Source organism: Akebia trifoliata, chromosome 6, assembly GCF_017979445.1.
Source record: "Akebia trifoliata isolate Shusen 1 chromosome 6, ASM1797944v1, whole genome shotgun sequence".
Taxonomy (NCBI): Eukaryota; Viridiplantae; Streptophyta; class Magnoliopsida; order Ranunculales; family Lardizabalaceae; genus Akebia; species Akebia trifoliata.
The window spans coordinates 14,831,112-14,903,200 of record NC_141380.1 but is presented as its reverse complement, the minus strand read 5'-3'; the positions used below and the strand labels follow the sequence as shown (position 1 = coordinate 14,903,200).

Below are 72,089 nucleotides of genomic sequence, written 5' to 3'. Positions count from 1 at the left end.
ATTATTTTTCTTCTGAATAATCATTAAATGGATGAACTTTTTAATGGATTGGTGCACAAAATTCAATAAAATCTCAGGGTTCATTTAAAATGTTATCAGGGGGGTGACACTGAAATTGGTTAAATTCATCTTGAAAGAGGTTTTAAGGGTTATCATTGTATCTAAGCTCAATCGTCATCGTCTAGGTAGGGTGTAAATCCGATCAGTTAGAGTAAACGTCAATATCAAGTCAACAGTCAGAAATGACCTCAAAATTTCTCAACATCATCCAATTTTTCTTTGAAAATCATAGTGCTTCAATCCTACCGGTTGTAAGTAATGTCTCAGTTCTCATCAAGCCCGTTTTGGGTAGTCTTGAGTTTTCATGGGTCATTTGGGTTAGCTCGAGTCCTTTTTCTAGCAAGGTCATGTCTTCCTTAGATTGAGCTACTCTTTCTTATTGAGTCAAGTTAGTTCGTCGAGTTTATAGAGGTGTCTGTCGCCCCTTCTGAATTGATCGTACAAAAGAAATTTTTGAATATCTCGAGCGCATTAACGAATTAACTAATAATCTAGATTCAAAGACAAGAAGATAAGAGTCGGGCTCAAGAAAGCAAAGGTCATTGACCTCGGAACAGAAATAAATTCCTAAAGAAATTCAAATAGAAAATAGAAACCATCTTATCTCTAGAGGAACACAAGGGGATAATGAATTTACTCAGAAATTTCAAAAGACTTGTTCGTGTGATCATATGAGAGTATGTTAGGTACAAGCTTGGGTGTTGTTCAACACGGAATAGATACTTGTCTATATCGATGGAATCAAAGAAGATGTTTAAAATGTATCAGTACTATCCTTACTACATCTTGAGTTCAAATCACATATTATCAGTCGATATGGGGGTACTACTTTTGAACTGATCTCTGATAATGGGTTGTACTTCAAAGCATAAATCATTACTCTATGTTTAAAGTTGAAGATCCGGAAGCACAAATCATCCCCCTACCGTCCTCAGATCAATGGAACGGTTGAAGCAGTTAGTAAGAGTCTTAAGACTATTATCAGGAAAATGTGTCAATCACATCGAGATTGGTCAGAAAAATTATCATTCACGCTATGGACATATCAAACTTCAATTCGATTATCTAGTGGAGCTACTCCCTACTCTTTAGAGTATGGCATGGAAGCAGTCTTGCCACTTGAAATGGAAATTTCATCTCTCAGGGTCTTGTTAGAAAATCATTTGTTAAAAACAGATTGGGTTCGTCAGCAATATGAAGAATTAAACTTGATAGAAGAAAACGAGTTAAAGCCATGTACCATGTGCAAACTTATCTAAGAAGAGTCACCCGTGCGTTGGACAAAAAGGTCAAAGCTCATCATTTACAAGTCAAGGATTTAACTATCAGACTTCAAAGAAAATTGAACACTCCTCCTCGACTATAGGAGAAAGTCTGAATCCAATTGGAGAAATTCATTCGTTAAGGAAATATTACCAGGAAAGGCTGTCAAACTTCAAGATCATGATGGAATTGAATTACCAGAACCAACCAACCTTGACTAAATCAAACGGTACTACATTTAAGGAGGCCATCTTTCGCCGAATCATCATCCTCATATTACCCAGTTACCCAGTTCAATATATCCTTTCTCAACCCTTTTTGTATTTTTTTTTAAAAAATGATTTGCATTTTTCTTTCTCAGCCCGATCACCTAACCTAGGGGAGGGGAAATTCGAACTACGTCTTGGTCTAATCCTAAAATTCTGGGGTACGTAGGCAACCTGAGAAGTTACTTCAGGTCCGACCACATCAAAATAAAAAAAAATCTATTTCCCCACACAAAAAAATAAAAAAAATCAAAAAAAAAAAAAAAAATTCAAAAGAGAAAGAAATATCATCCAAAATGGGGAAGAAAATTCAAGAAAAAGTTTTAAATGAATGCCACACAAGGGGCATTTGGGTTTTTGAGCCTCAAAATCCCTTTCTTTTTTACCTAGTCCTAAGCCTACTTATAAAAGTCCTCCTAAGTACCGTGCGAAATGTCAAGGAAGAGATAGTAAAGCATGATAACAGCAACTCCAGAAGTTCAGAAGAGAAGAAAAAGATATAAAAAAATGATGATGCCTGCTAAGTTGAAAACCCAAAAATGGCGACTTAGGCAAAAATTAAGGCAAGCTCGCAAAGTTGAAAATCTGAAAGGACAACTTTGGCAACAATCAGAGCCAAGAAAAAAAAAAGCTCGCTAGATCGAAAACCTGAAAAGGCGATCTAGGCAAAAGCTAGAGCAAGCTCGCTAGATTGAAAACCTGAAAAGGCGATCTAGGCAAAAGTTAAAGCAACAAAGAAAAACAGAAGAAAATCCCAAGCTGAGAGCGATCCGAGCTGAAACATCAAAAGTCCGAATAATCAAGGTCAATACTTAACTTAAACCAGGCATAGACTCAGAAGCCACAAGTATCTTGTCTACGATCGATCTGAAAATTTTGACTCCCCTAAGTGAACCAAGGGAGATAAGGGTGAATTCTATGATGAAACTCGAAAGGAAATAATTTTGTACTCTTGAGCCTGACTAAAAAACCTTCAATAAAATTAATCAAAATTAAAAGTTGAGTCTTTATTGCGCTTGTGGTAATCAATTATTTCAAACCTTCATACAAGGGGCATTTTCTTTCTTTTTTAATGTAACTTTTCTTCCTTATACTAAGGGCATTTTTTTATGTGTTCAATTATTTTCAAGGCCATGGTCATTGTCAAACTAGAGGCGTTTTGCTTTTGAGCAATGTTAATCCTAAGAGATAATGAGAACCCCAAATTTAAGGTAACCCTCTTGATAACAGTTTTTCAAAAAAAACTCTTGAGGTTCGAAAGAAATAAAAATTCAGGTTTTAAAACTTTTTGATAAATCCTTGAGGTTCAAACAAAAGCATTTCGGATCTCACATAAGAGATATAACATTCTTCCAGTCTCCAAATTCTTTTTTTAGATCCAATCATTCTTGGAATCGATCATTTCTCTTCCAGATTCAGTATCTTCCAGATTTATTCAATTCACTCTGATCAGTATTTTCCAAATTCATTCATTCTTTCCTAAAAGTCCTTCATTCCTTCGCCAATTTTGCTCAGATGCCGCCAAGGGTTATCTTGGATTTTGCTCAGTTGCCGCCAAGGGTTATCTTGGATTTTGCTCAGATATCGCCAAGGGTCATCTTGGATTTTGCTCAGTTGCGCCAAGGGTTATCTTGGATTTTGCTCAGTTGTCGCCGATAATGCTCAGTTGTCGCCAAGGGTTATCTTGGATTTTGCTCAGTTGCCGCCAGGGGTTATCTTGGATTTTGCTTAGATACCGCCAAGGGTCATCTTGGATTTTGCTCTGTTGCCGTCAAGGATCATCTTGGATTTTGCTCAGTTGCCGCCAAGGGTTATCTTGGATTTTGCTCAGTTTCCACCAAGGGTTATCTTGGATTTTGCTCAGTCTCCGCCGAGGGTTATCTTGGATTTTGCTCAGATGCCGCCAAGGGTTATCTTGGATTTTGCTCAGTTTCCACCAAGGGTTAACTTGGATTTTGCTCAGTTGCCGCCAAGGGTTATCTTGGATTTTGCTCAGTTGCCGCCAAGGGTTATCTTGGATTTTGCTCAGTTTCCGCCAAGGGTTATCTTGGATTTTGCTCAGTTGCCGCCAAGCGTTAATTTGGATTTTGCTCAGTTGCCGCCAAGGGTTATCTTGGATTTTGCTCAGTTACCGCCAAGGGTTATCTTGGATTTTGCTCAGATACCGCCGAGGGTTTTCTCGGAACTATGCTCAGATACCGCCGAGGGTTTTCTCGGAACTATGCTCAGATGCCGCCGAGGGTTTTCTCGGAACTATGCTCAGATGCCGCCGAGGGTTTTCTCGGAACTATGCTCAGTTACCGCCGAGGGTTTTCTCGGAACTATGCTCAGTTACCGCCGAGGGTTTTCTCGGAACTATGCTCAGATGCCGCCGAGGGTTTTCTCGGAACTATGCTCAGTTACCGTCGAGGGTTTTCTCGGAACTATGCTCAGATGCCGCCGAGGGTTTTCTCGAAACTATGCTCAGATACCGCCGAGGGTTTTCTCAGAACTATGCTCAGATACCGCCGAGGGTTTTCTCGGAACTATGCTCAGTTACCGCCGAGGGTTTTCTCGGAACTATGCTCAGATGCCGCCGAGGGTTTTCTCCGAACTATGCTCAGTTACCACCAAGGGTTTTCTTGGAACTATGCTCAGATGCCGCCGAGGGTTTTCTCGGAATTATGCTCATATTATATTCAAATTATGCTCAGTTTATATTCAAATTATGCTCAGTTAATACTCAAATTATGCTCAGATTTTAAGCCACACACTTGCACAGTTGCTACATCAGTCAAGGAGAATTTTCTCTAAAATTCAAGGATCTGACACCGTCAGTGAGAATTTGCGCTCAAGGACCTGACAACCTTTTAATTCGGGGAGAGCTTTACCCTCAAGGATCCGAACACCTTGACGAATTGCTAAATCAGGCTGCAAAATGAACTGTCACTAGCTTTGGCATTCGGATATCGCACTATCTACCAAAATAGATTTGCTATCTAGTTTGCTTCAACCCTCTGCCAAAGAGGGGCATCTGTAGACACCCCATTTTTGCATCCGCCTGATTAATCAACTCGTCAAACCCGATCGCAATGATTCCCAATGATGGATGTGTATTCCATTGCTTTATTTTGTTACCAGATGTGTTTCAGAAATCCGGATGAGGTATCTCGAATTGACAAAACCTTAGAAACCACGCTACGCTAGGAAAATACGACCCCAGAAACATAGAAATCATCATTTGCAGACCAAAAAGAAACTTCACGATAAAAATCACTAAAAATTGAACAAATTACCAAAATACCCCTAACCTCAAACAACCCTAGAGCCTACGTTACGCTTAGGAAAACTCTCTCAACACATAAAATAACAAATCGAAACCAAATAAATCATTTCGCCAATTTTAACAGAATTTGACAAAATTACGAAAATGCCCCTCATAAAGTTCACAATCATTTCACACAAAAAAACTTCATAAATGACACAAAATAATATTTTCATTGAATTCCTTACGAAAAATCGATTCTAAAACATCCTAGAACATTAAAAACCGACTTAAAACGTGAAAAGTCCTCTCCGGGGGCAAAACGGTAATTTCACAATTTTCATGATAAAAAATTCCGAAATTAATAAATAAAATATTAAATAATTAAATTTAAACATTAATGAAATTAATTTAAAAATTTGAACCTAAAAAATCGATTAATCGGACTCTCAGGCAAAATTGTTGAGGGTTCGTGGGATATTTCTTTAAGGACCCCTCCATTTGGGGGTCCAAAGAATTAAAGAAATAATAGGGGGGGGTTCTCCAAAAACCAAAAGTAAATCAAGCAAGACTAAGTCAAGGTATTAAAGTCAATCAAGTGAGACTGAAGTCAAAATTAAAGTCAATTAAGCAAGACTGAAGTCAAATATTAAAAGTCAATCAATTAAGACTAAAGTCAAAACATTAAAAGTCAATCAAATAAGACCAAAAGTCATAATAGAATTATAATTAAATAATAACTCTATCTAATAGAGTTCTAACTTAAAAACAATTCTACCTAAAACAATTCTAATTAAAAACAATTCTACCTAAAACAATTCTAATTAAAACACAATTCTACCAAAACAACTCAAATTAAAACACAACTCTAATTAAAAGATCTCTAATTAAACACTAACTCTATCCAAATCAACCCTAAAAAAATCTATAAATAGAGGTGCTCACACCCTATTTTCGTATCAAATAATAAACCCTAAGAGAAGTAGGTCTAGAAGCTCCCCGCCCCCCATAAACCCTGGTTTTGGAGCCCCAACTCCTTACCTAACATCCCCCCTTCAATTTTAGTCTAGAAAACGCCTAAAAGCCCTCCAAAAACACCCCCAAATCCGCAACAAACTTGAAGAGTTCAGATCCAAAAACAAGGAGATACCTCGGTCTAGGAGATCCGAAGTCAAATCCGGAGACAGAACGAAGCAAGGGAGCACGGTACAAGGAGCTCTTTTTGTCAGATCTGAGGGAACAAAGTCCTTGCTATCGGAAAGGTAAATTTTTATTTTTATTTATTTTTATCTAGGTTTTAGCAATGTAATTTACTTGGGAATTTAGTAGAGACCGGCTTTGGCCGGGCGGGGTTGGTGCCTAACACCTTCCAATCCCGTAACATGATCCCCGAATTCAGTTTTTTTGGTTTTAGATTAGTTTTTATCCATTTAGAGTCATTGATCGGTTCCTAGACCGTAATAACTAGGTGGCGACTCCCAAACCTCAAGGGTCAAAAGCGGATCCGCGCACCCCGCGGATCGAGGGCGCTTTCAAGCACCGTGTTGGCTAATGCCAATTTCATACAAGCCCAAATAGTACCACACCAAACGTTAGGATCGAATCATGATCCCTCAAAGCAACCACCGCCAAGGCAGCAGACACCCTGCCACCCACAATTCTGGGATATCAAAGGCCTCTGTTCTACATTCTTTAGAATCGACCACCTCTTGTGGTCATTCACGATGATGAATGTCATTATAAGGTCATGGAGGCCAAAAATATGATAGATGAGTAAGATGACCCAATAAATTGGGTCTCTCCAAGAGGAGATGAGGAGAATCAAGGGCATCAACACCTTGGGAAGGACTCGGTTTAAGGGCCTCTATTTTTATCCCAATGCACTACTATCGACCAAATTCAAGTACCTAAAATTTGAGAAATATAACGGGGTAAGATGCCCTTTGTCACATCTAAAATTATATTATGAGTCAATGTGCCAATACGACGAGAATGACAGATTACTAGTGTAATTGTTTCAAAGAAAGTTGACTGGGCCAGCCTCAAATGATTCTTAGGACTGGACTATACACTCATCAAAGGCTGGCAAGACCTGACCGAGATGTTTTGGCACAACTACAGGTTCAATACGAACGTGGGGCTAGATTGTACGACATGGCAAAAATGACATAGAAACAAAGAGAAATGGTGAAAGAGTGTGCTCAGAGATGGCAAGAGTCAGCTTCACAAATGAGGCTAGGAATGACTGAATAAGAAATGAACACCACGGTTATCTCGACATTAGGACACGCATTTTATACTCACTCGGGGGGATACACTACAGGTACCTTCTCAAACTTAGTGTAAGTTACAAATCGGGTCAAAGATAGGATCTGAACCGGCCTGATATTCGACTTGACGAGTCTCGGGGTAGTAGCAGGGGCCCCCTTATAGGAAGCCAGTGCCTTTGGGAAATAAGAAAGAGGAAACACATATTAACAACATACAACCAAGCTGACCTTTCTTTATCCCTACACCAGTATAGAGACCACAAGTTCTGCCAACCTCATAGGCTCTAATGCCTCCAACAACCTGGACCCCTGCACCTCAAAACCCATTCTAAATGAACCCCCCCCAGTTGCACAACAGGTGCCACAGTATAGGCAGAATCAACAAACACAACCTAATAGAGTAAACAGGGTATTCACCAGGTTGCCAATGACACTGTTAGAGTTACCCCCAATCTTGCTTAGGGGAGAGTATCTCACAAAATGACTACCGAACCCAGAAGCTGCAAAAGGACCAAGATACAACCTCGACCTATTTTGTGAATTCCACATAGGTGCACCCAGGCACTCTATAGACCAGTGCTGGCAACTCAAGTATCATATACAGAACTTGATAGATAAAAAGGCCCTCATATTGAACGGACTTGCAAATCCAACTCAGCAACAAAATATCAACTAGAACTCCCTACCTACCCATAGTAAAGGGGGAAGTGGGCACGCAGTGAATGCCATTATAGGAGAAGAACCATATTTTAGTTTATTAATTTTAATAGCTCTTGTTGGATCGAAGGTTAGGATCCACCTAGCAAAGGAACCAGAGACATCGATAGTCAACGCTCTCCCTTAATACACGACAAACTCACCTCGAGGCTCACAATTGCCAATCAAAATGGTTGGTCTCACCATCTATCCTAATCCACAAGCTACGAATTTTACCACCCGACTACTTCTCATCATACCCGATCGTTAAACCCTCAAAACTCTACCCGACTACCTCTTCACATGCCCTACACTTCATCTTCACAACTACTATTCGTCATTCCTTATACTCCATCAACCCCTCAAGTATCTACTCCCATCACCTTCACATCCAAACTAGAGCCACCGATCCTTATCCTCCATGTAAAACCCCATCCATCCTTGATAACCATACTCTTACCTAAACCATTCACATATAACTCTAACCAAGCAATCCCATAGAGCTACGAGGTAAGCATTATCACATCTACAAAGGTCGAAACAATGAAAAAAACGATGGTGACTGACATTGGTCACATGAAAAAAGCGGAGAAGTGCTAGAAGGTACCAATGACAAAAGTAGGAATCAAGGAAGAGGCAAAAGAAACATTAAAGGTAAAAGAAGATGAAGAGCAATTGAAAGAAAAATGAAAGGATAAGGTAGAAGAAGATAATAGGGAAGAGAAGAAAGGGAAAATGTAAGATAAGAAGGCGATAGACTTTATTAAGCTTATTCACGAGAATGAGCATAATATAGTAGATCAATTTAACAAATAGTCAGTGAAAGTACCCTCGATCCACGGATCTGCTTTTGACCTTTGAGTTTTGGGAATCGCCACCTAGTTATTGTGGTCTAGGAACCGATCATTGACTTAAAAAAAAAAGACAACTAATCTACGAAAGAAAATACTGAGTCCAGGGATCACATTACGGGGTTGGAAGGTGTTAGGCACCAACCCCGCCCGGCAAACGCCGATTTCTACTAATTCCCAAATAAACTATATTGCTAAAAAGACATAAATAAAAATAAATATATAAATAAAAAAATTACCTTCACGAACGTAACGGTTTTGTCCCTTAAATCTGGTAGAATAGTTCATTGTACAACATTCCTCGCTTCGTTCTATCACCAGATTCATTTCAGATCTCCAAAACAATGTACTTTCTTCAAAGATCTGAATTTTCTGGATTTCTAGGTGTTTTTGAAGAGCTTCTAGGTATTTTTTGAGCTAAAGTTGGGGTATGAAAGTTAGGTAAGGAGTTGGAACTTCAAAATTAAGGTTTATGGGAGGTTAGAGAAGCTTTTTGACCTACTTTTTCTAGGGTTTCTTTTTTTTTTTTGCGAAAATAGGGTGTGAGGACCCCTATTTATAGATTTTTTAAAGTGTTTGTTTAGATATAATTAGTGTTTAATTATAATTCTTTTAGTTAGAGTTATATTTTAATTAGAATTATTTTAGGTAGAGTTATATTTTAGTTAGAATTTTATTAAATAGAGTTATTATTTAATCAGGATTGTTAAATAGAATTATTATTTAATTAGAACTCTATTAGGATTTTGACTTTTGATCTTATTTGACTTTAAGATTTGGACTTTAATCTTACTTGATTGACTTTAATATATTGACTTTAGTCTTACTTGATTGACTTTAATATCTTGACTTTAGTCTTATTTGATTGACTTTAACTTTTTGGAGAACCCCCCTCTATTATATCTTTAATTCTTTGGACCCCCAATTGGAGGGGTCCTTGAATAAATATATTGGCAACCATCAACAATTTTGCCTGAGAGCCTAATTGATTAATTTTTTTGGTTTAAAATTTTAAATTAATTTTATTAATGTTTCACTTTAATTATTTAATTTTTTATTTATGAATTAAAAAAATTTTAATTATAAAAATTATAAAATTATCGTTTTGCCCTCGGAGAGGATTTTTTGTGTTTCAAGTCGATTTTTGATGTTTTAAGATGTTGTAGAATCGATTTTTCGTAAGGAATTCAATGGAAATATTGATTTGTATCATTTATGCAATTTTTTGTATGGAATGGTCGTGAATTTTATGAGGGGTATTTTCGTAAAGACCTTATGTTATTTTATGTGTTTGAATGGGTTTTCCTAAGCGTAACATAGGCTCTAGGGATGTTTTAAGGTTAGGGGTATTTTGGTAATTTGATCATTTTTTAGTGATTTTTATCGTAAAGCTTCTTTTTGTCTGAAAAATGATGATTTTTATGTTTCTAGGGTCATATTTTCCTAGCGTAGTGTGGTTTTTATAGTTTATCGGTTCGAGATACCTCATCCGGATTTCTGAAACATATCTAGCAACAAAATATAACAATGGAATAATCATCCATCATTTGGAACCGTTGCGATCAGGTTGACGAGTTGATTAATCAAGCGGATGCAAAAATGGGGTGTCTACAGTCAGCTTATATCAGCATTTTAGGTTTCTACAAAATTTGGAAGAATGCCTAGAAGTGCTACTAAAAGTTATGAGAAAATCGTATGTACCTACAACCACTTCACTCGCGTAATTGGAACAAATAGTAGGTCAAATCATGGCCCCTACTTTCATTGTCGTCACTGAGAGCAAATTTATGCAAGAAGGATGAGGGGCACGTGGAACCCTTAAACATCATGGTCATGTGTAAAGGCATGATGGTCGTCAGAGTGTTAATTGATAATGGCTCGGCACTCAATATCTGTCCTCTAGAAATCTTTGTCAAACTCAACATCGACTGGTCGCATGTTAAACCCAACAATAAGGTTGTCTAAAGTTTTGATAGTTCAATAAGGGATTCTCCAAGAGAGGTGGACTTACCAATCACTATAGGCTCTTGTACATTCACGGTCATGGAAATAAAGATAACATTCAACCTACTGCTAAGAAGGCCATAGATCTACATTGTAGGGGCGGTACCTTTCTCTTTTCACCAATAGATCAAGTTTATCATAGGATAGAGAACTATACTAGTCTTAGTAAAAATCCTGATCTGGTAGGAAGATCTCTGGACATTCCCTTTATAGACACAAAAATCACGAAGGATAAGACATTGTACAACTCCTATCAATTTGCTAGCATTAATCACGTCGATACTGGAAATGAGAAAGTAAGGATAAAATTATCAAGGGTAAATTAGATGATCGGATGAATCTTAAAGAAGGCGGGTTTATCGACCCATGCAAGGATTAGGACCTGGAGGAAATTGGAAGGCCACACTAGTCATGGCGAATAAACACACCGCTTATGTTTGTTTAGGATTTAGGCCCACAAAAAAGATATATTGGATATGAATGACAAGAAGATGAAACTTCGACTAGCGAGAAAACAAAATCACAAACCAAACGTCTAGAATTTGGGTAAGGTTCCTCATATTAGTGTCAATTTTTTGAAATCACAAGCCAGACCTGACAACCTATCAGAACAATTACTACCAAAACTAACCAGAAAGTTGAGGACTATAAGTCTTAAACCCAAACACATTCAAGAAGACTTGGTTGTTGAGTCTCAACCCTCCTTCGTGGAAGGCATTGACGTCCTATTCAATGGGGATTCCAACGAGAGTCTACAAGAGACAATAAGAGAGTTCGCGAAAGTAGAAGTCCTTATGAGCGAAGAGAAAGAATCACCTTTCCCTGTCAGCATCGATTGGAGTTCAATCGTCATCCCACCGACCTTTGGAGGGACCATGCCTGAATCTAACAGCAGTCAGTCGAAGGTAATAGTCATTTCCAAACAACCAAGGGAATCACCTTCCCACTTCATCTACCTTGTCCAAGTAAGGGAAGTCTTGCACAATTAGGAAGAATTCCCCATAACGAGGTTGTAGAAGCCTAAAAAATGCCGTTAGACAAATCTAGCTTATTCGAGAACCATAACGAGCCCTCGTCCTTAGGGAAAGACTAGTTTGAGGGTTCCTTATCTTTACTAATGAATCTGCATGATTGTTCTTCTTATTTCAGATATCCAAAAAGTAACAAAAAATCAAATATTTCTCAAAAATAAAAAAATAAAAAAAAATCTCAAAAACCAAAAAAATAAAAAAATAAACTTTGAAAATTATAAAAAAAATAAATATTTTCTAAAACTCAAAAAAAAAGTTTTCAAGGGATTTGTCTCGATCAAATGAGTACTCAGATAAAACAAAGTTCGAAAGGGATGAGTACAATTTTAATTTCAAATTTACTTTGACCTTATGGGGATTAAAGAAGAATCTAGGGACGAAATAGAGTACTCACCTAAAGAAATGATGCACCAAAGGAGTGGAACAAGTATATCAGGAAGCATTCGACAAAATTAAGCAATATCTACTCAACATACTAGTCTTGGTCCCTTCTATGCTAGGGCGATCTCTACTGATGTACATCTAAGTGTAAGAGACATCAATGGGATGCGTATTAGGATAACATAATAAATCAGGACGGAAAAAACAAGCCATTATTACCACAGTAAGAATTTACTGAGTATGAAGAAAAATATTCGACGCTTGAGAAGACTTGTTGTGTATTAGTATGGGCATCTTATTATCAACATCATTATTTACTAAGTTACTCGACCATGCTCATTGTCAGAATGCACCCCCTAAAATACCTTTTTGAAAAACTAGCATTAATAGGTTGCACCACGAAATGACAGTTATTATTATCCAAATTTGATATCATCTATGTTATTCAAAAAGTCATCAAGGACCTATTGCTCGATTATGAGCCGTTGAAGACGAACTTTCCCGACGAACCCATACATGTAAAACCTCGAGTTTTTTATTCGTATATCGAAAAAAATAATAAATAGTGGAAGTTTGAGAAAATCCTAAAAATGAGACTTAGGATAAAATTTTAGGATTTTGTTCTACTCATTTTTAATGAAATCTGACCTTACCATTAGATTTAAAATGGTTAGAAAATATACTTTAACATATAAGCATGCTCAAATGTGAGTCCAAACAGAAAAGTTACAAAATCTTCGATTTTTGAGTCAGACCAGGTTAAAATAATAATTTTTTCCTACAATAAGAATTTTAAAATTCGACCACATCATTGGGTTCGTAACGAAAAATTATAAAAAATAGACTAACTTGTCATTTTTGGAGTATAGAATGTCGAATTATCGTAAAAAACGGAAACAACGTCAATTTTAAGATTCCATCGGATCGAAAAAGTGAATTTTTTTTAGAGATGGAATTTGTAAAATTTGATCACACCATTAGATCCAAAAAAAAAATTATAGGATATTCATTCATCACTTTTGGAGTTTGGACGGTCAAGTTATCGTTAAACGAAATAATATATAAATATCGATTTTATCCCAAAACTTATATAAATAATTTTTTAAACGAAATCACTATTCATCATATCTTATATGCGTCCAAAAACCAGCCGAAGGTTTAAAACAAAAATTTAATTTTTTTTTCCAAATTTCAACCTTAGATTCGCCGTGAACAAGTCGTCATTGATTTTCGACGAAGAAGGGAAAAACATTCGCAATGTCGACCTCTATAAAGTCCACCAAATTTCTTTTTGTTTTCTCTTCTCTTTTGCCCTGTTTAATCAAAAATCAATCGTATGTGATATGGGGGTTTCAATTTTTAAATATCAGATTTCACCTATTTTGAGGCCAAATCGTCCTCCGTCGCAGAAAGGAAAAAGGACGACAACATCAAGATCTTCGAAATCATTGGATCAAATTCAAAAATCAACCACCTCGACGTCCGACCCGCATCGATTTTCATACTAGTCATCTCGATTTTCACGCATGCACTTTGATCCTATCGTATAGAGATTTATAAGGACTCTCAATTTCTATTGGTAATTGTATATTGTGAAAATTGAATTTACGATTTTTAACAAAAATTCGTAATATTTTTAAAAATTATAGCATTCATTTCGTTATTTCAAATTCACGTTAGGACCTGCATATTTGATGTGTTTAATTGTATTTTATAACAAATTATATGTGGATATGACATTTCATCGGTTATTTTCGTCAGTTGGATTTTGTGCAGTGCTCAAATCCCATTTTGATTTAACTTTTATAAATTTTCAGTTTAAATGATAAAAATGAAAAGTGAAAATATTGAAAAAATGAGATGTTGTACCTCGTGTGAGTGCCAAATTAGGCCTATGATCAATTGGGATAACGGTGTGGTAACAGTACTACATAGGCAGGCTCCATGAGTTAACACGTGGTTTCGGGGGAAGGGGGAGGGTAGGAAATACGGCCAATGAGTGATGTCTGCATTTTACATTGTTGTGTTATGTGTAGGTTGGTGAACGAATATCTAATGATAAAGATATTGGTTGCATGTTTATTTACTTTCTGTTAGTGCGAGACGCAGTTTATGCTTCTCTTCTATTACTTATTTTAAGCTATGTTGCTATAGTTGCATGGTAGGAAATTGGATATCCATTCTCAACTCTAAAATGTTAATTTCTTATTTATTTTCAAAGAAAATTTCCTATTTGTTTTCAAAAAAAGAAATGATATATATATATAGCTATTTTGTGAACTGTTAAAAAGCTTGCGAATATCTGAAGGGATAGTTTGTCATATTATTTGGAATGATTTACTATTTTGAGATGTACGTAGGGACAACCAAACTCATACGTGGTATGGGATGCGTATGAAAGTGGAGTCACAACTAGAATCTGGGTTTATTTCTCTCTATCTTTATCACATGCACATCTGATAGGCATAGACGAAGATGATTAATCAGTGATCACTAACAATCTATAGTAATCGAAGATTTTTACACATCAAAAGAGACCTATTGCTTACGATCATGTCAAACAATTAGCCTGAGCCGGATAAATGGTCCCACAAGTGTTATTAATAGTGACCAGCCACAAAATCAGGAATTAATACTTTATTATGAAACATCGATCCAGTCGTGAATCCAACTCTTTAATTTCACTAATCTACCATTGTGTATTATGTATATGTTGCATTATTTTGATATATAAATGAAATGCATGTTTAATGTTTCCATTTTGCCAATTAAATTTGTATAAAAAGAAAATGTTACAGTAAGTACTGTTGATGGATGTAATGTGAGTTTTAAAATGTTTAGTTGCTCATCCATGACTATATGTACCAATTAATTTTAGTTTCTTCTGTAAAACTTTGCATATGTTAAAATGATTCAATATATTTATTCGTTCATGTTAAGAGAGGTTATTGGCAGGAATTGTTTGCTTCCTTATTAGGTAACCATTGTTATTCACCATTTCCTTCTCTATTTTTTAGTTTCAGATCTGGAATTTGGCGAGGTAGGTATAGAACATGAGTGATGACTATCTGGTAGGTCGGATAGACGATCATAGTCCGTTACCCCGTAAATACTGGGATTATACCTCCTAGTGGTGTTAGTTCGTTCAGGTAGTATTATGGGTCTTGTACTAAGCGTTAGGACTTTTGTTTGAGTGAGGAATATTTGTATAATCCTGTATTTTATTTATCCTTCTGCACTCTGATTTATCATACATTATTAGATGTATATAGGCTTCCGCTATTATTATATTTTGTATGTATGTACATGATATTATGGATTTTGTTTATCAGGTGAAACAGGTTGAACGCCTTGGAAAGCTAACATAAACAGAAGAGACCATGTCAAAATTTCGAGACGCCACATAATTCCTTGAGATCTGACATAAGGCTTTGTGTTAGTATTTCGGGGGATGTTACAATACTACTCATTGAGATTGAAGACGATGATGAAAGACCAAACTGGAAAACTAAATTTTGATAGAGCAGCAAACTAAAAAGGGAATGGAATAGGGGCATTCTTGATCAAGCAAGATGGGTTCCATGTATTGATCGTTATTAGATTGAAGTTTCAAAGCTCCAACAACAAGGTAGAATATGAAGCATGCATAACAGGGATAAAAAGAAAATTGGATCTTAAGGTGGATGAAATCTACGTATTCGGAGATTAAAGCCTAGTGGTCTATCAAATAATTGGAGAATGGAAGACCTGAGATCAAAAATTGATCCATTACCACGAGAATTTCAAATAATTAAGTTAAAACTTTAACAGGTTTTCATTCACATACATGCCAAGAGCTAAGAATCAATTCGCAGATGCATTAGCTATACTTGCTTCCATGATCAATATTTTGGAAGAATTAGTCATCGATCCCATTAAGATTGAGATTCAAGTGAGTCGGCCTATTATCTACTAATGGAAGTAAAAGAGTCCGATGAAAAGCCATGGTATTTGAACATCAAGGCATACCTTGAAGATTGAACCCTCTTACTAGATGCAACACCAAATCATATCACGAGGTCTTGCTCCAATGCATAGTAGAAACATAAGCAAAATGACTAATCGAGATTGTGCATGGTAGATTTTGCGGACCCCAAATGAACGGTCACATGTTCGTTAAGAAGATCATGAGAATGGGGTATTATTGGACAACAATGAAAAGTGACTACTATCAGCACGTTCAAAAATGCCATCTATACTAGATTTATGCTAATAAGATTAATGCTCCACCTTTAGAACTAGATAACATGATCACCCATTGGCCCTTCTCACTCTCGGGCATGGACATCATTAGATAGATTTTGTTAAAAGCTGCAAATGGACATTGCTTCATCCTAGTTGCTATCGATTACTTCACCAAGTGGGTATAAGTGGCATCCTACGTCAATGTCACGAAAAATAATGTCCTAAATCTCAATAACAACAATGTGACATAGATGTGCGAAGACTTCCATATTACTCATCACAACTCGATACTTACATACCCAAGATGAACGGAGCCGACGAGATAGCCAATAAGAATATCAAGAGAATCATTAAGAAGATGATAGTTACATACAAAGATTGACATGACATGTTATCTTTCACACTTCATGCCTATTAAACCTCGTTCAAGACTTCGACTGGGCAATGCCTTGCTAGTATACGGAATGGAAGCAGTCTTGTTCGTCGAAGTCAAATCCTATCCCTCTGGATCCTGAAAGAATTAGAGTTGGATGAAGTCGAATGGGTTCAAGGTTGGTTCGACTAGTTAAATTTGATTAAAAAAAGTGCATTGCGGCCATTTGCCATAGACAGATCTATCAACGATGCATAGCTCGTAGCTATAATAAAAAAGTCAAACCTAAAGATTTCTGGCTAGGAGATCTCGTCTTGAAGAAGATTTTATCAATCCAAAAAGACGTCAGATGAATGTTTCGACCAAACTACGAGAAACCGTTTATCATACAAAAAATGATGACTGGCGGAGTTCTGATCCTCATTGAGATGGATGGAGACGTCTTCCTTCAACTAATCTACGTCGACATCATAAAAAATATTACGCCTAAAACCTGATCCTAAGATGACGAAAGGCCATTTTTCTATTTTTCTAAAACCATTATCTAACTATTTTTCTAAAAAAAAAGAGAAATAAATAAAGAAAGAAAAAATGAGAATCATCAAAATATCGACTTACTCCTAGCCTGCATGAGGATAAACTGTGAATGACTAAAAATACAAAAAAATCAAAATCAAAATCAAAACTTGGACGTCTAATCTTAATCTCAACCTAAATATCCAACCCAAATAAGTTCATGAGACACTAGGAGAAGACATAGATAAAAATTTTAAAACAAAAATAGACAAAACCTTTGTGTTTAGCCCACTTCAGATAAACCTAGACCATAACACCTTTTTTGTATCCTTCCATTATCATTAGCCTAAGACAATGTTTCGATATACTAAAAGTCTTTTTAGATATGGGAATGGTTTGAGGTACCATTGTGATAACAACAATTCACACGAAGACATCATCGATCTTGTAGTTCGACCCATACCTGAAATCTTATTAGTTGTTGGAAGATTCGAAAGGAAAATCTACATCGGATGCTTGAAAAAGAGAATCTTGAAGCTTAAAGTAACTAATTTCGTAGTTCAACTTGAGTTATCGAACCGCGAGAAGTCATTGAAAAATCCGAAAGGAGAATCTAGATCAATTACTTGAGAAAAAGTGCCATTACAAGAGTAGAGTCACCGATCTCGCAACACAACTTAAGTCACCGAACCATATAGACATAGAAATTTCGAGCAAACACCAGAACTATACGACAATAATCCAAAGAAAATATGAGCATGATCAGAAAGGGCATAGTGAAAACCTGAAAGGGTGTTATAAGTAAAACAACCAGACCATGGAAAGATCAAAGCTACCAGCACGATAAAAATCCAAAAGGGTGTCGATGCACAAAAATGTGAAAAACGGGTCTAGTGAAAATCGTAACTGGCACCAGGGGCAATAAGGAAAAAAAAAACTCCTGGCTTGTAAGAGTATAAATGGTAAATGGCAAAATCTTCTCAAAACATTTTGAGGTCCGAGCAGATAGTAGTCTTCTAGCACCAAGGCATTGGAGATGACTTTAAAGAAACCAAAATAACAATTGACATTTGTATCCCCCCATGGTTGGCAAAAATACCGAAACCGTCAAAACCAAAGATTTTGCAAACTCTGAATTTATCATACTAATTTGATAAAGACATTTCACAAAATTTCAATATCTTCAAAAAAACTACTATTTTGGCTAATGATGACAAATCTAGGACTCATTTGATAAAACTTTGCGTTTTCAAAAGCAATAGATACACTTGAGGCCAAATAAATACAAAACCTATTTTCTTTGTATTAAATCTTTCAAAGTTTTGCATACATTTAGATAATGACAAGAAAATACAAAAAGTGGGAGTACAACACATAACCTGTCAAATGTTATGGTAAGAAATAAAGGAATCAAGGCATTCTTCTAAAGCATGAATCTAGGCAGCATGACCAATCATCATTTTCTCAGCATCTGAAGCATCACACTCACCAAATATGCCGCAAACTTGTCAAAATGAGGACCCTAGGTGAGCCTTTCCCTCAAGTTAGTAACTTCAGCTCGAAGCCTAACCACTTCACCGTTATTACTGGACCCTGAAAGTGCAAGCTCGGATGTCAGTCACGCAATCTTTTTATGAATCATTTTTTCTAATTTGAGCCAACTAACATGAATTCGACGATGATCAACTTGGGTCTCATCCACTCGATCTCAATAAAAAAAAAAAGAGAAGGCACCAAGCTGTACTCGGGGTATTACTGACATCGATTGTCTCCTTGAGATAAGATCTCAAATCCAATACATATATGATGGGAATTGACGTGTTGCAAAGACGGATCGGCTCAAAACCTCAACTCGGACCCATTCCTTCACGAGTGGACTCAGAAGTGCAGACTCACGACATTTGAGAACATACTTGAGGGGTCCTTTGGACCTCGATCGCCCTTTTACCTACTTGTAGACTCACAAACACTCATCAAGCCTATAAAAACCCAAATGAGCATGTCACTCAGTGAATGCCTATTGAGGCCTGAATCATTTACACACACAATCAAGTTAATGCCATAAATAATAGAAATAAACAACATGACTATATATAAAATGTTAAAATACATGACAATGTCTGTGACTAATACAAAGTATCTAACAAATGTTTTGCAAGGTACATCAAACATCAGACGGAGGGGACCTAGTCTCATCACAGGTACTCTGAGTCTTCGAGAACGCCCTAGAGGAAGAGCCAGGCACTGCGTCAAAACTAGACACCCTAGAGGAATGTAGACCATGCATCCGCAATCATCCCTCATAATCCTTAAAGAAAAGCTTAGCTTTTAAGATAGTATACTGTTCGGTCCTCCTCGCTAGAAAATCAACATCTAGAGCAGACGGTATGGCAGAAGGAGAAGCCTGAAAAGAAAAACAAAGCAAGTTAAACACAGACTGATATATATGTAGGATATAAAAATAAATGACTAAAGCAAAGTTCTTACCCGATGAGGTGTCAAAGGACGGGTAGAAGTGCTCGCTCCATCCTAGTGTTGATGGTAGTCCTGAAAAAATCATAAGAAAACAAATAAAAAATAGAAGATAAATAAGCTACGATTTACATAAAAATGAAAAGGGGAGCGACATACCATTTTGGCTTATAGGCGGGACTCCCGCAGGGCCATCTTCGATTCCAGTTCCTGTATATGGGCTGACTGCGCCTCGATACGAATGACGTGCTCCTCGATACGAGCCGTCTGCTCTTCCACTTTTGCCAGAGATGCCTTCCATCAATTCTCCATTTCCATGGATCTTACTGCTTGCACCTCAATGGCGTCGTAACCGTCTCGGAAGGGACGAAGATTATCGACTTGAAATCAAAAGCACATAACCAATGAGAACAATAAAAGGTAGAAAATCCTAAATAAAGAAAAACAAGGACACAATCTATACCGTAACAACATGTACTTGGATTAAGACCACTCCAATCTCAATGATCTCAGCTCGAGCAGTGACTGTAGGCATAATGCATTCGATAGACTCCACTTTGAACCAGGCTTGGAAGTTATCCTCCTTCACCAAACCAACAACATCTATGCCCATATCTTGGGTTAGATACTCATCCATCATCATAGCCACATAGATAGGCTCAGGTGGCCCGACAAAGATGCAAAGGCTCTCGTCGTGCTGAAAGAACAAACGCTACCCTAAATAAAATGTGTAGCACTGCTCGTCGATGAAATATGGGTAATATAGTCACTGAGTGTTACATCAATAAGTGTTCTACACCTCTTAACTCCTTCTGACTATGCGGGGAAAATTACGAAGTGTAATGGAGAAGATCTACAAAAGAAGTGAATCAGACGACGAGCATAAAAAACTTTAAGCTGAAAAGACAAGGGTAAAATAGTAGATCACTCACGTATCGAAGATGACATCGATCAATGTGGGCCCGATCACTTTAAGTGCTACTCCTGATGGCCTTAGCATCCCTGGTAGCCTAAAGAGATCCCAAGGGATAACCCTTGTCAGGGTGACGTCGAGTCGACAAGTATAAGGGGAAATAGACATGGATGAATATCTAAAAAAGGGGTAAAGTGTTAGACGAAGTATACAGGATGAAAATGGAAGCAAATAAAAAATGAAAATGAAGTATATTTACCTCGATGAACTGCCAGAAGAAGTGGGTTAAGATCCTTGCTCCATGGGGTGTTGTGATCCCCTCTACTACTTGATCTAGTCCCGTAAGAATCGTGTCATAGATTAAGCTCCCCCAATCAAAATCTCCAATATGGTCAATGTCACACATCACCAAGAGGAAGGTGGTAGAGATCGAAGAATCATACTTTAAGAAGAAGTAGTTGCCAATGAGAAGAAGGAAGCATATGCGGAAGACGATGTCGAAATCATCATCGCCAAAGCGGGTTACTCTCTCTCTATAAGTATGAGGAGCTTCATTTTCTCTCTTGACTAGAAATAGTCTCATCAAAATCTTGTGCTGAGTCGACTCATTTTCCCTACCATGGAGGCTAGGACCCTCGCAATGCCCAGCAACTCACCCACCTCTTAAATAAGTAGCATGGACAGGGGCAGGGGCTTTCTATCCATAGCGATGTTCGTGATCGCAACAAAATCAGAAGGCCTGATACCTATCTCCACCTCTGGCATATGGAATAAATGTATCGTCGGGGAACCATCTCTCAACCATGGCCAAGAAAAGCAGACGATTAACCTTGGGAGCAGGGATCTGTAAAAAAAATGCCAAACCCCATCGTTGAGAATTGCATCCTGATGTCATTTGAGAACAGGGCAATTGTAAACAAAAATACGTTTTAGTTCCCCCTAAAACTGGTTGATCGATATGGGGTAGGGATGTCTAACCTTTTCTAACATTGATAAGTGCCTCCCTAGTCCGCGCAAGAGGGAGGTGTTAGGAACCCTTTGACTCTCTTCCGTAAGAATCTCAATCCGAGGGGTGTCCCGACCAATTCTGCCTCCACCAACGGGCCTATCCACCTAGCCTCTACCTTCGACACCTCTACTACTTAGTCTGCCAGTAATTCGGCCGCTTATACCATCGATCTGGTCTTATGCAAGAACATTTTTAGAGGTACTCGTCTCATTAGCTCGGTTCCCAAAGGAAGAGCCGGCAGCTGAAGAAGAATCAGGCTTCGGTAAAGGCTGGCATGGCTTGGCCTCCTCAGTCATTACGCCGGACCCAAAGGCAAAAGGAGTCCTGGTCATGGTTCTGGCCTCATCATCATCATCAGAAGAATGGCGTGCTACCCTAATTCGTTACTCTCTCCCCATCTGTAAGCTACCAATTTGTCGGATCAACGGTGAAAGACCCTATGATTTCCCATCTCAGCGTAACCTACCAAAAACTCAACCAACCTTATCCAAACTTACCCATCTTGAACTGCGCCTAAGCAAACCAAGTGGACACATTTTCCAAACCTAGGAAAACCGACCCTAAACCTGACTACAAAACTTGTAAGAAGTTGAGTCTACGCCAATCCATTTACTTAAACCTATAAGTGCCAATCCCAACCCCGCATTTCACCTACCCAAGTCCACCACAGCATGAGTTTGACACCAACATTCATCATCTCCCACCTACACTTATCGAACCCAAAACCAAGACCTAGTTCAACCTACCTCAAACTTGTTTTGTCTCATATACTCCCTCGGCTAACCTACAATGATTCATATACCTAAACCCTCACCTTTCCCGTATAAACCAAACCACAAGTTCTTGACAATTCGAAGGGTCACAATGCAAATATAAACAAAATGGAAGACATGAAAAAGGAACATGGATACATTTTAGCATGATCAAAGATATTGCTAAATTAAAAGCAAGCCACAAAAAAAAAAGACCAACTTGCCAAAACCCCTCTATTCTAATCCAATGTCAATCAATCATTCCCAAAATCCTCCCTTCAAAATAATCTCAAAAATCATCCCCTAAAACAGCCCCACTCAAACCACACTAGATTCCTACCTTGAAACAGCTCCAATATTAACCCTGTTCATCATTTTCTCTAAGACAACCACCAAATCCCAAAATCCTACTGCAAAACCACCCCAATCCTCACCCCAAAACAATCTCCAACTCGCTCAAAATAGCCTCACCCCCGACTCACTCAACATCTCAAACACAAAATTCATTAAGCCATCATTCACTGACGCTCCCAACCCTTCGCCCAAGCTTAAAAATCTGATTACTGGCCTTTACCTAAGTAATCCACCATCAACCCCCAATCCAAAACTTACCCCTATCTTCATATCAACCAAAAATTAGACCCAAACCCAATATGACCTTCAATCCGATCCCACCACGTCCATACCATCCACTGAACTTCATCAATTGACATCCACTACAAGCATCACTCACCAAGAGAATGGCCAATAAAACAATAAAGAAAAAATGTTTGTGTGTGTAGATATACAGAAAAACAAAAAAACATTCCAACATGTCCTAAAAGCATTAAAGGAGGGACAAAAATACGAAAAAAACAAAAAATGGATATGCAATCAAAGTAAAAGGGCAAGGTGGAGGGAGACTTACCTTGACTGATCGAAGATGCAAGACGCTTCAAATCAATTGAACTACTCAAAATCCACTTGGGAAGGTCATTCCAAGTCAAAGAAGGGGTTTTTGAAGTTTAGAAGAAGAAAATCAAATAGAAAATACAAAAAGGTGATAGGAAACATACCTCAATGCTCGCAACACGTTCCAAGCTATCCCAATGTTCAAACCAAGGTCCCAAATCAATTAAATCAAAGAAAAGTAAAGTAAATGGAAAAAAGGAAGAGAAAATCGCAAGAAATCGGAGAGAAAATCGAAGAAGAAGAGTGAAAATAAAAAAAATAGGAAGGTGCACAGGTCTTAAGCGTTCAAAATTCGTACTGGTCCGTGTTACCAATACGGATAAGAAAAAGTTTATTTCATATGTGCCCCATGCACGAACAAAATAAATATCACCCTATCCGTTATTTAATAATGGATGAATCTAATCTAAACGTTATTCGTGCACCGTGCACGGATTAGTCAATAAAATAAAAAAAATTAAAAGAATAATAATAAAAAATTAAAAAATCAAAAGAATTTCAAAAAATCCTTTTAAGATGCGTTCAATTCTGACTTGTCAAAACACTAGCAAAAATATCCAAATTTCAAAACTCTTCAAATTTTCATCAAATCCAAGATCTCAAACGAGCTACGTGCCATGAGATCAAGAAATCAATAAAGCAAAACCTTATTAGGCCCTGTGCTTGGGTAGTAATTTTCTAAAAAAGTTGTCGATCCACTTGATGTTTTGAAGTCGTGTTTTAACAAAGTTTTTGTCTATGTAGTTCTTTACACGCCACTGCTACAAAGAAGGGCAGTTGTAGATACCCCAATTTGAATGGCCCCCCCACTCGAAAAGACAAAAAAATTGACTTTTCTAATAAAATCCGTCAATGGGCCTAAAAAGTCCAAATCGTTGAAACTCGACATTTTGATCAAATCGAAGGTTCTTGAGACTCTTAAAAGTATTATTGGTCCACCATGAGGTTTTAAATTCTCCCCACCTCTTCCATCTCTCACTGCTCCATTCTCAAATTCGAAACTATCCCAAACCTGTTTAAAGCCCACCAACTATCAATTCCTTAAAAAAATCATTTTCACCTTACCCAACTTAGCCTAACCCTAACTCCATACAATTCAAACCCTAAAACTCACTTACCTTCAAAACCTCATCCTAAAATAAATCATAACCAATCCCAACGACCTAAAAACTCAAGCTTAACATATCAAAATCCACATCCACATCCATAACTATAATCTACATCAACCAATCAATATTTGATCATCAAATAGGGGACACTTATCCTCATTACAACCCACCTCCCAAAAATCATTTTACCCAACCTAACCCTCCACCTTTCTCTAATAAAACCACCAATCATATTACTACCCACACTCCATGTTATAAACCTATCTCATCACCTCTCTCTAACAAAATCACCTACTCATATTACCACCCACATTCTTCTCTCATTATTCTTCTTAAATCCATCCTCACAAGCCATCTTCATACCCTTTGTATATAATCAATCAATCTAAACACTCCATCTTCACACATTTTAGACACATGTCACTACATGCCCTATCTTTTCAAAACCTAACCACATAATCCCTTACACAACTCATTCTTTCAAATAAACACCACACCCATTCACCTCATAAAACACTCAATCCAAATGATTTGAGGGGTCCAACCCATTTGGATAAAAATTATCCATTTACCTCCCCTTCCACAAATACCTTATTTTTAACCCTAAATTTCACACCCCTTACCCTCAAACCTTATGCCATTATCTACTTTTTTTTTTTACCTTTTCACCCCATCCAACCCTCAAAAACAATCCTCAACACCTATAAATACCCCCCATCACCTTCTAAAAAAGGGCACTAAGTCTAAAAAAAAGAAAAAAAATCCTCAAATCTCTTTTATTCAACTCTCATTTTCTCTCATTACTTTAAAAATATACTTTCATAATTCTATTAAGGACCCAAGAAGAAGAAAAGAAGGAACAATGAAAGAAAAAGAAGATCCAAGTCTCAAGGTAAGGTTGAAGATAGCATTACATTCTCCCTTTTCTCCCCTCTCCATCACCATCTTTTATATACTTTTTTTAGTAAGCTTCTAAGATGTAGTATTTTCCCTCTCCTATCTCTGGTAGATCGAACTTCATTTTGGTTGAAAGTATAGGGGTTGTAACCACCTTAAAAAATCTATTCTAGATTCTTAAAACACTCTTTACACATACCTCATTCGACTCATTTTGAGGTAATCGGTATTTGAATCCTTCTCAACCCATAAGCATGGCCCTGCAACTATTAGCCGACACTTTTCAAAGAATATATATGTTATTCCTAAGACTAGATTTCTTTAAGCATTATCTCCTTCAATAAGATGATTCCTATAATCCGAGTCGATAATAAATTCCTTTGTAGGGAACAAGTTGTCAACCGGTCAACTCTTTTATTTTATTTATTTCATTTTATTCGAAAATGACTACGTTACTTTTTGAGGTTATCACCAATTGGTGGAGAAAAATGGGTGTTTAACATCTTCCCCTTTATCTAATCGAACCGCTTATCTAGATCTTAGGTGGATCGATGTTTTATTTGTATGAGAGTCACTAAACGCCAAAATGACACTTTTTCTAAAAATACACTTAGGTGACTATTCACATTTTTTTACGTAAAAGAATGGTGGTAACTCCAAATCCTCATAGAGGTGATCTTTAGAAATAAAAAATCGTGCATCTACACTACCTTGTAATAAGAAATATATATTTATTTAAATATCAATATATTAATAAATAATTTAAATAGTGTGACTATACAATCATTATGCAAAAGTAGCGGCTCTTTAATTAATATGTAGAAATTTAAAAGTGACATATTCAAATAAATTCATGATCCAAAATGGTGTTTTGTTCCTATAGTAACATACGATGTCTACATAGTACATTTTAATTGAAGATTAAATACTTTAGGCTGTGTGTCATGTGAAAAATGACATGGATCCCATGTAATTTAAAATACAACAAAAATGTGTTATGTAGACATCATTCCTATAGAATAGAAATGTGACTCCATATACCTGATCTTGATTCTTTCAAATAATATATTTCAATCATTTCTTCTTCTTTAGATCTCTTCAAAATGTTCTCTTACATTTTACCTTTTTCTTACTACCTTACTTTTTCTCTTTATAGTTTCTTCTCTTTGATTTTTGTGAGAACTTCTTTTAATTATAGAAAATGAGACATTGGCATGACATGCAATATTTAATTTAATTAATTGGTGCGCTACATATAAAAGTTGATGAGGAAATAAAAAACCCTCAACTTGGCCAAGTTTTCAAAATATTGTCCAAGATAAATCTAACTCGTTAAAGCAAGCCAATCACATAAGAAATCTCACTAGGATGCCTATAAAATTTTAAATTGTGATATGAGATGAGTAATCTAATAAAAGTAAGGAAAAATACAAGTGCGAGAAAACAATTTGAAAAAATAATAACAATAGAATTTTTATTTCTTTTTCATTATTTTTTAATTTTTATTATTTGAAAATTATAGTTGAATTAAATTCACATTTATATAGTATATAACATTAGCTAACTAAATGAATAGGTCTCTAAAAAGTAGCGTATTCATTAATTCTATACCATTGTAGGATTGACTATCACGTTTATTTATCATTGCAATTCAATTGATGCAAATTCAAATGATGTTTTTTTTTTCCCGCATGAATCATAAAATAAAATTTGTTTGATTTTAGTAGTATTATATTTTTTTTATCTATTAAAAAAAAGTTATCTTTTGTAATAGGATATACCAATAGTACTAATTGAATATGTGGAGTAAATAACAATCTTAATCGGTATGTTAATATTTAAGTTGGGTTTTTGATATGTGGAAATAAGGTGTAGTCATGATTTTTATCCTTTAATCATGTACATCTCGAGATTACTCATTAGACGATTAAACCTACTATCGCTCCTTGCTTGCTTGTTATTTTCGACTTAGGGCACTAGTTTGGTACTTTTCAAAAATCCTTCGATGTCAAAGTTAGACCTCAAGAAAATGCTCAATCTCAGAATGCTTTATAATCTAGGTCATATCCGCAAAAACCTTTTCACTTATTACTCCATTGTGATTTATACGAATCTCTTCCTTAATGATCTCATTTGGCAATTTTCTTGTATAATGCACTCTTTTATGATAGAGTTCTTCTCTATCGTCATATGAATAATTTGTATTCAATTTTTGGATCTCCGTTGGTGGATACATTTTTACGTTGATTTTCATCATGACCTCATATTTTTTAATGAGATTAAATCTCGTCTGAGACGTAATCCTTAGGACTAAAGCTCTTAAACACCTAACCAACTAAGAAAAATACCCAGTACCAAACTTCACGACTTATGACACATCATAATTTGTGCATTTCTGGATTGAAAGTGAAACTCATCCCATCATGCACCTCAACCTGGTAATGTGAATGATTCATATTAACTTCACGTTTTACCTCTTACAAAATGTATAATAAATTTATTAAGCAAAAATATAAATATGTAATGATTTAAATAAATATGCTACAGCTTGACACTGTTGTGTTATTGATCATGCTGTTCCACATTTACTTTTTTACTTTTATTTGAATTAAATCTTCATTCTCTCATCTTTTACCATAATCAAATCATACTTGTGAGGATTTTTTTTTGGATCTCCCACTACTTGAGATATGTGTTACTATAGATAATCAACTCTTCCTTGAGATACATATAATAAATGATTAACCTTTTCCCAAGATACGAATAACAACAAATGAACAACTCTGGTCGTCTTCTTTGATGAAGCTTTTAAGTCTCTGATTGCAGTCTTGTATCACATTAACCTAAAAAGATATCGATGGGGTGCTGACCAAGGAGCCTCCGATGATGAAGATAGATCTTAGTTAAATTATAGATTAAAAAAAAAAGATAAGAACAAGTGTAAAAAAGTTTTATATGCCTTATGTCCTCATGATTTGAGTGGTAGAAGTCTTCTTATTTATATGTTAAACTCATTGAAGGAGGTGGTAAACTCAGTAGTAACTTCTCTCTTATATTTTCTAACATTTATGGTAGTTAATGTCCATAATGCATTGATGACAATGATGACCCATTCCTCATGGTTCTTATAATATACTTGAGGAGTGACCTTAAATGTGTAATCATCTTGATTCGGTGGGTACTCAGTTTTTGAGTTGATTTAGTTAAGTTATGCAACCGCGGTTCTTTCAGGCACCATGTGTAATTTGTGCTACTTGGGTAATTTAATATAAGAGTGCCTCTTTAGTTTCAACGTGATTTTCTCCTTAGTTTGGTAGTTGTACTACCTAGTGTGAAGGGACTTGTTGTCCGTATCTCTTATGAGTAGTGGGCATATTTGGCTGAACTATGTAGAAGGTATATTGGCTAAACCCTATGCATCGACCTAACCAAATAGTGATGGGGCTTGTTGGCTAAATCTTATAGTGAAGGGACTCATTGGTCGAACATCATAATGAAGGGTTTCATTGGCCAAACCTTGTGAAATAAAAAGTGTTAAGAGGAGGGGTCAACCAAGTTGGCCGAACTATGTTGGATTGAGGGGTTAGCCTAGGTGGCTGAACCACCTATTGTGGATAACATTGGATTGACGGGTTGGCTTAGTTGGGTGAACCACCTAGCTTCAGCACGTTGGATTGTAGGTTCGAACTATGGGCTTACCCATTAAATGCTCGATCCAACTCGCATTGATTTGGGTTGAACCGGATCCTAATACCTCAATTTACAATACTCATAGTAACTAAGGAAGAACAACACTGCTTCAGATGATCGAATTGTTTTTTTAGCTATGAAACCCCTCATTGGTGATATGTTCACATGGTTTTATTGCATGCAATTGACTATTAGTTTACATTTATAATCAAACAAGTGACTAACTCAATCTAAGTTGTAAATCAAACAATCATGATTTTCCTATTCTGCTTCATCCGACTCATTGACAACCCTAGAGATAGTCGTTGACTCTTCATTGAAATATAGTGGCAACTGATTTTGTGTTTTGATATAAAATTAGTAATACTTTTAATAATGTATATATTTTAATATGTGTATAAAAAATAAGATTTTGTAATTTGAGCATTTATTAATCCACCATATGATAATAAGAATAAGATTTTGTAATTTGAGAATCTAGTTATCCACCTTATGATAATAATAATAATAATAATTGCATTTTTTTTTAAAATAAGCATATTTAAACCTATTTAAACAGTTTGACTTGTTCAAAATGAGATGACTTAGACGAATCAACTCCGTATTAGTTGTAGGTGAGTCAAGACGAAATAACGATGGTGATTGGTAGAATTTAGAAACACGTCTTTAATTGAAATCCTAACATATATCAAAACTTCATTCTCTGTCTTTATCTCATTCTAGATTTTTCCTTTTACTTTCGTCTTGGCATATATAGGTTACACCTCTCCCTTGATCTTGGTTACATAATTTTCTTCAATTTCGTCTATTTTCTACATTTAATTTGATGAATAACTTAACTTGCTTATAGATTCTAGGTTTGAATTGTGAAAATCATAAAGATATTTTTTTAGAGATTATATTTCATGAATTGGATATCTTGCCACTATCGTTCCTGATCTCATAATTTTCTCATGATTTTTTCAACTTGGATTTGGTTTTCTTAAAATAATTTTGATTTTTTAAAATCATTGTTTTAATTTGATTTTGAAAATTGGAATCCTTTTGTCATTTAAAAATTTATGTGCTTGGTGGTACAATTTATTTGTATTTAGATGATTCGTTCCATAATAAAAAACATAAAAGTTCGATCATAAAGACTAAATCACTGTCTTAGTATAATTGATTATGAAATGTTTATTCTATCAATTAATACATATTCCAGGATAAAATTTGATCTTATCAACTCCACTAGTTGATGAGAACCCAATTCAAAGTAGGAAACTAGGTTAAAACATCTGGTATTATGTTAGGTACCTAAACCAATACATTGAAAAACCAAGACCTGTTGGAATGCGTGAAATTTAATCCCTTAACCGCTTAGGTATGTGACAAACAACTACGCTCCGCAGCCAATGTCCATGACAACTTTCACTCTAGGCAAGGGATTTCTCGGGGCTTTTCTCAGGGTTTTCTTCCCCTAGCTCGTAACCCTTAAACACTTTTTGGGACTTTTCTTGTCGCCCATAGTCCTCCCAAGTAACTTGTTTTCCATGACTAAAACTCGAGACGTGGGGTTGACTATGATACCAAATGTTAGATACCTAAACTAATGCACCGAAAAGGCCTAGGCATGTTGGAATGCGTCAAGTTTAAGCCCTTAACTACTTAGTCACGTAATATGTCAGGGGTTGTTTACTTATGTTGGGACTTTGACATGCACCCCCTGATAAGAACACATATAGAAGTCCATGATAAAGTTCGTCACATTTCATCTTTGTCATATAAGGTTTCTTGTACAAAATGAAAAAAAAATATGATAGATAAATCTTTGGATCTTCTTCTTGCACAATTTTTTGTTTCTTAACTATTAGAAATTCTCCCAACAATGAGCTTACTTCGGTTCAAAAGTATGAAACAATGGATGTAGAAAATTTTAATTTGATTTTGAAAAGCTTGAGATTTGACTACGGAACTTTGGAATGTGAAATTATGAACTGTCAGACTTTTTTTTTTGGAGTTTCTATTTTTTTCATTTTATTAATTTTTTTTTCTATTTATCTAGTGATATGATACACCTCACTGCCTTAGCATTTAAAACCAATGCATATATTCCCTTGGATACTTAAAATTGACTGAGGAGGGGGATGGACGAATGCAATATAACTACCCTTGTTGAGGTTGATAAGGAGGAAATACGTGGGATCTAACTATTCCTCGTAGTTTTGTATAGGAGTTACGTGGGTAGGAGAAGATTAGGAAGTGAGTCCAATAAAGAGGAAATCATTTCGTCTATTCAAGGAAGTGGAGAGGAGAGCTAACGAATGGTTTCTCTTTTTAGGGAGTGAGTTAACTAATAGATTGCAATGTCTTTTAGCTATCAATTGAACTTTAAATGTACTATCTAAGAAAATTAGTTACAATTTAACTTGAGAAACGAATTGAAGCTATTGTTTGAAAAAGCTAAAGGATCTAAAATATAAGTTGGAGTGGAGTAACATATTTTTTTTTTCAATGAACATGATTGTGGGGACCATCCAAGACATCTGATAGTAATGAAGAATTGCACATTGTATTTTCAAAAGAAGTTATTAGAAGAATTCATAAATTTTTTTTTTTTTTTTTAACTTGCAAAATGAGAGGAGTAAGTTTGAAGTAAAGTCAAAGGTATCATGGTTGAAAGAATGAGAGATTTGTTAGAATTAGTAACATTTTAGGCTTCTAGTACTGGTAATTTATTTTTATTATTTTTTTGGAAAAGAAAATCAGAGATGTTGTTGTGAAGTATTGTTATTTGCAAGAACTTGGAAACAATTCCGATAGGCCAAGACTTGATCTTATAGATTTTGATAATATCAACTTGGAATAATGTCATTGGGCTTGAGAGGAAGATCTTAGATTATCTACATAGGTATTCCCTTCCCTATCCTCATATATAAAGAAGAAATTCCATATAAAGATGTTAAAAAAGTGATGTGATGTAGTGGTTTCCTCTTCTTTATCCTTAAAAGTCATTTCTATTACAAAAATGACATGTATTCAATTTAAAACATCCAAAATTCATATAAATATATTTAATAATAAACAATATGTGGTTTGATATTTAAAGAAATAAATAATATTAATAAATAAATATCTAACAATTAAACACAACCGAGTTGGAATAGTTATATGTGACACAAACGTCCAATCAAGTACAATATTGTGAGTTAAACCTCCCATCAAGTTATAGTGTCATGGGGACCCACTTTATTTTCTTATTCTTCACCTTATCTAATTTAATTATATTTTCTCTTCTACCATTTTAATCAGCTTTATTATTTTTTATCTTTTACCCTTTTAATCTCAATTTTTTTAATAATATTCCTTCAACTCTATTTTTTTCACTTTTACCCCCTTAATCCGAAAGAGGATGCCCATATCTAACTCTATTATTTTTTTTTCTTGTACCCCTTTAATCCACTTTATTATTTTTCATCTCTTACTTCTTTAATCTCAATTTTTTTAATAATACCCCTCCATCAAACTTCAGTTTCTTGGAACCTACTTTATTCTATTTATTCTTCATCTCTCCTAATTTGACTATATTTTCTCTTTTACCCCTTCAATCTCAATTTTTTTTATAATAATGCCCCTCCAACTTTTTTCCCCTTAGGTATAGTTTTATAGATGGACAAATGTCCCATCAAACTTGCACCACACTTTTTGTCTTTCCTCTTCATTCTCTCTAACTTTATTATATTATCTTATTTAACCCATTTTATTATTTTTTCTTTTTTCTTTTTAACCTTAATTTTTTTAATAACAACGATAGGACCCACTTTATTTCCTTTACTTTTTACTTGTTCTAATTTTACTATATTTCCTCTTTTACCCTGTTTTAACCTACTTCATTATTTTTCATCTTTTACTCTTTTAACCTCAAAATTCTTTAATAATATCCTTTTAGTTTTATTTATTTTTCACATTTACCCCACTTAACCCTCTCATCAGGTTATACTTTTGTAGGATCAAATTTATTTTGTTTATACTTCACCCCTATAATTTTTCTATATTTCCTCTTTTACCCCTTTAATCCATTTTATTATTTTTCATATTTTACTCCTTTAACCTTAAAATTTTCAATAATACCCCCTATTAACTTTATTTTTATGCTTTTACCCTTTAACCCGATAGAGGATGTTTGTGTTGTAGGCACGAGTAAATTTTAGTGTATTTATATAATAAAACATAACTCAATTGGAACAGTTATGTGTGATACAAATGTCCCATCATCTATAGTTTTGTAGGTTAAACCTCTTATCAAGTTTTAGTGTCATGGGGCCCACTTTATTTTCTTTATTCTCCACCTCCTCTAGTTTTACTTTATTTTCTCTTTTACCATTTTAATCTACTTTATTATTTATCATCTTTTACCCTTTAATCTCAATTTTTTAATAGTACCCTTCCAACTCTATTTTTTTTTCACTTTTATCGCATTAACTTGAAAGAAGATGCCCCTTCCTTTAACTTTATTATATTTTCTCTTTTATCCCTTTTATTCACTTTATTATTTTTCTCATATCTTACCTATTTAATCTTTTTTTTTAATATACTATTTCCATCAAGCTATAGTTTCTTGGGGTCCACTTTATTTTATTTTATTCTTTACCTTCCCTAACTTTAATATATTTCCTCTTTTGCCTATTTAATTCATTTTATTATGTTTTCATCTTTTACCCATTTAATCTCAAATTTTATAACAAGTTTGTGGGTTAAACTCCCATTGAGCTAGTTTCATGAGATCTACTTTTTTTTCTTTATTCTTTACCATCTCTAATTTTAGATTTAGAAGCCTAACTAATATTGAGACTTGAAGATATTGGATTATATATACATATATATATATATATATATATAATAAAAAATAACTCAGATGTTACAATTTTTTGGCACAAACCTTTGTGTGCGACCCACTTTAATCAGTTTATTACTTTTGCAGTTTACCCCTTCAATTTTATTCAATCCTCTAATTTTATTATATTTCATTTTTATCCCTTTTTGACCATTTTATTTTTTTCATCTTTTACCCCTTTAACCTCAAAATTATTTAATAGTACCCTTCCACTTTATTTTTTCACTTTTATCCCCTTAACCCTGCCATCAAACTATATATTTTTTTTGGAACCCACTTTATTTTCTCTACACATCACTAATTTTGTATTGTTTTCGAGTCGTGTTAAGATTGCCACTCCTACACCAACCAACTGCATCCCGAGAGAGGATACCCATTATCTTCATTTATCTTTAGAGTTGTCATGAAAGTTGTAAGTAGAATGGCTACGAGAACAAAAGTAGATGGGGTCCTCAAAGGATTTGATATAAGACAAATGAAGGATGTGTTATCTGTTCGTGCTTTGAACATGGGTACAATTTTTTCCAAGATCTTCTTTTAAACATTTCAGCTTCTTTAGAGCATCTATAGTGGAATCTTCAAATCTTTCCCTTCCCTATATCTAGGGTGGAAAGGATGAAATTTGACTTTCATCGAGGTCTTCTATCCCTTCTTTATCATGTTTCTCCTTATTTTCTTCCCTATATTTGGGGTAATATTTTTGGAGAATCTTCTATATTTATTTACCCTTAAAATCCAAATAATATAACGAGATTGTCACTACTCATATTTAAGTCTATCACATTATTGACATTATTTACCCATAAACTATGTTTATCATTAAATAATATTTATTTATTTCTTCAAACATCCAACCACATATTGTTTATCATTAAATAATATTTATTTCTTCAAATACGTAACCACATATTGTTTATTATTAAATATGTTTATATTAAGATTGAATTTTCAAAATGAATACATGACATTTTTGTAAAAAAAAAAGTAACTTTTAAGGTTATATAGGAAAGAGGAGACCAATACAACACATCATTTTTTTGACATCCCTAAATGGCATTTCTTCCTTATATTTGAGAATAGGGAAGATGAAACTGGTGGAGATGCTTTCAGATATCTATGTATAAAAAATAGTCCTTGAAATGCATGTAAAAGTGCTTTTAGGTGGTATCCGACCTTAGAAATAATCTCTAAATGTTGAGGCTTTTGGCTCTGGAGAATCTGGTTGTACAAGGTTGAAGACTTCCAACATCATAATTGTGATACCTTAGGAGGAAGATATTAGTCAAAAGCATAGTGTGATCTTGTGATGGAAAATGAAAGAAGACTTGCATAAGGGAAAACATGATATCTTTTGAAAGAGACCAAGATAACTTCATTTGAAGCATACTCTCTAGTCATCCAATGTTTTTTGTCTTTCTCTCCCATCCATGCTTACTATGTGTAGATGCACGAAATGGCTCTACACTTTCCTTCTCTTTAAGCTCGGGGGACCTGCAAAACAGCCCACTCCGACGATCAAGTTAGCCAAATTGATCTGTGTAGTGTGTTTAGAGAAGGAGCATTCGAACCTCTTTTACTCGAAGTTTTCTTCCTTATATAGGCGTTTATCTGGTTCGATTTCTGTGCCATCCTTTGAAGTGACCTTGGGCAGTTAACCCACTCCCTGACATGTCAGCTGCAGGAGTTGTTGCAACTGCCCTATCACTTATGAGAAAATCGGAGTTGGTCTGACATGACGTGGGTTGTCAGGACTGACTGTCTATCACTGGCACACATGTCAAATCTGTCCTACCGACCTATGAGGCAGCTGCCCGGACCACTTCAGCGGCTGATGGCTTAGTTCCGAGCTTAGAATCCACGCATTCGTCGGGGTTAATAAACCGAGCAAGAGCCGCGGTTCTTCCGACCTTAAAATCATTAATCCTGGACCTTATCCGAGCCACGTGTCCGTGCTCTAGAATTTTCCCCTACAATACCCCTCTCGGGAGCTCGGTCGGAATGATCGGGCACTCGAGAATATTAATAATAAATTAGGAAACTGACACGTGGGTGCCTCTCATTGGGTCTCAGCTAAGATTAATGATATGTTTATGGCGAATCGTCACTTAGCCTTTTCACTTTTCGAGGGCGGCGGTCGGTTGGGTTGTTATCGTAGTGTGCGTCCTGTCTGTTGGTTTAAACGGCGCAATTATTACAAAGAGTACACGTGGCGCCCGGAGAGTGGCATCGATTCGTGTGTAAAGGGTCGAACGGTCGTATTGGTTTTCTCAGCGTTTAATGCCTCATTATTGTCTCGAGAAACCCTGTCCGTTGATCCTAAGTGCACATCTCGAGGTTCTCCTTATCTATAAATATCCCATTTACCTCTTATTTTCATTTTCACTTTCACTCTCCCTGCTGTTACTCTGCCCGTTTGCCCCCTCGCGCGCTCCCTGCCTTTGCCAGTGCCTCCGCCGCGCCCTTGCTGTGCCGTTCAGTCGCCTGAGGTGTCCGGTTAATCGAAGTGCAAAGTCAAAGGAAGGTAACGGAAAAAACAGAGGCACCTCTCCTCTCCCTTCTTCCTCTTCTTTCTCTGTACATCCAAATGGCCAAGGGAAAATCCCACGCCCCTGCTCGCCCTCCTCTAGAGGTGGTTAGGGACACATTTGGTGTCCCAGCCAGCGTAGGCATGTCCTACGTGGACGAGGCCTCGTCCCTCAGGGAAAGTCCCTCAGGTACCACAATAGTACACTGGGGGCAATTCAGGGCAGGTCTCAGAGTCCCTCTAAGCAGGTTGACTCGGGAAGTCCTGAATTTCTATAGGAGGGCTCCCGGGCAAATGAGTGGAAATTTCTTCCGACTCATTAGCGCTTGCGAGCACATGAACAGCAGGCTGGAGGATGGCCTCCAGCTCGGGCTATGGGACATAAGGGCCCAATTCGTCTTGAAGAAGTGCCCGAACAAACCGGGCTTCTTCTACCTATCTAAGAGGAGAGGGAAGCCGTCCTTGGTCGATCTTCCCGATTCGGACAAGGAATGGTTCTTGTTTCCAATTCGGATATCTGGAGGATGGGAGAGCGTTCCTGGTGACGAGCTTCCCTCTCTGGCCCACCCTTCGTTCAACCCCCAAGGTGAACTTTCCACTTTAATTCCCTTTCCTTCACCCTTTCAATTTCTTCTTTTTTTTTTTTTTTTGGTAACTAACTTCAAACTTTTCTTGTTTCCACAGCTCCGAGTAAAGACAAATTCCCAAGTGATTCGGTGGTGATCAATCACCTGCTATCGAATCCCGAGCTCTACAACTACGCCACCGCCTTCCTACCGCCAGCCATCCGTCCTCCGAGCATGGCGCTCCAATCCAAGCGCCCTCCCCCAGTCCTGGACTCCGACTCCGAGGACGAAATCGCGGAGGCTGCGCCGACACCAACTACCGGGGTCCCAGTGGTGGGGAGCTCCGGCATCGGGCGAGGAGAAGAAGAAGAAGACCGCCAGCCTCTACTTAAGAGGCTGAGGAGGGGGCCTCACCCTTCCAGAGCCCCGGCGGCAGTGATGCAACTACCACCCCCTCCAGCTGCCGACGCCTCAATCCAACCAGCCGAGCCTTCGCACACATCCTCGGCTGGTTCGGCTCGTAGGGGAAGCCTGCCCCTCCCTCCCCCCTGGCTGGTACAACCATCAATTAGGGGTAGGCCGGTATCGGATAAGGATTCTGGCTTATCTGATCCGGCCGTTGCCAGGGCGATCTTCGACGCGTCCGCGCTTCCGCGGGATGTGGAGAAGGTGCGTCGTAGTTTTGTCGGCGATTTGGCAAAATTTTCAAATGAGGCATTCCGAGCTTTGGCCTTGGTAAGTTTTCTACTTTTTGTTTCTGTTTTGATGCTATTTCGCTGCGCTTGTATCTTTCTAACGCTTTGCTCTTCTTTTCTACCAGGTCCAACACGCCGTGGCCCAACACGTTGAGGCTGGCGACACCTCCGCGCAGGACCTCAAATCCACGGAGGGTCGCATATCTCAGCTCCAAGCTGAGAGGGATATGGCTGCGGCCAGCTCCCAAAAACTCCAAAAAAGCTTGGATAGCGCACTATCCAAGCTGGAGCAGAATAAAGACCGCCTGGCTCTCGCAGAGGGGAAAATTTCATCGTTGGAGGAGCTAGTGAAGGCAAAGGAGGCGGAGCAAGAGAGAGCTCTTCAAGACCAACTCAACTCCCTCCAAGCCCAACTGGATTCCTCGGAGGAAGCCTGGGAGGCGGCATACAACAAACTGAAAGCGAAACTAAGGAAAGCCGAGGCTGCTGCGAAGAGGCCAGAGGTGATTCCTGAAGTTGAAACTGTCGTTGCCCCCGAGCCACCTACCGAAGATCAATCTATTCCGATCGAGGAACAAGTCCCCGATGAAGCCGAAGCCACTCCTGCCGCGGATGCTTGATGATGATTTTTTTTCTTTTTCTCTTTCTCCTCCTTTTTGTAACACAATTTTGTAACTTTATGTGTAATTTTCAATGGAAATATATAAATATTTCGTTTTTCGTTAACTCTCGTGCCTTCTTGCTTTCTTTTTCCTGCTTTTTATGCTATGGCATATTGCTTAAAAAAAAAACAAACGAAATAGCTTACTATATTTAAGCCCTTGGGTTCGCCATTTGTCCAAGACCGACATCTTGTCTTGACCATAAGATTTCTCCATGGACTTGATGCTAGCAAAGAACCGGGGCTCCGACTCCGCACTAGACTTTTTTAGTTTATCTTGGCTCCCGTGTAGGGGCTAAGGCTTTCCCTTAATCCAACTCTTCAGTTGGGCTTGGTCCCCGTGGTGGGACCAAGGCTTTCCCTTAATCCAACTCCTCAGTTGGGCTCGGCTCCTATGGAGGGGCTGAGGCTTTTCCTTAGACCAACTCCCCAGTTGGGCTTGGTCCCCGTGGTGGAACCAAGGCTTTCCTCCAAACCAACTCCTCAGTTGGGCTCGACTCCTATGGAGGGGCCGAGGCTTTTCTTTAGACTAACTCCCCAGTTGGGCTTGGTCCCGTGGTGGAACCAAGGCTTTCCTTTAATCTAACTCCTCAGTTGGGCTCGGCTCCTATGGAGGGGCCGAGGCTTTTCCTTAGACAAACTCCCCAGTTGGGCTTGGTCCCCGTGGTGGAACCAAGGCTTTCCTCCAAACCAACTCCTCAGTTGGGCTCGGCTCCTTGGAGGGCCGAGGCTTTTCTTTAGACCAACTCCCCAGTTGGGCTTGGTCTCCGTGGTGGAACCAAGGCTTTCCTCCAAACCAACTCCTCAGTTGGGCTCGGTCCTATGGAGGCCGAGGCTTTTCCTTAGACCAACTCCCCAGTTGGGCTTGGTCCCCGTGGTGGAACCAAGGCTTTCCTCCAATCAACTCCTCAGTTGGGCTCGGCTCCTATGGAGGGGCCGAGGTTTTTCCTTAGACCAACTCCCCAGTTGGGCTTGGTCCCAGTGGTGGGACCAAGGCTTTTCTTTGAACAGCAGGCATAGGCGCAAAGATGGCTTTATTGATAATATTTCTTTAAATTGAATACATTCCATGGTGATTGAATCTCCTCCCCTGCCGGAGTCTTTAAGTAGTACACGCCTGTTTCCCCGACCTTGCGCACGATGTATAGGCCTTCCCAGTTACAGCCAAGCTTACCGCTATTGACTTCCTTGGTGTTAGAAAATACCTTTCGTAGAACCATATCTCCGACTTTGAACTCTCTGGGACGCACCTTCCGGTCATAAGACCTCTTCAACACCTGTTGGTACCGTGCCAATCTTTCTATGACCCTTTCCCGTGTCTCATCCAACCAATCCAAATTTCGTGCCACCAATTCGTCATTGAACTCGGTCTCGGCCACTAGCGTCCTTGTTGTAGGAACCTGTATCTCGGTTGGAATAACGGCTTCCGTTCCGTAGGCTAGTGCGAACGGAGTAAATCCTGTTGCCCTTCTCGCCGTGGTTCGGTACGCCCAGAGGATACTATGTAGCTCGTCTACCCATCTTCCCTTGTGTTCCTCCAGTTTCTTCTTCAAGTTTGCGAGGATTGTCTTGTTTGATGCTTCAGCTTGGCCATTTCCCTGTGGATATCTTGGCGACGATTGCAGAGAACGGATTCCGTATTCCTTGAAGTACGATTGCACGCGGTTGCCCTTGAACTGAGTTCCATTGTCAGAGATCAGTGCATAAGGGATCCCGAACCTCGTTATGATGTGCTCCCACGTGAATTTGACAACTTCTTCCTCCCGAATCCGTGTAAGGGGAACAGCTTCCACCCATTTAGTAAAATAATCCGTGGCTACTAGGATGAATAGCTTGCCCCCTTCCCCGAGGCAGAGGTCCCACAATGTCCATTCCCCATATCGAGAACGGCCAGGGTGATTTCATAGGGTGGAGTTCACTGGCTGGCTGCAGATGCATGGGGGCATGTTTTTTGGCATTGATCACAGGTCCTCACATACCTCTTACAGTCTTCCTGCATTCTTGGCCAGAAGTAGCCCTGAGTGATAATCTTGTTGGCGAGCGACCGTCCTCCGAATGATTACCGCAGATTCTCTCGTGGATTTCCGCCATTATGAGCTCGGACTCTTCCTTAGAAAGGCACTTAAGAAGTGGTCCCCCGAAAGACATTCTATACAGCTCCTCCCCAACGAGAGTGTACTTGCCGACCTGCCGAAGCAATTTTCTGGCCTCCCCCTGTCTGCTGGCAGAACCTCTGAGCACAGATACTGAGTGAATTTTTCTATCCATCCCGACGTTCTTTCGGCCTGTGCGCACTCCCTCTCCTCATGTTCGATGCTTGCTATAGGCAGGTATTCCACAGGTAAAGACCGTCCCTCCGTTTCTCCTAGCATTGAGGCAATGTAAGCCAATGAATCTGCATGCCTGTTCTCATCCCTGGGTATCTGGCATATCTCCACTTGGTCGAACTTCTCAATCTCTCGTTTGACTGAGATCAGGTATCTCGCCATGCGTTCGTCCTTTGTTTCAAATTTCCCGTTGCATTGGTTGGCTACAAGTTGAGAGTCGGTGCATAGTTTTACCCGGCCGATTTTCAACTCACTTGCCATTCTCAGCCCGTGGATAACTGCCTCGTACTCAGCTTCATTATTTGATGGCCCATACCCGAGTTTGATGACCTTTTCCAACCTATCATTGCTCGGTGTTACAATTACTATTCCCACCCCCGAGCCTGAGTAGTTTGACGATCCATCGACAAAAATTCTCCATCCTGCCTGCTTGTCCCATAGCTCCACTTCTTCCGTCCCTTCGTCTTCATTTTCCAACTCTTCCCAGTTCGGATCCTCAACCGGAAAATCCGCAAGGAAATCTGCCAATACCTGCCCCTTTATTGCTGTCCGGGACTCAAATTGTAAGTCGTACTCCCCGAGGATTACAGCCCACCTCGCCATCCTCCTCGACTTTTCGGATCTGTGCATCATTTCTTTCAGCGGGGTGTCCGTCACAACTCGGATGCGGTGGGAAAGGAAGTAAGGCCTGAGCTTGTGCGCCGAGTAAACGAGCGACAATCCCACCTTCTCCGTCCTGGTGTACTTAACCTCCGATACGCCCAATGTTTTGCTGACGTAATAAATAGGATATTCCCGTCCCATTTCAACTTAAAGAGAACTGAGCTTACCGATGATGGACTGGTCGCCAGATAAATCCCCAGCTCCTCTCCTTCTTCCGGAGAGCTAAGGATCGGTGGCTGCCCCAAATACCTCTTTAGGTCGCTAAAGGCTACCTCGCACTCCGTACTCCATGCAAAATTCTTCTCCTTCTGCAATAACGCGAAGAGCGGGCGGCATCGATCGGATACCCTGGAGATAAACCTGTTCAGCGCAACTATTCTCCCTGCCAACTTCTGCACCTGCTTTTGGTTAGCGGGGCTCGGCATTTCTACCAACGCCCGGATCTGGACTGGGTTTGCCTCGATACCTCTCCTGGTGATGATGTGCCCGAGGAATTTCCCAGAGGAAACGGCGAAGACACACTTCTTCGGATTCAACTTCATTTTGAAACTCCTCAGCCGATCAAATGTTTGCTTAAGGTCTGCCAGATGGTCTCCCGCTCTCTTGCTTTTTACCAACAGATCGTCGATATATACCTCCACAATCTTCCCGATCAATCCTTCGAACATTTTTTCACGAGTCTCTGGTAGGTTGCCCCGGCATTCTCAAACCGAACGGCATAATTAAAACAGAACAGCCCTTGCTCGATAATGAATGATGTTCGTTCCTGGTCTTCCACTGCTAGGGGGATCTGGTTATACCCCGAATATCCGTCCATAAACGACATTCTCTCATGTCCAGCAGTGGCATCGACCAACCTATCAATCCTTGGCAGCGGGAAGCTATCCTTTGGGCACGCCTTATTCAGGTTCGTGAAGTCGATGCACACTCTCACCCTTCCATCCTTCTTCGGCACTGCTACATATGTTCGCTATCCATTCTGGGTACTCTACTTCCCTGATAAACCCGGCCTTCAAAAGCTTTTCGATTTCCTCATTCACCCCCTGCCTGAGGCGCGGCGACAGCCTCCGTGGCTTCTGCCTAATAGGTCGGAAGCTTTCATCTCGACATTTAATCTATGACACACGCCACCGACGGGTCTATCCCAGGCATGTCCTCCAATGACCATGCGAATACATCCTTGTTTGCCCTCAGAAGTTGGAGTAGTGCTACCCTCTCCTCCTGCAACATCGTGGTACCAACACTAACTATCTGTCCTCCATCGCCCCCGAGATCCACGGCTTCGACTTCCTCAACTGTTACTCGCTGCTCGCGCAGCGGCTGCTTCTGTAATTGCTACGAAGATTCATTAACAGTTAAAGTTACCTTTCTCTTCTTCAGTGGGACGGCCTCAGGGCCTCGGTCTTGCTTCAAAACCAGGTGAAAACACCTCTGCGCCATCTCCTGATCTCCCCTGATTTCCATTATTCCTTCCTTACCCGGGAAACGAATAACTTGATGATAGGTAGACGGGACTGCTTCCATCTCGTGTATCCATCTCCGGCCCAAGATCGCGTTATAAGCCGAGTCTACATCTATTACCACAAATCTTGTCATTACCACTTTAGACCCTGCTGAGATCGGGAGTGTGATTTCTCCTACCGAACTGCTAGCGGCACCGTTGAACCCATAGACGAGGGTCGGCGTTGGCTCCAAACTACCTGAAACCCCCATTCTCTTAGCCGCGCTTAGGAAGAGAATGTCCACCGCGCTCCCCGAATCCACAAGTATTCTTCGGAGCTCGACGTTTCCCACTGGGAGCGCGATTACTAACGCGTCCTGATGGGGCCCTGCCGTCCCCCTTAGGTCACTCTCTGTGAATACGATTGCCCGGGATCTGCTCCGTGGTTTGTCGTTCCAACTACCCGTACTCCTGACGCCACACTGTTAACCCCGACCATATGTCGGATCTTTTTTACCTTCTCTCGAATCTCCCGTCTAGACGGCACTTCGGCCCCTAATAATCCTGTGATGGTATGAACTATCCTGCGCTCTTTCGTCTCTCGACGCCTCCTTTAGCTGGCCTTCTTTGCTCGGGCTTTCGCTCAGCTCTCTCGGTAGTCTCCCCACTTCTCCTTCCTCCCGCGGAAACATAACCTTTGAGCTTCCCTGCTTCGATCATATCCTGGATGATATGGCGCAGCCTGTAGCAGTCCTCAGTAGGGTGATCCTCAGCCTCATGATACTCGCAGAATGGTTTTCCGGGTTTCCCCTTATACCCCCGTGGCGGCTGAACGAAATCGGGCTCCCCCCTTATGTGCCTCAGTATCACGGATAGTTTTTCGTTGAGCGGGGTATACACCCGACCTCTTTTTCACCACGACTGCTCGTTCGAATCTCTCCGCCTTTTCTTACTTCCTTCCACTCCGGGGTGGGTCGGTACCTTTGAAGCGTCTACTCCTCCTTCGCTGTTAGCCACTGTCTGGGTGCTTTCTTCTTCTGCCCTTCACAGATTCTTCCACCAGGATGTACTTTTCCACCTTCGCATACAAATCTTCTAGACTAGTAGGATCAGACTTGATCAAGGACTCATGCAACCGTGTTCCCGGGATCACCGCAGCGATGCACGCCGCGCATGCTGTGGCCTCGTCCATGCCCTCTACGTCCAGGGCTCTCGTTCGAAAACGGGTTACGAACGACCTAATACTCTCCCCGGGCTCCTGTCGAAGGTTAAATAGAGTGTTAACTCCGACCTTCTTCCTTCGCAGGTGCACGAACTGCCCAACGAACATTTCTTCCAGCTCAGAAAAGTTCGTAATGGACCCAGCTGGTAAGGCCTGGAACCACATCATGGCCCCGAGCCTCAAGGTTGACGGGAACAGCTTGCAGAGCAACGTATCATCATTTTGGTAAAGCACCATTTGACTTCTGTAGTGCAGTATATGGTCCATGGGATCTCGTGTCCCGTCATAAGTTTCAAACTTTGGCATGTGGAAACGACCTGGGTGGTTTCTGACTTCATTATCGCCTGCGAGAATGGTGTCCCTTTGAGTTCCCGAATTGCGTTCCGTACCTTTTGCGCGGGATCCTTTCCTCGCGTGAATTCCTCATCCCTCCTTTTGAGCATCTCCTCCACTTCCTTCCTCGTCATGGTTTCTTTAACTTCGGAGCTTCCCTGCTGCGTTTTTACTGCTGCTGAATCTTCAGTCCAATCTACCTCCGTTCTTGCCGCTCGAACAGGATGGTCGCTACTCTGCTCTGCCCCTAGGCCTTCCTCGGTCTCCGCACGCTCGCCTAACCTTTGCCTGAGCTCTTCATTTTCCCTTCTTATTTTCACTATCTCATCATTTTGTTTCTCCAACCCCCTGCGCATTTCCTCTCTCATCTCCGTGAGTAAGTTGTACATTGCTAGCATTGGATCCGGTGCGTTTGGGGGCGAGTCTGCTGGTAGTGGGTTTGATGGCTCTCCACGATTTTCGCCTCTAGCTCTTCCCATATTGGTCATTTTTCTCCTTGTAAGTATCCCACAGACGGCGCCAAATTGTAGATGCACGAAATGGCTCTACACTTTCCTTCTCTTTAAGCTCGGGGACCTGCAAAACAGCCCACTCCGACGATCAAGTTAGCCAATTGATCTGTGTAGTGTGTTTAGAGAAGGAGCATCGAACCTCTTTTACTCGAAGTTTTCTTCCTTATATAGGCGTTTATCTGGTTCGATTTCTGTGCCATCCTTTGAAGTGACCTTGGGCAGTTAACCCACTCCCTGACATGTCAGCTGCAGGAGTTGTTGCAACTGCCCTATCACTTATGAGAAAATCGGAGTTGGTCTGACATGACGTGGGTTGTCAGGACTGACTCTCTATCACTGGCACACATGTCAAATCTGTCCTACCGACCTATGAGGCAGCTGCCCGGACCACTTCAGCGGCTGATGGCTTAGTTCCGAGCTTAGAATCCACGCATTCGTCGGGGTTAATAAACCGAGCAAGAGCCGCGGTTCTTCCGACCTTAAAATCATTAATCCTGGACCTTATCCGAGCCACGTGTCCGTGCTCTAGAATTTTCCCCTACACTATGTATCGAAGATATTGGAGAGGCAGATTATTTAATTGTTTGTGATAAGGCTCACTAGTTCCATTTCATGGATTCTCAGGGATTATTCATTAAGCTTGTTGAAGATTATGAGGAATCAATGGAGTGGCAACATTGGTGATATTAGTCTTGCAATAGCGAGGGTAAGTGGAAATTAATCCAACAAATCTACAGAAAGAGTGGTTGTATGGAGCTATTAATTATAGAATTATGTATCATGGTTCATTGGATATATAGTACAAAGGTCGGTGGTTATGGTTGTTGGTTTGTTGCTACTTACATTTGGTTGACTTTCTTGATTTTGCTAGATTAATATAAAAAATTGATAAACAAACTCGTTTATAGATAGTTGATTCCTTGTTTCTTGTATACTCTTGTGCTTTTAGGTTTGTGAATATCGATCAAGAAGACAAAAGATAAGAATTTTGAGGAACACTTTGATCCACATGTGTTAAATAGTGTTACTAATTGGAAACTTTGGAGAAATATAATTGATAAGATATTCAGGTTGAAGTCTAGAGTAAACAACAAAGGATTAGGCGCTTTGTAGGGTTTTGAATTGGGGACCTCTGAGCATTAGAGATCTTCTGGGGTTCTAACTATGTTTGAGTGGGTGCTAGTTGTTTAGGGTTTCTTCTAGTTACTACTAGTGAGCCATAGCACGAGAAAGCTGGAAAAGAGAAACTGAAGAGACTGAATGCCAAACACCAAAAGGCTCAATCTTGTGTGCAACGACTGCAGCTTTTTCGGAAGTGTTGCCACCAATAACCTCTGCTCCAAGTGTTACAGATTCATCTTTGTAAAACATCAACAACTCAAGGCGTCTCCCGTCATTTTGATATCTGAGAACATGTCTTTATCATCGACTTCTCTTCAATTTGAATATCTTATTAAAAGGTTGGACAAGGTGAAAGAAAGTGGTGTTCCAAGCGTTGAGGACGGCCCATCATCTGGGGTGGTGGACAAGTAACTATTGAACCATTGCATGGTTTGTCAAAAATGGGTTGGTTTGATAAGATTCAAGTGTTGTTGTGAGGGTTTGTCTGTTCATCAGTACTATGAGAAGTACGAGTGCTCGTTTGATTACAAGAGTAATGGCCAAGATGCCATAACTAAGGAAAATCCTATTGTGAAGGCTGAGAAGATGATGAAGATTTAACACACTCATATGTCTTTTATAGAGTTATGAATCTCACTATATTGGATGTTTATGTATTTCAGGTTTAGGATGTTGCATGCAATCTCTACAATGTGAGATAATCAAACCTTTACTTCAATGGGTTGTTATGTTATTTAATGCTGTGTTTGATAGTCTTTGAAGGTTGTGACATTTGAGCATGGCAGCTTTAGCTATGATCATCAGGGGGAGTGTGATAACATTAATTATGTGTAACAGCTCCTTGTGTTTCTCTTTGACTTGTTGAATTGCAAACAAGTATTTTTTCTCCAATTCTCATTTAGGTTCAGTTTGAGTTTGTACCCTTGGATTAGCCTTCTATGTAAATTATGGTCGTAGTTTGAATGCCCCCTCTTTTTTCAAACTTACAACAATGATGTTCGTCTGTAGAGAAACTTCTCTGGCATGAGCCCATGTTGCTAGAGTAACCATTTGTTTCTTTTTTTTTCAAATTTGATAAATGGTATCATAAGTTAAATGTTCTCATCCAAAAAAATGACACGTGACATACTCCTTTAGGGTTCACTTACCCCTTAAATGTTTAATCCAATGATTTGGATGTTGAGGGGTGAGTATAGGTTGTAAGTGCAAAATATAAGGTTCAAGCCTCACATGGATGAAAACTAGGCAAGTATAATCGACAACCATTTGTTGGTACCATAGTTAGCAATTTGGTGTATGAAAAATTGAAATAAGCTTGATTGAGTACGATTCGGAGTATACAATTAGCAATTCATTTAAAATTTTGATCAAAAAGTCGAAGAATGATAGAAATGTGATACGAGTATTATTCGAGTTCAACACTATAGAAAACTTTCAAATATTTGTGAGTAATTACACTTTTCATAGTATACTCCTTTTATATTTCATTTTTCAAAATCAACAGCATTAACTTTCATCTTTGAACTCTTCTTTTTCAAATTTAAGAAAATTTGATACTTCTATACATGTTTATCAACATTTAAGCCTTAATACAAATAAAAAACACTTGATACTTCTATACTAAATAGAAAATTTCGATACTTCCACACATATTTATTAAACACTTTAGTTCTTATTTTAAGATAGCATAAAAATAATTAAAACTAAGAACATAATACTTTTTATGATTAATCATACTATTAATACACATCTTTATCATGCAAAGTACTTACTCTCTTAATTAATTGAGTTACCATGGCCATTGTTCAAAAAATCTAGGGAGAAGAGAATGGAGAGATATAAAAGGAGTGAAAAAATTAACATGTTGGTTGATTTGAGATTATACGATAAACAATGGTTAGTGATTATCTAATGGTTGAACCTTTAAGTGTAATTTATAATATAAAAAAAGAATAATGAAAATATTATAATGCGTATTGAGATAATATTTTTTTTTCAAATAAAAATAATGGTTACATTGTGTTTTTTCCTCTCTTTATAGAAAAATATTTTTGATTAATTCAAGAAAGAATAATGTTGAAGTAACATTAAAATATACGTCGTGAGGGACATTTTTTATGTAGATGTGTGTCAGAACCATAGATGCTTTCTTCAAGATCTCACTTGTATCTTGATGAAAAGCATCTATGGTTCTGACACACATCCACGTCAGAAATGTCCCCCACAATGTACATTTCAATGTTACTCTAGCACGACTCTTCGAGAAAAGCATAAAAATAATTTAGAAAAACGAAACAAGGATAGCGCCACGTAGGGGTCGAACCTATAAGAAAAAATAACGAAGGGGTCCTTAAAAAATCTTGAATATATAGATTGTTAGTGGTCATAAAATGGAGAGAGGTGTAGGGTGATTTCACCTAACGTTTGAGGGTGGTCTTTGGTCCAAGTGGACAAGAAGATTTTTTAGCTAAAGTCCTTCTAGTTGAAGAATCAGAGAACACTGATGTTGTGGGAGAAAGCGTGGAAACATAAGTCTTCTCTATCCTTTGCGTCATATGAGTTGGTTTGGTTGGTTGATCTGTTGTTGAAATCTAGTGGGTACGCTATGGAGAAGGGGATTTGAAGCAAATCAGTTGCACCTGGGAGTATCAAGCTAGGCATAGGAGAGCTCAATGAGTTTAAGAGATTTCTAAGAATTTATCAATTCTTAGACAGGCATTAGAATAACTCGCTGTGGATTCTTGAAAGGTTAGGAGGTTGGGTTGGAAGAATCTTGCCTCTAAATTGGAAGTCCAATTAGCTTAATGGGAAGGAGTTCATATTCCGAAAGTGATTAACGTGTTGGAGATTTTGTAGGGGCAAAGCAAAGGGAAAAAATTGGTCAACGGAAGTGTGGTTATGGGGAGTGGCAATGGGGTTGTGGGACCTAGGGTTCAAAAACCCTGGCTCACTAAAGTTGGAACTTCCCTTTTTGAGAACAACAAGGTGGGGCCTCATGTCGAAGTTAAAAGGAATTGGTAAGGTCTAGAGTATGTGGTCAAACCTAATAGGGTGTTTAATGGTTTGAAATAGGATAATTCCTTTTGGAAGTGGAAGAAGGCTCTATTTTGTTAAGCGGAGAATCTGGATTTAATTTGGGGTGATGTGGAGGAGGCCATTAAATTTACATGTTTTAACAAAGTATAAAAACCCTTAATCTCATTTGAAGTTAACAGAGTTGTGGTTTTTCTAGAATCTCCTGAGGCTTTTTACTTCTTGCTTAGGTTGGGAATGTTCATAATAAGAATCAATGGGTTTGTTTTTCAGGTTGGTTTGCTCGGTGTAATGGCTTATCAAAGTTAAGGTGGGATGTCCAGTGTAGCTAGAGTTGAGAGGGCTTCCATTTCAGCTATAGAGTGAACTTTTGTTTAAAAAAATTGAAAAGGAATTTTGTGGCCTTAGTGAGGTGGATAAGACTACTTTTAATCAAATTGATTTGAGAACGACCAAAATCAAGGTGGGTGGAGAGTGCAATACTATCCCCAAATGTATTGAGGGGATTTCAGTGGTGGTAGGGGTTGACAAGGGTGTCGAAGAAGGGCTTAGTAACAAAGAGGTAGAGATACTTCAGTTAGGAGGTTTTGTGGAATTGGTTGGTACGGCAGTGACATACGTGGCAGAGGATGGCATTTCGTTGGCTCTGGCTCACTCGGTCGTGGAGGTTGGTGGTCTTTCGATGACATTGGAGGTTCTAGAAGAGCAAGATGTGGAAAATGAGCCAACCTAGGTCTGGTTAAAGGAATCATAGTTAGTGGAATCAGAGGATGGAATTAACTCAAACATGATTAACATAAAGACAATTATCATGGTTAAGAAGGATGAGTTGAAAATGTGTAGGAAAGGACAATACGTTGCACGCATGGAATTCACGAGGAAGAAAAGGTTGGAAACCTTTAACTTCGTTCAAAAGTTTTGAGAGATTAGAGGGGATTTCAAGTCATGCGTCATTAACCTATTGCCAGGTTTCGATTTACTCGAGAGCATATTTAGTTCGAAAGATTTGGTGGTCCCAGACTCACTGTATTGTAGAGATGGGCCTGTAGCGGGAAGGGCATAGTTGAGCCTAATGAGAGTATTTTCTTAACAAGCCCAGAGGATGTGAACGGGCTATCATATGAGCTCTATGAGCCCAGCCCACCTAAGGTTGTTATTGACTTGGGCCTTGACGTAGTGTCTAATAATACCAAGCAGGTCGGGAAAATAAATGTGGTTTGTTTGGGCCCTAATCCGAAGCCCAGCTTGGGAGATGATTTTCTTAAAAAGATGAAAGTGTTGCTTAGATGCAACATTGCTCAACTTGAGGATGTTTTCTAGGCAGCAAGTAGAGCTAAGTTTGATCTCCAACTTGTGCTGCTAAGGGTCTTCTCGGTTTTAGTAGATGTCGTGAAGATGGAAAACTTTGGTCTCTTGATCGACAAAGGAGTGCCAACTCTGATTTTCTCAAGTAATTTTGGCAGGTTTGTCTTATATAATACTAAATGTGGGGTGTATAAAATGCTTGGTGGGGTGTTTCGAGGGTTTGAAAGACTTGGGGAAAGCTTACTTTCGAAAGTGTCCTTCAAAAGTAGCTTGGCAATAGGAATAAGTGTTAGTAATGGTAGGATATGATCAATACTCATCTTTAGTGTAGGAATTAAAGATGGAAAGCTTGGCCGATGGTGTTCCTGTTGGTGTTACTATTAATACACAGCCAGATTTTGACTTCTGCCAAATGTTTGTTCTTTGGTTGATTTAAAACTTATTTGATATAAGCTTGACAGTGGGGATGTTGTTGGAAAGTGATCAAGAAGATGTCAGTATACTGTTAGAAGTATCCCTGAAAAGATAGGAGAAGGTCTATAACTTTTTCCACGTAGTTATGGATAGCTAGAAAAAGGAAATTTTTTTTGAAGTGGCACCAATCTATCGAGTCCAGCCAGGTTGGGGTTTGAATGTTTCCCAATTCGGAAGGACAAATTGTTTGAGGAGCAAGTACTAGAGAGTGCTAAGATTGACTCTAAGAAGAGAAATAGTTATCGGTTTAGGGAGGTTGAGGATTTACAGAGGTCCATAGTTAAGTTTCATATTAAGTCGATTTCAGATAGGAAATCAGGGTGTAAATTGGTAATTTTTAATGTTGCGAAAAATTTTCTCTTAGAATGTTAGAGGTTTTAACAATAGAAGAAAGCATGCTTCGATGAAAGCAATGATTGTTCTTGTGGCACCCCGAAACACTAACACAAAGCCCTATGTCAAATCTTGAGGTATTAGGTGATGCATAAAAAATTCGACATGGTTTCCTTTGTTTATGTTAGCATTTCAAGGCACTAAATACCTGCTTCACCTGATAAACAATATAATTATATCTTGTATATATACATAAAAAATATAATAATAATGGAAGTCTATAGACATCAAATAATGCACGATAGATTAGAGTGCGGAAGGATAAACAAAATACATGATTATACAAAAATTCCTTACTTTAACAAAAGTCTTAACGCTTAAAACAAAATACATAATACTACCTAGAAGAATTGACACCACTAGGGGGTATAACCCCAGTACTCACCAGGTAACAAATTCTGGTCGTCTATCTAACCTACCAGATAATTCTCACTCGTGCTCTATACCTGTCTCGTCAAGTTTCGAGTTTGAAACTAAAAAAAATAGAAAAGAAAAGGGTAAGTAACAATGGTTACCCAATAGGGAAGCAAATAATTTTTGCCAATAACCTCTCCTAACATGAATGAATAAACATATTAAATCATTTTAACATATGCAAAGCTTTATAGAATAAACTGCGATTAACTAGTACATATAGCTAGGAATGAGCAACTAAACCTTTTTAAACTCACATTATATCAATTAGTAGTACTTACTATAGCATTTTCTTTTTATACAAATCTAATAATTGACAAAATGGAAACATTAAATATGCATTTCATTTTATAAAACAAAATAAGACAGCAGATACATAATACACAATGGTAGAGTAGTGGAATTAAAGTGTTGGGATTTACGACTGGATCGCTCCAAGTTAGGACATGATGTTTTATAATAAAGTATTAGTTCATGATTTTGTGATTGGTCGTTGTTTACTATACTTACGGGACTATTTATCCAACTCAGGCAGGTCATTTGACGTGATCGTAAGTAATAGGTCTCTTTTCGATGTGTCAGAACGTTCGACTACTTAGATTGTTAGGGATCACTGACTAATCATTTTCGTTTATGCCTATCAAGCATGCATGTGATTCCCAAATATATAATTTCATTCGTATACGACCACCTTTACATTACAAGTTCACTGGTAAAGATAGAAATGAATAAACCTAGATTTCAATTGTGACTCCACTCTCATATGCGTCCCATACGATGTATGAGTTTGGTTATCCTTATCGTACATCCTAGAACAGTATATTATTCTGGATGATAGGACAAACTATCCCTTCAAGCATTCACAAGCTATTTAATAGTTCACAAAATAGCTACATATACATATCATTTCTTTTCTTTGAAAATAAATAAGAAATTAACATTATAGACTTGAAAATGAATATCTAGTTTCCTCTCATGCAATTATGATTACGCAACCTAAAATAAATAATAGTACAGAAAAGTAAATAAACATGCACGTCACCTCGTGATAATAGAAAATAAATTAATCCTAGATATTTTTTCATCAACCCACACATAGCATCACAATGTAAAATGTTGACATCACCCCTTGGGTGTGATTTTAACATTTTACTATTTCATCCTATTATTTTTTTTTCAATTTTTGTAATTTTTAATATTTCAAACACAATATTCATTTTCCAATATTATTCAACTCAATATGAGTTCACTGAATAATAAAACATTTTTCAAATTTTGAAATTCATTTTCATCAATTAAATTGAAAAATTACAAAACTTGGATCAAAATGGGGTTCGAATGGTGCATAAAACCCAACTAGAAGAAATAACCCGGTGAAATGTCTTACTCATGTATAATTTGTTATAAAATACAATTAAACATATTAGATATGCATGTCCTAGCGTGAATTTGAAATAACGAAAAGAATTCTATATTTTTGAAATATATAACAAATTTTTGTTAAAATCCTAAATGTAATTTTTACAATCTATGATTACCAATAGAAGTTGAGAGTCCCTACCAATCTCTATGTGATAGAATTGAAACACATGCGTGGAAATTGAAGTGGATTGAATGTCGAGGCGGCTGATTTTTGGGCCTAATGGTTTCAAAGATTTCGATCCCTTCTATGACGAATGACAGTTTAGCCTCGAAGTAGATAAAATCTAAGGTCGAAGTTTCGAAACTCCCGTGTATCCTCTAACTATTTTTTGATAAAATGGGAAGAAAGATAAAAGAAAAAAAAAAGAAAATGAGTGGATTTTGTAAAGGTCGATGTTACGGACGTTTTTCCCTTCTTCGTCGAAAGTCGATGGCAATCTATTCGCAACAAATATAAAGTTGAAAGTTGGAAAAAAATGAAATTTTTTTAAAAAACTCTCGGTTGATTTTTTATGCATTGGAAGATAAGTTGAATAGTGATTTTTATTTTTAAAATTATTAATACAAGTTGTGGGATGAAATCGATATTTGACTTATTATTTTGTTTAACGATAATTTAACCGTCCAGATTTCAAAAATGACAAGTGAATACTCTATTTTATATAATTTTTCATTTTGGATCTAATGGTCTGGTCGAATTCTATAAATTTTATCTCTAACAAAAATTCACTTTTTCAAGTTGATGAGACCCTAAAATTGATGTCGTTTATGTTTTTGACGATAATTCGACTTTTTGGGCTTCAAAAATGACGAGTAAATAGTCTATTTTCTATAATTTTTTGTTAAGAACATAATGATGTGATCTAATTTTAAAAATTTCTACTTTAACAAAAAGTCATTGCTTTAGCCTGGTCTAACTAAAAAATCGAGAATTTTATAATTTTTTTGTTCGGACTTACATTTGAGCATGCTTATATGCTAAAATATATTTTTTGACCATTTTGAATATAATGGTAAGGTCAGATTTCATTAAAAATTATCAGAACAAAATCCTAAAATTTTATCCTAAGTCTCACTTTCAAAATTTTTTCAAAATTATATATTTTTTCCCGAGATACGAATCAAAAACTTGAAATATTACATTTGCTAAGAAATCAAATGTAGTTGTGCCCAAAAGATTAAAGTTTGATCATTCTCTAATGTGATGATTGGGGAACTCTAGCACTCTATTCATACTAGTTGGTGTTTTCTATCAGCATTAAGTCATCAGGGGGGTGGTGGTTATATGGGATAAGAGGGTCCTCTTGGTGGAAGATGAGTTAGTTGGGGGTTATTCTATCTTGATCTTGTGTAGAGGGGTGTCAAATAACTTCAATTGAGTGTTCACAGGGGTGTAAGGGTCCACTATAAATGGTGAAAAAAATGAATTTCTAGGAAGAACTGGACGACGTTTGGGGGTATTAAGGGTAAGCCATGGTGCATTGGGGGTGACTTTAATGCTATCAGGTTCTCTTTTCAGAATTTGGGGGGTTTGAGGTTAACTAGAAGGTTGAAGGAATTTGTAGACTTTGTCATCTGTAATGAGTTGTTGAATATTTCTCTTTGTGGGGCTAAATATACATGGTCTAGTCATCAAGAGAGGTATGTTATGAATAGTTTGGATAGATTCTTGGTCTTCAAAAATTGGTAGGACCTTCAAAGATCTAAAGAAGTTTTTGTCCCAAACCCTACTTTTAACCATTACCCTATTGTTTTGAAAGACAGTTTGGTTAAGGGAGGTCCAAAGCCATTTCGATTTGAGAATATGTGGCTCCATCATCACAACTTTAATGAGATGATTCAAGCTTGGTGGAATGAGTTGGAGTTTGTTGGAATGCCAAGGGTTGTTCTTAGATTGAAATTGAAGGAAATAAATGAGAGATTAAAGATTTGGAATGTTGAAGTTTTGGAGAGGGTAGAATTGAGAAAGAAAGAGATCCTTAGGGAGGTGGTGGTTCTTGATTTGAAAGAAGAAATTGAAATCTTGTGTATGGAAGAAAGGGCTAGAGTTGATTTGAAGGCCTCTTTCAAAGCATCGCTCTTTTGGAAAAGGTCAGTTGGAAGCAAAAGTCTAGGATCAAGTGGCTCAAAGAGAGGGATAACAATATTAAGTTCTTCCACAAGGTTGCAAATCAACATAGTCGTGCTAATTGTATTTTCAAGCTTAGGTGCGAAGGTAGCCAGGTGGAAGGGGCCAAAGATGTGGTAAAGTCAGTGGTGGATTTCTATAAGAAGATACAGAAGAAGTGTGTGGGGTGGTTGCGAATTTCAGTAGGGATAAAGCTCCGGGTCTAAATGGGTTCTCTATGGCATTCTTTAAGGTGTGTTGGGCGATGGTGAAAAGGGACTTGATGGAGGTGATTGATGTGTTTTACGTTAACAAATTTTGGGTATAATTGCTTTTTCATGACTTTTGTTTCAAAGAAAGAAGGTGTGGAGGACATAGAGGATTTTAGACTTCTTAGTTTGGTTGGGGCGGTGTACAAGATTATTTCCAAGTTGTTGGTCTTGAGACTTAAAACGGTGTTACCGGGAATTATCAATTTGGCTCAAAATGTTTTTTTGAAAGGAAGGCAAATCATGGATGGTGTTCTGGTAGCTAATGAGTGTATCAATTCCAAGGGGAGGTCAAGGGTGCCGGGGTTGGTGTGTAGAATTGACTTAGAAAAGGTATATAATTATGTTAGTTGGACCTTTCTTAGGTACTTACTTGGCCATTTGGGGATAGGTGGATCCAATGGGTTATGATGTGTGTATCCTCAGCTACATTCTCCGTGTTGGTGAATGGTTTTCCTGAAGGTTTCTTTAGGAGTTCAAGGGGGTTATGACAAGGGGACCTGCTTTCACCCTCCTCTTTCTCATTATTACAGAAGCCCTTGGTAGGATGCTTTGTCAGGCGAGTGAGAATGAAAAAATTATTGGATTCTCCTTGGGTCTAGGGGGGTTCAGTGATATCGCATCTTCAGTTTGTAGATGATTTTTTGGACTTTGTGGAGGTGTTGGAGACTCATGTTGGCTTTTTAGGGGGTTTATTGTGTTATTTTGAGGCGACCTCGGGATTAGCCATCAATCTGAATAAGAGCAAGGTGTTCGTAGCAAGGGAAATTCCTAGACCTCAATTGTTAGTAGCTTGTTTGGGTTGCCATTTAGGTAGTCTTCCTTCTACCTACTTGGGGTTGCCTTTGGGTGTGGAGTACAGAAGTAAAGCTTTATGGGATCTGATGGTGGAAAAAGTGAGTAGGAGGTTGCTTTCGTAGAAATCAAGGTACTTATCAAGGGGGGAAAATTAACTTTAATCAAGAGTGTGCTTGCTAGTATCCCAATCTATTTCCTTTCCCTCTTCACAATGCCTAAAAGTGTGGAAGATAGGTTGCAAAAGTTTTTCATGATTTCTTATGACATGATAGATTGGGGACGAGAAAGTTTCACTTGATGAGTGGGAAAAAAGTTTGTAGGGCAAAAGCTCATAGGGGTTGGAGTATTAGAAAGTTGAAGTTCATGAATCAAGTCTTACTAGGAAAATGGTTGTGGCGATTTGGGGAGGAAATTGATAGCCTTTTGGTGGAAGGTGGGCTCTTCTAAGTTTGGTGTGTTGCTGTTTGAATGGGAGAGCAGGGGTACGAAACTATTGTTTGGTTGTGGTGTGTGGAAAGAGATTCTTAAAGTTCTCCTGGAATTTCGTAAGAGAGTCCTATTCGTGATTGGGTCAGAGGAAATAGTGTGGTATTGGGATGATATTTGGTGTGGCGAGGCTGCTCTAATATCAAGGTTTCCTCAATTGGCATTGATATCATCTAAGAAGAGGCTATCGGTGAGCTCTTTTTTATGACATGATGGGGGTGTTGGAGGTTGGGATTTTGGGTTTAGAAGGAACATCAACTATTGGGAGTTAGAAGGGGTGGCTTTACTTCTTCATGGTATTGATGGTGTGAGTCTAGTGATGGAGATGGGTGATGGTTGGCGTTGAGCAAGAAGTCGGTCAGGGACGATCTCAATTTCTTCATTTTATGAGTCCATGTTGGCCTTGGAGTTGGAGTTCCCGGTTAAGGAGGTGTGGGGGCAAAATATTCCAACCTAGTTGGCCTTTCTTATAGGGTCAATTACCGCAAAGGCTTGTTATTTAAAAATGTGTACTAAAAAGTCCCTTGGTAAAAAATTCAGGCTCAAAAGGACACAATTCATAACGTCTTAGTCTAAAAGACTCTCTTGCAGTATTTTTTTTAATTAAACTACCTTAACTACCCTTACAATAACAATTTAAATGCATAAGAAAATCGTATTTTTATAAAATTGATGACATGCCCCTTGACCCTAGTTTTCTATTACAAAATAAATAATAATTATATAAATGACCTAAAATTCATTGTTTTTTCTTCTTGAAACTTGTCATCTAACTCTCCTAGATGATTGATCGGACTGATTTTTATGTAAGATCTACAATATTTAGAATCCTTTAAACATATATTAAATGTATTAATTATTTGAAACATTGTTTTAAAACTTGAATTAAATCTCCATTAGATTGAATTAACTTAGAAACTTTTGAGTTGAATAAAAATATATATTAATATTATGAATATTTAAAAAAATAATTATAATAAATAAAAAAAAAATTTTGTTCTCCACAAAAATTATTTTATATAACCAAATAACTTAGTTAAGTTTTTTAAGTAAAGCCACCCCTTCTAACTCCCAATAGTTGATGTTCCTTCTTTCCCAATTACTAGAAAAACAAAACAAAACAAAACAAAAACCCTACTATGGAATCACAAACACACAAATTCAAAATAAATAATAATTTTTATCTAATTATTTAATAATTAATAATAAAAAAGAGTCATGCTGCAGTGACCTCAAGATTGGACCTCGTATCACACATACTGACAAGAAAGTGGATATGAATCATAGATATTTTTCACTTGTATCTCGAGAAAAACATCTATGATTCTCATACACTTTCAAGATAGGGTGTGAGGTCCAACTTGAGGTCACTTCAATATAATCCTATTAAAAATAGGGTAGTCATCACATTTTTAAATTTCAAGTTTCAGATTTACACAATTGAATTTTAAATTTTAATTTTTGACATTAACTTAAATGTGAAATATTAGCTAGTGCCAACTAGCTTAGTTGGTAAAATCCTTGGGTGATGACACCAAGGAGTTAGGTTCAAATCCCACAACTCATGAAAAACAAGTTCACCCATAAAAATAGATGAAAATTTTATTATTTATATTTCTACAAGGAATCAAATCTTATATTTGAATTTATTGAAAGTTTTTGTGATAAATAATTATTTTATAATTATTATTTCATAATATGGTTCAGAAAGAAAGGAATAGAAGAGAAAGAGACATCATGATAAGAAACTAATAGAGGAAGAAATAGGTTATTATATGATTTTACTAATGAAATTACATGGATCCCTTGGTCAATAGGCATTTACCCTAGTCATGCCTCAATTGTTTTTACAACAATTTTTAATGACCCTTGCGTTGAGTAGGGTCTAGAGATGTAAATCTTGCCCTTAAAAAGTCTTGAAAAATCGACCCCCACCCACGCCCTATAGGCCTGCCCAGTTTTGATTTTAAAAATGAAAAATCAATTTGATTTCGGGGTGAGGAAAATTTTGATAAACACCCTATCAATTCGGCCGATATACCCCACCATCAACCCAACTTGATATATTACACTTCAATTTCTTAAATTATTTATTACCCTCCAATTAAAGATTAAATTACACCCTTCAAACATTACAAAGTTTTGCCTCAAATTATTATCTCAAATAATTTCAGTAATTATTTATAATTTTGAGTAGACTCATTAAATCTTAAATAAAAAAGAGATATCCAAGAAAAAATATTATGAGGGAACTTCTATTGGTACCCCAATATTTACTTCTCGATAAGTTACTCCCTTGAAGGGGTAGGATTGGTTTTAAAATTTTTATCAAGGATGGGTCAAAAAAAATCAGACCCTAGTCAAGGTTGAACAGGTTCAAGACCTGATTTAACAAAAACTGGCCCAAACCCACCCGTGCCCATTCCTAGTGATTTGACAAAAAATCTAGAATCCACAAATGCCCACACATTTGCTTTTAACCTAATTATCATCAAAGTCATTATTGTCAAAATGTATAAAAAATTATGGTCCATCACTCCTTTACAACGTTTGTTAGTTTTCTAAAATCACAATAAAATGATACTACAAATTGCAGAAGGACCAAAACAAAATTAAGTTAGTTTTCTAAAATTATAGAAATATTATTTTATATAATTATCTTCTAAATCAATTTGATTAATATTTTAAATTATAAAAAGAACCTTACAAAATTTAAATGATAAAATATAACATAAAATTAAATTATTAATTTATAATTTACTTTAAATCATGCATGAATCCTAACACTGTAACACATGTGTTCTAGTACATGCACAAATTAAGTAGCCTCGGAGATAACCAACCAAAACTAAAACACATCAAAGAGAGGGTGAAAAAAAACTAATTTAAATTGAAAATTTACTCTGCCTTTAAAACTCCCATAATGAAAAGTGCCTTTCAAAGGTATGGAACAATAGCCTCAGAGATCTTGGTGGATACAAGAGATCATCAAATGGGGTGTATTAAAACCTCATCAAGAGTAGCAAATATCATTCTAACATCACAGGCATTTTTTTCATACTTTTTTTTTCTGTAAAAATAAAAAGGACATAATATTCTACTTAGATTTATATTGGGAGATTTGCATGATGTGTCAGAAGTAGCTGGTTAAGATATCATGTTTAACACAATCATTGGGAATCCGAATGATTTGTTTCATCATACATCATCAATACAAAATCATCCCTCCTTCCACTCCACACAACAACAAACAACATATTTAAGAAAAGAACCAAACATCACACACACACACGCAAAATCATAAAAATTGAAAATTTGAAACCCTAGAAGGATGTTCATCACCCATACGATTTAAACTAAGAAAAAAAGATTTATAAAATATATTTACGGTGGAAATTATTTGGGGGTTTTGAGGGTTTGGAGAGAATAACAGATCCAATAGAGAGAGATCTGGGAAGGTTTCTTGATGATAAGATTTGAGAAAGAAATTTAGGAAATCTAGGCTTTTTCAGAAGTTCAAGCTAACTCCATAAGATTGAACCTTCCATAAAACCCTAACGCCCACGCTTTGCATATCAAAACTGGGTTGTGTAGTTATCGTATTTATAGATGGATGGGGAAACCCTAGATTTGTAAGGGACTCAAGGGTAGCTTGGTCATTTCAGTGGCTTCCCATTTTTCTATATCTTTTTGTTATGTTTTTTTTATAGACTTTAGTTGTGGTCTATAATCTAAATATTGGCCCATGTTTTTAGAACTCGTCCAAGATCAAGATGACTCGTAATTAGATTTTTTATTTATTTATATGACCGAGTTGTATTTTTTTATTGGTTTAAAGGTTTGTTGTATATATAAAAAATAGAGTTTGTGATTGCTCCTCTACTATTCCACCTTAACTGTAATTATTTAAAGATAAATATATAATATTAAATAAATCTAAATCAATTTGATTTGCAATATGATATGACTAAGATTGAGTGAAGAAAAAATTGCCCACAGAAAATATCAACCAATCACACAAACCCACATGTATTGCGGGCACCCCAATTTGTAAAATTAAGCTCTTGAGGTTTCCATGATCATTCGGGATTCCATGAAATCATGGATTGACTTTTTTAGGAGTAAAAATTTCTCATGATGAGTCAACTTGGTATCAATGAGGAACAAGATAATTGATTGTAAAATCGTGCTTGCACACAGATTAGAAATCTTAGAGATGATTGACAATTACGGTGATAATTGTCCAATTTTAAATAAGATAAGATTGGTCTACTATGTATATTAATCTTTAGAATGATAATTAATTATTATTTCTTGGTCTTGTAGATGGTGCAAAATGCATAGATCTATTTATAAGCCAAGGAATCATCATAAATGAGATAACATAGTATAAGAGAACTTTATTGGCACCCTAATTTTTACTTATTGTACCCCAATTAAAAAAATTAAAAAAATAAATCCATGTTTGAGAATAAGTAAAAGTTGGGGTGCTAATAGAAATTCTCTTTCTCTCTCTCATTTCTATTTGTTAGATTTAGGATTTAGTATGACCAAATCCTAATTGTAAACAACTACGGAAATTGTTTCTGTGTGTTATAATGCTTTATAATTTTGAAGTAATAACTTGAAACAAGCTTTTGTAATGTGTGTGTAGACACCCCAATTTGAAACCCCCCCTCCGTCTCTCAAAACCTAACAACCTAATCACTTACACAAATTATTCTTTTAACCAAATACCACACCCCTTAACCCTACCTAACACTCAACCCATATGGGTTGAAGAATTCAACTCATTTAGGTCAAAAATGACCCATTCCCATCACCTTACACAAATACCCCTTTTCCAACCTCCAAATAACATCCCTTTCATACCTACACCTCATAATATTACCTTATAACCTTTCCCTTTTGACATTTCTAGTCCTAAAAGCAATCCAAAAAACCTATAAATACGCTTATTGCCTCTCAAAAAGGACTCATGCTCTCAAGCCCACAAAATACTAAAAAAATCTCAACTCCTCTCTACTCAACTCTCTTCCTTTCTCACTACATATTTTCTTCTAAAAAGAAACTCTTAAATTCCACTAAGGACGTAAGAAAAAAAAAAGAAGAAAGAAAGAAAGAAAGAAGGAAATAGGAAGTCAAGACCTCAAGGTAGGTTAGAAAAAGTATAGCCTCCTCTATTCTCCTCTCTCTGTTTCCCTTTTCTACCTCCATTTTCACTTTTTTAATTTTATTTTTAAAAAACCTCTAAGATATAATGTTCACCCTCCCCTACATCTGGTAGATCGGCATTTGATTACATCGAAAGTGTAAGGGTTGTAACCATTTAAAAAAAAAGTTATTTTAAATCCTTTAACACCTTTTGCACATACCTCACTTGATTCGCTTTGAGACAATTGGTACTAGGACCATTCTCAACCCATGAGAATGAGCCCATAACCATTAGCCAACATTTTCAAAATTATGTTCTCAAGTCTAGATTTCTATAAGGATCATCTCTTTCAATGAGATGATCCCTATAATCCAAGTCGATAATAAATCCCTTCTTAGGGTACAAGTTGTCGATCATTCGACTATTTATTTATTTCATTTTACTTAAAAATGATCGTGTTTTTCGAGGTTACCATCATTTGATGGAGAGAGAGGGGTGCTTAACACCTTCCCCTCTCTCTAACCGAACTCTTATTTAGATCCTAGGTGGATCGGTGTTCTAATCCGTACGAGAGTTACCAAGATGCCAAAAAAACTATTTTTCTAAAAAAAAAATCACTTCTAGGTGACCATTCACACCCTTTTTGTAAAAAGAATAATGACGACTCCAACTCTTCGTAGAGGTGGTCTTTGGATTCGAAAATTACGTATCTACCATTTGAATGGTGTGTTTTAATCATTAATTAGGGTGCGATAAATAATTTAGAAATTGTAGTATAATAAGTAAAAGTTGGGGTGCCAATAGCAGCTCTTTAGTATAATCAATGTAAGGTTACTTATTAAACATATAAATAAGGATTTTAGAACAATTCCAACTGTTCTTCAAATTTCTAAATGTAGAGATGGAGGCTTATAAACCAAACTCCAATAGGTTTTCAAAATGAGGATATTCACCGTTCATGTATTCAAATATAGAGGGGAGAGAGAATTTTTTAAGGCTTCTCTATATCATTGTTCACCTTTTTCAAATACCTATTATACCCTCATTTTTTAAATGACATTTTTGACTTTTTCTTTTCATGGAACATGTTATAAATACTAGGGGTGCATATGGTTCAGATTGGTTCGATTTTTGTCAAAATTGGAACTGAACCAAACCAATTACCCTATAAAACTGATCCAATGCAAACCAACTTTGGTTCAATTGTAAAATTAAAATAGTTAAAATTTAAAATCAAGCTAAATAAATATTAAATAAAGCATCACGCATAACACATAACACACATAAACAAAGCATCAACATACATATCATTTCAACATAAAAAAGCATCACGCATAACACATTAAAAATAAAAATCATGAAAAAATTAGAAAATAAAAATCATTTAACACTTACCTTGTAAGGGATGATTGAAGATCAAAGTTATTCTTAAAATCAAATGTTGCTTGTTGCTTTATGATTAAAGGTAAGGGGGTACATTTTTATGAGTTTTTGTTAGAAAAAAAAATAAAGGAGATAAAGTTGAAGACTTTGATGAGTTATCTTTAACACACTAACACAGTTAAGAGAGAGAGAGAGAGAGAAAGAGAGAGAGAGATGGGTTATCTCTTTATTTTTCGACAAGGTGGCGAGTGACGAGATGAGTGAGGGAGATGAACGACAACTAGGTTTTCTTTAGACTTGAAGAAAAGAGAAATAGAGAATAAAAGAGTGAAACTAAGAAAGGGTTTTATTTTTAAATAAATAATAAATATTATAATAAATATAAAAACTAGTTTGATTCTTGGATTGGTTCGGTTCTATCATACCCCTAATCCGGAACTGAGCCAAATCAATCAAAAAAAAAAAAAATTTGACAATCTGCACCCGAACCAAACCATGCTCAATCTGGATGAATCCAATCCAAAAGGCTCAGATTTGTTCGATTCTCGAATATACCCAATCCAATGTGCACCCCTAATAAATACCATTTTTTATATTCCCCTTTCATTTATTCAAGTGAGTAATCGATGTTTTAGAGAAGGAAAAGTGATTTAAAGATTGGTCTGCTTGGAGCTCAAAGTGATTTGGAGTCTTAAAAATTTGAAGAAGATTCCAATTTGAAGACTCCGGTTGGAAATGCTTTAAGGGTACAAAATAAGAATTCAATCAAATTCTTAATCCTCTAAGATCAAATATAAAGAGAAATAAAAATTAGTGACTTAGTTCACTACGTCATAATAGGGAAATTGCGACACTAATTTTGTGGTAAAAACGACTGCTATAAGCAGTCGTTTTTAACCGGCAGATTTTATCTGTCGCCCCAATAAAAATGACCCAATTTTTAATTGGGTTTTGGGATCAATTTAACTACAAATCGGGACTGTCCTTCGATGATGTCGTTTGTTCCCCCACACCCACGATTTACCTTATCTCTCGCTCTCATGTATCTCACATCAACTCTTTGTCTTTCTCTCTTTCTCAGACGCACTTATATTTCTCTCCTCTAGGGTTTTGATCTATCTAAGATGCAATTAGATTTTGACCTCTAGGGTTTCGATCTCTTTTAGACGCCATCGAATTTCAACTTTCTAGGGTTTCGATTTCTCTCTCAGGTTGAAAATCGAGTTTCTACTATTTCCTCACTCGTCAAGGTATAATTTCTTCAACTTTACCCCCCCACCCAAATCTTATAAATTTTTGATATTGTAGATTTCTAGGGTTTTACAGATTTCCAAGTTTAGTTCTCTCTTCTTTTGCATTAATCAAATCAATGTTACTTTACTTCTACTGAAATCTCTCAATCGAATCCTTTAAAGTTCTTTTGATTGTAGAATTAATGTTTTGGATCTGATGTATGATTGCTTAGAAAAAACAAATTCCTATTTTTTATTTTTAAAATTTTCTTTGATAAAAATTCTTCTTTCATAACCATTCTTTTTTGTTTTATAGCAACATATAAAATATTTTAATGAGTTTTTCACAAATTGTTTTTTTTTTTTTTTTTTTTTTGAATTATTTGGTGATGATTCTGAAACAGAACAGAGAAGCAGATTCCAGTAGCACAAAGTTGGGAAGATTGATGATGTTGGTATTCATAAGTGAAATATATTACTTTTTTTAAATTAACAGCAGTTTATATCACTAAAGTAGGCTAGATATTTTAGCAAAAGGGCTTGTAAAATATTGAAAATAGTAATCTCTTGGAGCTAGAATTTCTGTTGTTAACTATTGATAGTGAAGGTTTGATGTTTCAACTGAAAGTCATTTCTATATTTCCAATTTTTAAGTTAAAATGATCAACTTTGTTCAAATTCTAGTATTAAGTTGCTGATTTTGGTTTTACTGTGCTTGGTAGTTGTTTAAGAGGTTATTTTTTTATCTATGTTTTATCCTTAGTGGAAAGACTTTTGGCTTTGTAATTTCTCTTCTGTACCTTTTTTTTTTTTTTTTTTTGTTCAAGAAATTTATACTTGTCTATGAACATGCCCCTACCGTCTTGGGACCGTACATGTACAGCAGCAGCAGCCGCGGGTCTTCTTTCAAGACTAGGCAACTAAAGACTATTATGTTCTTAGTTGTCCTCATTTTTTCTATTGATGAGATTTTATGTGCTATTCTATTGATAAGACCTCAGTATTTGCAATTGTAACTGAAAGCGCCCTCGATCCGCGGGGTGCGCGGAATCCGCTTTTGACCCTTGAGGTTTAGGAGTCGCCACCTAGTTATTATGGTTTAGGAACCAAACTGACTTTAAAACGGATAATGAACTAATCTACTACAGAAAATCTGAATCCGGGGATCATGTTACGGGGTTGGAAGGTGTTAAGCACCAACCCCGCCCGGCCATTGCCGGTCTTTACTTATCCAAATAAATCTACATCGCTAATGACAAACCTAGATTAAAAAAATAATAATAATAAAAAAAAACTTACTTTCGATCTGCAAAAGTGTTATTCCCTCAGATCTGGTGAAAATGGCTCCTTGTACCGTATTCCTTACTTCGTTCTATCTCCGGATCTGATTTCTGATCTCCGAGGTAAGGTATCTCCTTCTTAGATCTGGGTGCTTCGAATTTGTTGTGGATTTTTGGGATGTTTTTGAGAGGTTTTTGGGTGTTTTTTAGGTTAAAATCGAAGCAGGGGTGTTAGGTAAGGAGTTGAGGCTTCCAAAATTAGGGTTTTGGAGAGGTCGTGGAGGCTTCTTCACCTACTTTTCCTAGGGTTTTTTCTTTGATACGAAAATAGGGTGTGGAGGCTCCTATTTATAAAGTTTTTTAGGAGAATTAGGGTTTGATTAGGGTTTCTTTTAGGGTTTCAATTAGGGTTTAGACTTTGGTCTCATGAGATTGACTTGATTAGATTAGGGTTTTGATTTAGGGTTTTGACTTTAGTCTTATGAGATTGACTTGATTAGATTAGGGTTTTGATTTAGGATTTTGACTTTAGTTTTATGAGATTGGCTTGATTAGGATTTTGACTTTAGTCTTATGAGAGTGATTTTAATACTTGACTTTAGTCTTACTTAATTGACTTTAATTTTGACTTTAGTCTTATTTGATTGACTTTAATATCTTGACTTTAATATCTTGACTTTAGTCTTGCTTGATTGACTTTAAATTTTTGGAGAACCCCCTCTATTATAGCTTTGATTCTTTGGACCCCCAAATGGTGGGGTCTTTAAAGAAATATCTTGCGAACCATCAACAATTTTTCTTGAAAGCCTTATTGATCGATTTTTTGATTTAAATTTTATAATTAATTTTATTGATGTTTTACTTTACATTATTTAATGATTTATTTATTAATTCCAAAATTTTTAATTATTAAAATTGTGAAATTACCATTTTGCCCTCGGAGATGATTTTTTACGTTTTAAGTAGTTTTTCAATGTTCCAGGATGTTTTGAAATCAATTTTTCGTAAGGAATTCAATGGGAATGTTGGTTTTTGTCATTATAAAAAATTTTGTGTGAAATGGTCATGAATTTTATGAGGGGTATTTTCGTAATTTTGTCGAATTTTGTGAAAATTGGCGAAATGATTTATTTGGTTTCGATTTGTCATTTTATGTGTTTGAACGGATTTTCCTAAGTATAATATAAGCTCTAAGGTTGGTTTGATGTTAGGGGTATTTTTGTAATTTAGTCATTTTTAGTAATTTTTATCGTGAAGCTTCTTTTTGGTCTGCAATATGATGATTTCTACGTTTCTGGGATCGTATTTTCCTAGCGTAGCGTGGTTTCTAAGTTTTGTCAGTTCGAGATACCTCATCCGGATTTTTGAAAATACATCTGGTGACAAAATAAAGTACTGGAATAAACATCTATCATTGGGAACTTTTGCTATCGGGTTGACGACTTGATTAATCAGGTAGATGCAAAAATGGGGTGTCTACAGATGCCCCTCTTTGGTAGAGGGTTGAAGCAAACTAGATAGCAAATCTATTATGGTAGATAGTGCGATATCCGAATGCCAAAGCTAGTGACAGTTCATTTTCCAGCCTGATTTAGCAATTCGTCGGAGTATTCGGATCCTTGAGCGTAAAATTCTCCCCGAACTAGAAAAATGTCAGGTCCTTGAGCGCGAGCTCTCACTGGCAGTGTCAGATCCTTGAATTTTAGAAAATTCTCCTTGACTGATGTAACAACTGTGCAAGTGTGTGGGCTCAAAATCTGAGATAGATTTCAAAGAGTTTGAGTTGGAAATGAGTCAAATCTGAACATGAAGTAAATATAAACTGAGCATAATTCCAAGAAAACCCTTGACGGCATCTGAGCATAATTCCGAGAAAACCCTCGGTGGTAACTGAGCATAATTTCGAGAAAATCCTCGGCGGCATCTGAGCATAATTCCAAGAAAACCCTTGGCGGCATCTGAGCATAGTTCCGAGAAAACCCTCGATGGCATCTGAGCATAATTCCAAGAAAACCCTCGGCGGCATCTGAACATAGTTTCAAGAAAACCCTTGGCGGCATCTGAGCATAATTTCGAGAAAACCCTTGGCGGCATCTGAGCATAATTCCAAGAAAACCCTTGGCGGCATCTGAGCATAGTTCCAAGAAAACCCTTGACGGCATCTGAGCATAATTTTGAGAAAACCCTCGGCGGCATTTGAGCATAATTCCAAGAAAACCCTTGGCGGCATCTGAGCATAGTTCCAAGAAAACCCTTGGCGGCATCTAAGCATAGTTCCGAGAAAACCCTCGGCGGTATCTGAGCATAATTCCAAGAAAATCCTTGACGGCATCTGAGCATAGTTCCGAGAAAACCCTTGACGGCATCTGAGCATAATTCCAAGAAAACCCTTGGCGGCATCTGAGCATAGTTCCAAGAAAATCCTCGGCGGCATCTGAGCATAGTTCCGAGAAAACCCTCGGCGGCATCTGAGCATAATTCCAAGAAAACCCTTGGCGGTATCTGAGCATAGTTCCGAGAAAACCCTCGGCGGCATCTGAGCATAGTTCCGAGAAAACCTTCGGCGGCATCTGAGCATAATTCCAAGAAAACCCTTGGCGGCATCTGAGCATAGTTCCGAGAAAACCCTCTGCGGCATCTGAGCATAATTCCAAGAAAACCCTTGGCGGCATCTGAGCATAGTTCCGAGAAAACCCTCGGCGGCATCTGAGCATAATTCCAAGATAACCATTGGCGGCATCTGAGCATAGTTCTGAGAATGCCCTCGGTGGTAACTGAGCATAATTCCAAGAAAACCCTTGGCGGCATCTGAGCATAGTTCCGAGAAAACCCTCGGCGACATCTGAGCACAATCAAAAATAACCCTTGGCGGCAACTGAGCAAAATCCAAGTTAACCCTTGGCGGTAACTGAGAAAAATCCAAGATAACCCTTGGCGATAACTGAGCAAAACTGGTAGAGGAATGAAAGAATTTTGAGAAAGAATGAATAAATTTTGAGAAGACTGATTGGAATGAATCCGGAAGAGAAATGATCGATTCCAAGAATGATTGAATCTGGAGAACGAAAGAATGCCATATCTCCTATGTGAGATCCAAAATGCTTTTGTTTGAATCTCAAGGATTTATCAAAAAGTTTTATGAATTTAAAATCTGAGTTTTTATTTCTTTTGAACCTCAAAAGTTTTTCAAAAAACTGTTATCAAGAGGGTAACCTTAAGTTTGGGGTTCTCATTATCTTTTAGGATTAACATTGCTCAAAAACAAAATGCCCCTAGTATAAGGGAGGAAATTACATATTTAGAGGAAAAAGAAAAATGCCCCTTGTATGAAGGTTTGAAATATTTGATTACCACAAGCGCAATAAAGATCCAACTTGTAATTTTGATTAATTTTATTGAAGATTTTGAGTCAGGCTCAAGAGAACAAAATATTTCCTTTTGAGACTCATCATAGAATTCACCCTTCTCTCTATTGGTTTACTTGGGGAAGTAAAAATTCTTAGATCGATCGTGGACAAGATACTTGTGGCTTCTGAGTCTATGTCTGGTTTAAGTGAAGTATTGAGCTTGATTATTTGGACTTCTGATGTTTCAGCTCGGACCGCTCTCAGCTTGGGATTTTCTTCTGGTTTTCTTTTTTTGCTCTAACTTTTGCCTAGATCGCCTTTTCAGGTTTTCAATCTATTGAGCTTGCTCTAGCTTTTGCCTAGATCGCCTTTTCAGATTTTCGATCTTGCGAGCTTTCTTTTTTTCTTTTTTTTTTCTTGGCTCTGATTGTTGCCAAAGTTGTCTTTTCAGATTTTCAACCTTGCGAGCTTGCCTTAATTTTTGCCTAAGTTGTCCTTTTCGGATTTTTAACTTAGCAGGCTTTATTATTTTTTTATCTTTTTCTTCTCCTCTGAAGTTCTAGAATTACTGTCTAATCATGCTTTGCTACCCTCCTTGACTTTTTCACACGGTATTTAGGAAGACTTTTATAGGTAGGCTTGGGACTAGGCATAAAAAGAAAGGAATTTTGAGGCTCAAAAACCCAAATGCCCCTTGTGTGGCATTTCATTTAAAATTTTTTCTTGAACTTTCTTCCCCATTTTGGATGATATTTCTTTTTCTTTTGAATTTTTTATTTTTAGATTTTTCCTTGGTTGGGGAATCTAATTTTTTTTATGTGGTCGGGCCTGAAGTAACTTCTCAGGTTGCCTATGTACCCCAAATTTTTGGGATCAGACCAAAACATAGTTCGGATTTTTTCCTCCCCTGGGTTAGGTAATCAGGCTAAGAAGTAAAAGGCATAATTTTTCTTTTTTTGAACAAGCTGCAAAGGGATTGAGAAAGGAGATAATGAACTAGGTAGTAGAAAAATTGATTCGACCAAAAATGGCCTCCTTAAATGTAGTACCATTTGATCTGGTCAAGGTTGGTTGACTTTGGTAATTCGATTCGATCATGATCTTGAAGTTTGACAGCTTTTCCTGGTAATATTTCCTTGATGATGAACGGACCTCTCCAATTTGGTTTGAACTTCCCTTTAGGATCAAAAATAGGTGTCCGATTTTCTTTACATAATAAATCCTCGACTTGCAAGTGAGTGGCATTGATCTTTTTGTCAAACGCACGAGTGATTCTTCTTTGATAAGCTTGCAAGTGGTACAAAGCTCTTAGTCATTTTTCTCCGATCAAGTTTAATTCTTTATGCCACTGACTAGCCCAATCTGTTTCTAACAATTGACTTTTCTTGAAGGCCTTGAGATACAGGATTTCCATTTCAACTGGTAAGATTGCTTCCATATCATACACTAGAAAGTAGGGAATAGCTCCAGCAGAAGATTGCATTGAAGTATGATGTGCCCCTAGTGTGAATGGTAACTTCTCTAACTAATCCTGGTGTGATTGATACATTTCCTTGATGATTGTTTTGAGATATTTTATTGGTTACTTCAACCTTTCCATTAATCTGAGGGCGGTAGAGAGATACTGTGATGTCGAATCTCGAGCTTTGAACACAGAGTGATAACTTAAGCTTTGATTTCATTAATCTGAGAATGATAATCTATGCTGGGAGCTCTACCATGTTGAGAAGTCTAGCACTGATACATTTTGTAAGATCTTCTTTAATCTCATTTTATCAAGTCAATATATAATCTGTAACACCCCAAAATTTTAATTCGTATCTCGAGGAAAATAAATAGTGGATTTTAAGAAAATCTTGAAGTGGGACTTAGGGTAAAACTGTGGGACCTTGTTTTGATCATTTTTAATAGAATCTGACCTCACCATTAGATTCAAAATGATCGAAAAACATAGTTTAGCCTGTAAGCACGCTCAAATGCGAGTCCGAATATAAAAGTTGCAAAATCCTCGATTACCGAGTCGGACCAGGCTAAAACAGTGACTTTTTATTAGAGCAATAATTTGTAAAATTCGATCATACCATTGGGTTCATAACGAAAAATTATTCAACATAGACTATTTATTTGTCATTTTTGGAGATCAGGAAGTCGAATTAATCGCCAAAAACGAAAACGACATCAAGTTTTTGGGTCACGTCAGGCCAAAAATGTAAATTTTTGATGGAGACATAATTTATAGAAATTGACTATACCATTAGATCCGGAATGAAAAATTAGGCGAAATAGAGTATTCGTTTGTCAGTTTTAGGAGACCGAATGACCAAGTTATCGTCGATCAAAACAATAGGCGAAATACCGAATTCGTCCCAAATATTATATAAATAATATTAAATTTTTTTTTTTAATCTCATCTTCCCCACTCGTCCAAACAGTGCGAAAAAAAAAAAAAAAAAAAAAAGAATTTGTTTTTCCTCCGATTTTTCCACTTCAGATCTCTCGCAAACGGTCCACTTTCGACGATCGCCGCAGAAGAGAAAAAGGTCCGCAGCTTTGTTCTCTACAAAACCCACCCAACCTATCTTCATTTCACTTTCTATTTCACCCGATATCGTCAAAAATCAGCCGTATTTGGATACGGAAATTTCGAAACTTTGACCTCGGATTTCGTCTGTTTCGGGGTCAAATCGCTTTCCGACAAGAAGGGAGAAACGTCCGCAGCCTCATTCTCTACAAAACCCACCCAACCTATCTTCATTTCACTTTCTATTTCACCCGATATCGTCAAAAATCAGCCGTATTTTTATACGGAGATTTTCGTAACTTCGACCTCGGTTTTCATCGATTTCGGGGTCAAACCGTCTTTCGCCGTAGAAGGGAGAAGAGACGAGCACATCGAGATCTTTGAAACCACCAAGCCAGTTTCAAAAATCAGCCGCTTCGAAGTTCGGTCCATCTCGATTACCGCGCCAATCGCCTCGATTTCCGCGCACGTGGTTCAATTCCGTCAACTAGTGATTGTAAGGAACTCTCAATTTCTATTAGTAATCATAGATTGTGAAAATTGCATTTAGGATTTTATC

The 72,089-nt window shown here is 37.3% G+C and overlaps 2 protein-coding genes and 2 non-coding genes across 4 annotated transcripts; all 4 read right to left on the bottom strand.

The window, feature by feature from the left end:
• Positions 1–40,381: 40,381 nt before the first annotated feature.
• LOC147400303 (uncharacterized) lies at positions 40,382–41,221 on the bottom strand. Its single transcript, XM_086444556.1, has one exon. The coding sequence runs from the start codon at positions 41,219–41,221 to the stop codon at positions 40,382–40,384; it is 840 nt and encodes a 279-aa protein (XP_086300682.1).
• A 2,080-nt stretch (positions 41,222–43,301) lies between these two features.
• On the bottom strand, positions 43,302–44,181 carry LOC147400302 (uncharacterized). Its single transcript, XM_086444555.1, has 2 exons — positions 43,771–44,181; positions 43,302–43,550 (listed from the first exon to the last, which is right to left on the bottom strand). The coding sequence occupies exons 1-2, from the start codon at positions 44,179–44,181 to the stop codon at positions 43,302–43,304; spliced, it is 660 nt and encodes a 219-aa protein (XP_086300681.1).
• Positions 44,182–59,567: 15,386 nt separating this feature from the next.
• LOC147400301 (small nucleolar RNA SNORD24) lies at positions 59,568–59,661 on the bottom strand. The gene has a single exon (XR_015179554.1). It is a non-coding gene; the product is annotated as a small nucleolar RNA SNORD24 (small nucleolar RNA).
• Positions 59,662–59,740: 79 nt separating this feature from the next.
• Positions 59,741–59,821, bottom strand: LOC147400300 (small nucleolar RNA R12). Its single transcript, XR_015179542.1, has one exon. It is a non-coding gene; the product is annotated as a small nucleolar RNA R12 (small nucleolar RNA).
• Between the last annotated feature and the right edge of the window lie 12,268 nt (positions 59,822–72,089).

Excerpts from the sequence above, each read along its gene's own strand:
- LOC147400303 (XM_086444556.1), bottom strand. The coding sequence starts at position 41,221 with ATGGCGAGGTGGGCTGTAATCCTCGGGGAGTACGACTTACAATTTGAG.
- LOC147400302 (XM_086444555.1), bottom strand. The coding sequence starts at position 44,181 with ATGGTGCTTTACCAAAATGATGATACGTTGCTCTGCAAGCTGTTCCCG. Across the intron at positions 43,551-43,770 it reads ACATCCTGGTGGAAGAATCT|CCGCCACGGGGGTATAAGGG; the intron begins GTGAAGGGCAGA and ends GATTTCGTTCAG.